The sequence below is a fragment of the Helianthus annuus genome, chromosome 17 (genome assembly GCF_002127325.2).
Source record: "Helianthus annuus cultivar XRQ/B chromosome 17, HanXRQr2.0-SUNRISE, whole genome shotgun sequence".
Lineage (NCBI taxonomy): Eukaryota > Viridiplantae > Streptophyta > Magnoliopsida > Asterales > Asteraceae > Helianthus > Helianthus annuus.
In genome coordinates, this window is record NC_035449.2 from 192,155,809 (window position 1) to 192,227,150 (window position 71,342).

Genomic DNA, 71,342 nt, shown 5'->3' on the forward strand with positions numbered 1-71,342 from the left:
GGAAAACCCTCACCTAGGGCCGAAGCCCGTGAACACTCGCCCGAAGGCACGACATTGCGGGGAGGTAAAACTCGCTCAGTTCAAAGATCAAACTAGCGATCTCCACCTATTCGCCTAGTCTCCCGTCATCACCAGGTGCCGTAGAAAATAATAGGGAAAGCAGGAATCGAACTTGGGTCCCTTAGAACACTAAGACTCTTCCTTACCACACCATCACCTCATTGGCAAAAAAAAAAAAAAAGAAGAAGGGGGGGGGGGGGGGGGGGGGGGTTATTTAACTCTTTAGGTTATATGTAGTTCCCAATTTATACTTATCATAAATGAAAAAGATATTTTAGGTTATATGTAGTTCCCAAAACACTCTCTCTCTCTCTCTCTGGAACATTGGGATGGCTAAGCGCAAATGCTGTTCTTTCTTCAAGCTCTTGCTAGACCCAACTGCCCCTCATCTGGTATCTATCTATCTATCTATCTATCATCTTCTACACATTCAACATCTTTAATCTTTTTACTTATCCCCATCAACTTACCCTTCATAAATCTGTTCAATTTTGCAGCCACTACCTCCTGATTTTGTAACCAACCACTTGGAGAACACAACCCCAAAAGACCCAATCATCCGATCTGCAAACGGAGAGTACACATGGCGAGTAAAGATGAAAAAGATCGGCGAAAGTTTGTGTTTTTCCAACGGATGGGAGTCAGTTGTTCAAGATATTCAATTGGGGTTTGGGGATTTTCTTGTTTTTCGACTTGTTAATAAATCGATGTTTAAGATGATTGTTTTTGGTCCTAATGGGTGTGAAAAAGATTTCCCACCTAAAATCAAGATTCATGATGATGATCATGAAGATGTTGATGATGATGTTAAGGTTGAGTATGATGATGATGTTAAGGATGAAGAAGAAGATGAGTTTGAAGATGAAGATGAAGAAGATGGTGAAGAAGGTTATGAAGAAGTGAATGAAGAAGAAGATGATGAAGATGATGGTGAAGATGATGGTGATGGTGATGGTGATGGTGGTATTGATGGGAATGATGGGGATCCTTTCTTTATGGTGAATATCTCAAAGACTCATAACAATATGATGGTAAAAATCCTTTCTTGATTTTGATTTGTTAAAAAAAATTGATTTTTGGTCTTTTTTAAGGTGATTAGTTAAAAAATTTAGATTGTTGGTTTTTTTTTAAGGTGATTAGTTAAAAAAAATTAGATTTTTGGTCTTTTTAAGGTGATTAATAATTGATTGTTTGTGGAAAATCCATAAACAATATGATGGTAAAGATCTTTTCTTGATGATTTCAATTCATAAAAAAGGAATAATTAGATTTTTGGGTTTTAAGGTGATTAATTGTTTATTTGTGAAAACCCACAAAATATGATGGTAAGAATACTTTCTTGATTTTAATTTTCTAAAAAAGTAGATTTTTGGTCTTTTTTAAGGTGATTAATTGTTTGTTTTTGAAAACCCACAAAAAATATGATGGTAAAAATACTTTCTTGATTTTAATTTGTTAAAAAAAATCAGATTTTTGGTTTGTGAAAAACCCACAAAAATATGATGGTAAAGATCCCTTCTTGATTTCAATTCATAAAAAAAAAAATCAGATTTTTGGCTTTTGAAGGTGTGATTAAACCCACAAAAAATATGATGGTAAAAATACTTTCTTGATTTAAATTTGTTAAAAAAATCAGATTTTTGGTCTTTTTTAAGGTGTGATTAATTGTTTGTGTGAAAAAACCCACAAAAATATGATGGTAAAGATCCTTTCTTGATTTCAATTGATAAAAAAATCAGATTTTTGGCTTTTTTAAGGTGATTCATCATTTCTTATGAAAACCCACATAAATATGATGGTAAAGACCCTTTCTTGATGATTTCAATTGATAAAAAAGAATAATCAGATTTTTGGCTTTTTAAGGTGTGATTAATTAAACCCACAAATAAATGACAGTAAAGATCCTTTCTTGATATCAATTCATCAAAAAAAAAAAAAAATCAAAATTTTGGCCTTTCTAAGGTGTGATTAATTAAACCCACAAATAAATGATTATAAAGATCCTTTCTTGATATCAATTCATCAAAAAAAGTTATCATTTTTTGGCCTTTTTAAGGTGTGATTAATTAAACCCACAAATAAATGATTTTTGTTGGTATTTTCAGCGGCTGCCAGCGGATTTTGCTGATATGGCCGGAATAGAGGGTGACGGAACCCTAACGGCGGCGAATCTTGACGGCAAAGAGTGGCAATTGGGGGTGCGCGTTGGTAAAGATGGTTGGTACTATCTTTCGGCCGGATGGATTGAATTCCGGCGAAGTAATGATTTATGTGAAGGTGATGAATGTGTGTTTAAATTCATCACAAGTGAAGATAAGTTATTGTTGGCAAGAGTTAGTAAGAACAAACGACCGGCGAAGCATTTTTCGGGCAAAAAACTGGCGAATGGGGTTGGGAAGAGGAAGAGGAAGAGAAAGTTGCCGGTGAGAAGTTCCGGCAAAGTTCCGGCGAGCAAAGTGGAAACGAGGGCGGCGCGTGGTGGTGGCAAGTTAGCTAGGCGAAAATAATGTGTTACTTGTTTTTTTAAGTTTTAATGATGATAGATATTTGGGCTAAGTATAGGCAATTAAGGCGATTATATATGTTTGTTTAGCATGAGATTATTAGGTTTTTGGTTAGTGTGAAATAGTTTTGACTTGTTAATGATCAAAAACAATATGATTATCCAAACTTAATTGACTGATTATTGCGACTACAATACAAGTCACGGTAGAACCATGTGTAACGAGCTTGCGCCCCACTCCACCTCAGTTAGTTAGACCATGTGTAGTGGGGCGTGATTTTTAAAAAAAAAATTGAAAAATAACGCCTCAAAACGCCCCCCTATCCACTACACTAGGCGTTATAATAAAAAAAAAATTCAAAAAATTGACCCTTGGCATTATAATGAAAACGCTGCATGCTATAATGCCCATCCAATGGTTGCTTTTTCCATGTTTGACTAGCCAATAGCATTTAGGTTGCTTTTTTTTTTTTTTTTTTTAATAATTGGAATGGGCATTATTTGGGCATTATCCCCACTACATCACTTTATGCTATAATGCCCCGTGCTGACTGGGTTGCCACGTGTCGGATAATGCCCCATGGTGGGGGCATTATAACAAGTTACCACTACACATGGTCTTAGGGCGCCAAACACCAAAATGTATGGGTTACCAAAGGGCGTTAGACCATGCGTAACCGGGCGTTATTCAACAAAAATAATGTCAAAACACGCCCAAAAACGCTAAGACACCGCCCCTTGGGCGTGTTCGGGCGTTTTCTTTGGAAAAATCAGATACAGCGTTTTTTGAATAACGCTGAAAGGGGCAAATGATGGACCAATGGGGCCACTTAGCTTTCGTCATCAACCTTTTGTTGCCGGAATGTTGAAGTTTGGCCGGAATTTTATTTCCAGTTTTTTTTTTATTTCCGGTTTTTTTTTGTAAGTTTAGTCGGTTTTTTTTTTTATTTCTAGTATTGTAAAAATACTTGTAACGATTGGATGGGGCGTTATTGGGCATTATTCCACTACGATACTTTTGCAAAAACGTCCAATAATGCTCCCATGCTGACTGGACTGCCACATGGTAGAAAACGCCCCAGGGTGGGGGCATTATTCATCAAACCACTACGCATGGTCTTACATGCGGAGGCGTGAGTAGCTTAATGGGTGAAATGATTAAATTGTCCTTGTGTTCAAGTCATATGATCAGGCTTAACTAAGAAAATTTGAGAGCCGTTAGTAGAAATAGCACACGATGCAAGGTTTTAAAATGTAAAGGATGATTTATGACATTTTTAAAGGTTAAAGATATCCATTGAAATTTGATATAAAAAAAAAGAATGAAAAGTGTAATTTACCCAACAAACAAAAATAATCCTAGCATGTTAACATCTTAGCAGGTCCTGTGGGAAAATCCTTAAAAATGTACAGGTGAGTTCTGTCTTTGTTTGGAATAACAATTAATAATTTAATTAATTATTTATTTGGAAAACCAAACAGTAAGCAATTATGTTCTTTGATAAGTAAATTGTTTTTTTACTGGTGATATGAATTATGGTTTTCTGCTTCCTTCTACTATTAAAAATTAAAATAACTCTGAAGTTGGTACTAGATAAGTTCTATGATAAGTTTGTTTTTACCAGTTCTAGCAACTAAAGAAAACAGGCCTTCTTTTAGCTTATTTTTCAAAAGTTTGCTGGTAGTGTCATCTGACATGACATTTAATAATTATGTTTTCAAAAAATAAAAATAGTTCATTTTTCAAACTTGTTAACTTTAAAAACATCTATACTATATAAAAAAGAGATAAGGATGATTATAACATAGGTTGAGTGATGGAGGTAAGAGATGACGATATGGCACTGGCATTAGTTGGAGCTGATTTCATTTTGATTTTTTTCTAGAACGACGACTTTTTTGAATTAGGTTATTGCACTCCTCAAATTTTAGAGTATTTTATAGCCAAAAAACCTGATCGCACCTCTTAAAAATATGTCTGAACCCCTTAATCGCATCACTACAAAATAATTTATGGGTCTAAAAAATGAGACCTCTACATGGTTTGCTGATATCAGAAATGGGCCAAAGCCCACTGGGTTGGGCCCGAAATTGGGTTACTTCAACAATAATTTAATAGCACCAATTATGCTGGTTGAAACTCGAGGATGAAGAGTTTTCTGTATTATTCTTTTTCTTTTATATTTCTTCATGCATTCTGCTTTTAGAAAGGTTCAAGAGTCACATAATTTAGCCACATTCTTAGCCATGTAAAACTGTGTACTATTTTTCTTTTCATGTTATTGTTTTGGTCTTAGAAACTGCGAGGCGCTCCGAGACTTTTACGTCTTGAAAGCCGAGCCGTGAGGTGAGGTGAGAGCTTCACGTACGCTAGGCGTTGATCTATGGACATATAATAAGCTTTATTTACGACCAGTGGCAGACACATGAATTACTTTCTTGGGGTCCGCCCCTGTTTACAACCAAAAGTTGCATATCTATCATCTTTTTACATATCATCATTTTTCATCAAGTAAATCATTCATGATCACTTCGACCTTTCGGTCATTTTGACCTGCATGTTTATGACGAGTTGCTGAGGCGTTTTCCTTTCCAAACAATAATTTGCTTCATTTTGTCTTTTGGAGTTAAACTTGTTTACAATTCTTTTACGAACTTAGCGAGGTTACTATTATCTTTTGCTTATTGTTTATCTTTATTATTATACTAAGGGGCTGTTTGGCAACATTTGAATGGTTAAGTGCTGAACGAGTAAGAGGTCTGAACCATTAAGTGTTGAACGAGTAAGAGGTCTGAACCATTAAAAGCCTGTATAATGCTTAACCGTTCAGAGGCAAATGTCTGACCAATTCAGATTAGACTTAACTATTCAGACTCTGTATAAATCTTAATCATTCAGAGGCAAATGTCTGAACCATTCAGACATCTGCTCGTGAAACAAACAGTCTGAACCATTAAGTGCTGAACCAGTAAGAGGTCTGAACCATTAAGAGCCTCATTAAGAGGTAAACAAACAGCCCTAAGGGTGAGAGGGGCACTCCTCTCTTAGGTTAAACGTAGTGGGGCGCGACCATGGCCATAGCGCCGGTATGGCGCCGCCCACACCCCCCCCCCCGGCGCCATGATCAAAAAAAAAAAAGAAAAGGCGTGAAAAAATTCGCGGCGCGAGAAGGAGGGATTTGTTATGCATTTTCCACTTTGGTCCCTGCATTTTACAATTTGGTCCCTGCATTAAAACACTTTGGTCCCTGCATTTTACACTTTGGTCCCTGCATTTTACACTTTGGTTATGATGAGGTAGGGCTTTATGACTACGGGCTCTAGTGACATAAAGCTCCTGTGTGACGTGACACGACACGTGTCGCATAACGCCCACAAAAGGGCTTTATGACTACACATGGCCTTAGGGGAGTCCCCTCTCTTACACACACCCAATCAGCACGTGTCACGTCAACTCCCCTCTTAAGTCCCCATTTTGCACTCAAATGTTGACATCACTCCGCTCACACAATTATTTTTTTATAAAAAAGGAAGAAAAAAAATATGATTGGTGGAAAAAGGGTGGACCCACATTAACAACCAATCACCCCCTCTCTCTCTCTTCTCTCTCTCAAGCAGTGACTACTTACCGAGCCAAACCATCCCCGCGCGGTAAAAATTGGATGGCGGCGGTGTACCCGCACGGGAAATTGGGTCACCGCATGGGGTCACCGCATGTGCCCCGTGCACCCTAAGTCCCTAACAAGGAGAGATTTGGAGCATTTGGCATCTTTGAATCTGGCACAAAATGTTGTTTGTTTACAATGGTCATTCATTCATGAGTATTTTACTATCTTTAGTGTTCATTCTAAATTTTTTTCTCATGATTTCTAATTTCTTATCTCTGGTCTATATAAATTCCCATTTTAATTGCAATTTTTTATTTAAGTTTATAACCATTATGCTTATCTCTAGTCTATATAAATTCCCATTTTAGTTACAAATATTGATCACTTTCTGAATTTTAGATGATAAATATACTCCCGGTTTTTGGTTATTAGATAGTGATAAAATCTTTGGGCCATGTTGATGTGGTTAAATTTTATAACAACCAACAAAAGGCCGAAGCCATGGAAAAACGCCACCCACCAGACGACGTTGTTGACTCTGCCCACTATCATTCCAGAGGAAGCCCGCCGTCCAGAAGTTTAATGTGTTAAAGCCCTGGCTCAAATGATAACATTTTTGCTTTACGCAAGAATCGAACCCATAACATCTGCTTTGAAAGTTCTCAGGGGTGTGCCAAAACACCAAAAAATGTGTACAAGTTAAAGTGGAGTAAACCGTAAAAATCGTCCCTGAGGTTTGGATACAATTGCCAAATCCATCCAAAAAGTTTTTTTTATTAACGGGACCAATGAGGTTTCAAAATCGTTGCCAATCCATCCACTTTTGTAATCCCATTAAAAACTTGTTAAATGAGGATTATTTTGGTCGATTTTGTTTAACTATTATTTGTTTAACCCTGAATGAACCACCACGCAAAACATCAATCGCAATTTAATCCACAATCGTCTCTTCCCTCAGCTTTTTGCTCCACGACATGCGATCCTTTTTCCATTTCAATCCACCAAATAGTCTTCGAAGGGAAGGTTTGTTGGTTTTTATCAAATTTTTATTACAGATGAACTAGTATGTTGCCCGCCGCGCGTTGCGGCGGCGCACGGCGGGTTGAATCGTGCAGTCACACACGAAGTGTAAAACACAATACGTAAGACGCATTGCACTACACATAATTCGTAAAACACAATGCGTGAGACACAATACACTACACATAATTCGTAAAACACAATGACTAAAAGACAACTACTTAAAGGTGTATAATACACAACTTTTAACCATGTGCATAAAACGTTAAAACACACAAATATGCGGCATTGCGTGAAAGCTTAAGGGTTAGACTTTGTAGGTGGCTAAAGAGCATGGTGCACATAAACAAAGATATATAGAAAGCATTATCATTCCTAAATGACGCAATATACGAATCTGAGAAAAGCAATTTAGTTGAAGAAATTATAAGGAAAGGAAAAAAGAAGAAAAAAGCAAAAAGAAAAATAGTTGGAAGGAATAGGGATCGAGCCCATGACTGATATGTTATCGAAAATCATATTTACCAGCACCATCATGCAGCTTTTAGTGTGAACTATTATAATTAAATTTACTTAACAACTCACAATGTCGGTGGAGAAACCTACCGACATTTGTGCTTAAGATATATTAGATTTTTAAGAGTCCAACACTTACCGAGTTTCGTTCAAGCCCCGCCACTAAAATTAGCAGTTTATTACCTTAAGTTAATGGGTTTTTATAGTTTAAAAACCAACACATGGAGTAGACTTGTACGTACAAGTTAGACAAAGCATGATACGGACGGAGGGCAGGATCTAGTCAACGCCGTTTGATCACATTTTTGCTTTTTAGTCTTTACATTTTTTATTTGTTTAGAGAAAAATGTCCGGATAGTCCCTGTGGTTTCGCCTTTTTTCACCTATAGTCCCCAACTTTCTAAAACTACCTGAATAGTCCCCAAGTTTTCATTTTTTGTTCCTGGATAGTCCCTGGGTCTAACTTCAGTTTGTTTTCTCTGTTAAGGAGGTGTGAAATGACAAAAATACCCTTTCCTTAAAAGGCCAAACCATAGGGACTATCCGGGCATCTTCTTCATATTTATTTATAAACCCCATGTTATCCCTTTCTCTTCATCCCTGCTCTCTCTCTCTCTCTCTGGTACCACCACCACCGTCACCTCCACCTCCACCGCCGCCATCATCACTGACCACTACCACCATCATCACAACCACCCCTGCCACAACCACCACTTAACACTACTTCTTTCTCTTCCTTCTCTACCATATTCACAACCACCCCTACCATATGCAGCCATGGCGGTTCGTTCCTCTTTCTTCTCCTTATTATTATTAACACATCTGAGCCTCTCTTAATTCTTCTTCTTTTTCATATTTTGGTTTTATTTTACAATTCTTGGATTTAGGGTTTTGACTTCTTATAAACATGTTTCCAATTTACCAATTAACAATATGTAGTGCATAAGTTGAAAGTGAATGAGGCTCTGGCTAGAGAGATCTAGGTTTCATGGGAGAGAGTTGCCGATCTCTTGCCATCTGATCAACCGATTGGATATGAGCCCATGATTTCGTAGCCTTGTTTGTTTGATTAAACAATTCTCTTCTTTATGGGAATGGAGATGATGATGATGATGATTATGTGGATGCTGCTGCTACTGTTGTTGTTCCATATAGAGAGGCTATGGTGATGGGAATTATTTGGAGCAAAATCAAAATTTACATATCTGATCCACCGTATCTTGGCTAGGCAACTCAGCTTATTTGATACATGCAACTGTGTTTGCAGCCATGGCAGATTTCGACAATAAATTCCGATGATAACCTTTATCCTTGGAGATAAGAACATCTATCTACCTAGAGGTGCACATTTCGGTTTTTTTCCCAAACCAGTCCAGGTTGGAATTGTTTTGGTTTGGTTTGGGTCAACAATTGTCAAAACTGGTATTTGGTGAAACCGATTTACAAGTGGAAAAGGATCGGTTTGGTTTGAAACTAGTTCTGGTTATTAACTGGTTTCAAGGGATAAGTTCTCGAACCGGTGGTCGGTTTGAAACAGGGACCAGTTTCACCAAACCTGTTTCATAATCAGTTTTGGGTCGGGTCGGGTCAAAACTGGTTTTTTGTTCACGTCTACATTTAAACCGCCTTAAAATATAAGATGAGGTGTTACATTGTGTTATTCTCATGTTGTTCTTTGTTTACGAATCATAATCTGGCGCCCTTGCTAGTACAATGTTGTTATGAGGCGGTGATGATGAAATGATTTTTGAGCAAAATAGGAGTATGAAGACCCGATCCGTATCTTGGCGGGGCAATCCAGATAGCAACTGCGAGGATTTGGGTGTCACATATCCGACTACAACAGATCTGAGCCTCTTATCTGTCAGCTGATTACTCGATCTATGAATGTTGTTTTAAGAAGACTTGTCTTTCTATCCAAAAAGGGTTAGTGATGCGGCTTGTGATGATGGTGGTAGTGGTCAGTGATGATGGCGGCGGTGGAGGTGGAGGTGACGGTGGTGGTGGTACCAGAGAAAGAGAGAGCAGGGATGAAGAGAAATGGATAATATGGGGTTTATAAATAAATATGAAGAAGATGCCCGGATAGTCCATATGGTTTGGCCTTTTAAGGAAATGGTATTTTTGTCATTTCACACCCTGCTTAACAGAGAAAACAAACTGAAGTTAGACCCAGGGACTATCCGGGAACAAAAAAATGAAAACTTGGAGACTATTCAGGTAGTTTTAGAAAGTTGGGGACTATAGGTGAAAAAGGCGAAACCACAGGGACTATCCGGGCATTTTTCTCATTTGTTTATCTTAAGGACTGTAAAATAACTTATAATAAAATAGTTAATAAAGTAAATAAATAAAATACTTGGGTGTCATGTGATTTTCCATTTTAGTATTCTTTCCTTAAAATCTAAAAAGCTTCCATTACAAAGCAGATAAGGACAAAATTTGGTAGAAACAGGTGTAGTTAAATCGCCTTCTTTTTACATGCATATAAGACAAAAAAAAGAAAAATGTCGGTGACAAAAGCCATCGACTTTGTGTTTTAAGATCTTATATAATGTGGCAATAATTTTGAAACATCATTGGTCTAGTTAAGAAAAAAACCTTTTAGATGATTCTAAGAATTGTATTCAAACCTTAGAGACGATTTTGACAGTGTACTCAGCTAAAGTGAAAGAACTCTAACAATTGTATCCAAACCTTAGAGACGATTTTAACAGTGTACTCAACTAAAGTGAAAGAACAATTAATTCTTTATTACTTTTCATAATTACATTACGTATATATATTTAAAGACTATGTTGGGGAATAGCGCTAGGCAGCTAAGACTATGTCGAGGAATAGTGCCAGACAGCTACCTGGCACTTCTCCATTGGCCCATACAAATTACGATGTTATCCCCAGTTCAGAACTACGCGTTTGACCCCAGTTCAAAATTATGATTTTGCCTCGAGTTTAAAATTACAGTTTCCCATCGTTGTAGTTTTTGACAAATTATGATTTTGCTCCTAGTTCAAATTTACAGTTTTGCTATCGTTGTAGCCAATGGCGTCTTTGAGAATTCGCGTACCCTGTTCGAGCTCGAAAAATGTGCCCATATGCTTATACGATAAACAATATAATTACGATGCCATAGTGAATGGAATAGTAACTAAGATTTTAACAACTTCAACTTTGAAAAACTTCTTTCTTTAGATGTCACAGTGAGTAAAATAGTTAACACTGTTCTATATGCAATGCATGCTTCTAGGAAATAATCCTCTTCTTTCATATGATCCAAAACATCTATAGAGTTGCTAAATTTAAGCTCCATATATAGTGCCTCGACATCAATATCTGAGCTCCCTTTGTGCATCTTCAAGACGATAACAAGACGACTGTCTAGTATGATTAATATACAATTTACATCGTTATTTGCAGATTACGGCGATCTACCAATATAGAACAATACTCAATAGTCAATTTAATACGATACGTCGTACGTGGATACGGACAACATGGTTCTGATGTTAACAACAATTAACATACTAACAGTTTAACAATTAACACTAAACCGACGAACGGACCTTTTGAGTTCTTAATCTTCTGATCGATGTTCTTGTTCGCGTCTCTGATCGATGTTGTTCTTGTTCATGTCTCTGAATCTTCTGTTTGCAGCGGCCTAGGCCCAACGATTCAACGAAGTTGATGTTCGACTGTTCGTTACTCTGATGAGTTTGTTCGTCTCGTCATTTCAGATTCCAGGAGTCCATAAAATTGTTGTCGTGTGTTATAATTTTTATTAAAATCATATTAGTATTGAGCCAATAAACCTAATGTGTAGTGGGCTATATTATAAACCATTAAAAAATATTTGATAATGGGCCTATATTGGAATTGGTATGTGTTTACATTTTTTTTAAATAACATATATATATCGATTTTTTTTAAATTCCGTGCCCCTCGAAATCACGGGCCTTGTGCGAAAGTCCTCCTCGCACACCATCATAGCCTGCCCTAGTTGTAGCTTTTGACAAATTACGATTTTACCCCAGTCAAAGTTACGATTTCCTCCAGTTCAACATTACTGTCTTGCCACCGTTTTAGTTTTGCCTATGGTATTGCTTTGTTTTAAGTAGTTAATTCGATGTAATTTATATTCATATCAGAAAGCCGTCTCACACTTGCTCATTTATCCTGACAAATTACAGTTTTAACTGCAACTCAAAATTACACTCTTGCCAACAAAACTACACTAATGTCTTGTTTGACTTTGAATTAGTTGAAAAACATTTATCATATTGTCTAACCACACGGGGGCATAAAGCTAGTTCCATTTATTTACCATAACTCTATACAATCAATAAGATACCCACTTTTCTTCACTACCTCTTTCCCAATTACCAAAAAATCTGTGCAAACTTCGAATGGCTCATCGCCTCTATCCTTCCTTCTTCAAGATCTTGCTCGACCCATCTGCCCCTCACCTGGTATCATCATCTTCTTCTTCACACAATTCAATTTCTTCAATCTTTTTATCATTCCCTCAACTTCCCCTTCATAAATTCCTTCAATTTTGCAGCCATTACCACCTGATTTCGTCAGAAACTACTTAAAGAACAAAACCCTTAAAGATCTAATCATCCGATCTGCAAAAGGGGGGTATTCATGGCGATTAAAGATCAAGAAAATCGGCGAAAGTTTCTGTCTTTCCGGCGGATGGGAGTCTGTTGTTCAAGATATTCAATTGGGGTTTGGGGATTTTCTTGTTTTTAGGGTTCTTGATAAGTCTTTGTTTAAATTGATGGTTTATAGTCCGAATGGGTGTGAAAAATATTTCCCACCGAAATCCCATGTGGATAATGGTGTTGTAGATCATGATGATCATATTGAAGATGTTGTTGTTGAAGATGGTGATGATGATGATGATGATGATGATGTTGTTGATGATGATGATGATGTTGATGTGGTTGTTGAAGAAGAAGATGAATTTGAAGATGAGGATGAGGATGAGGATGAGGATGAGGATGAGGGAGGGTATGAAGAGTTAGAAGATGATGTTGATGATGTGGAAGATGATGGTGATGGTGATGGTAATGGTGATATTGATGGTCATGATGGGGATCCTTTCTTTATGATCAAAATCGTAAAATCTCACAAAACTATGATGGTATGGCTAAATATCCTTTCTTCATTTCAATTTGTTAAAATAAGCAAAAAAAAAAAAAAAAAAAAAAAAAAAAAAAAAAAGAGAGAGTAAACTTTCGTTTTGCTTCCTGTGGTCTGGTCATTTTAACAGTTTTGCCGCAAACCTTTAAAAATAGCCATTTTTCTCCAATAGTTTGCTATGATTTTTTCATTTTGCTCCCTACTGGGAGCAAAATGGAAAAACAAACAATTTGGATGGAGTTAGAGGCGGGGAGCAAAATGGAAAAACCGTAGCAAACTATTGGAAGAAAATGGCTATTTTTAAAGGTTTGGGGCAAAACCGTTAAAGTGACCAAACCACAGGGAGCAAAACGGAAGTTTACTAAAAAAAATAGATTTTTGAACCTCCACAAGAATATTGGTAAAGATTTTTTCTTGATTTGTGTTTATCATAGAAAAAACAAGTTATTAGGTTTATGTAGTGGCGGAACTAGAATTTTTCGTGAGGGTCAAGCTAATTTTTTCTACCGGTTATAATTAAAGGGTAAATCTCATGTTTTTTTTTTTAAAAAAACTCAGATTTTATATATAAAAATTCAATAACCTCTAGTGACCGGAGGGTCAACGGACCCTTTTGACCCTCCTCTGGTTCCGCCACTGGTCATTTATGAATCTAAAAATAAAATGTTGATAAAGATCCTTTCTTGATTTCAATTAGGGGTGCAAATGAGCTAAGCGGCTCGCGAGCTACTCCAGATCGGCTCGAGAAAAAGCTCGAAACGAGCCGAGCCTTATTGAGCCCGAGTCGAGCTGGAGCCTAAAATAAAGCTCGTTTGTTTATCGAGCCCGAGCTCGAGCCTCGCATGTGAAGCTCGTTAGGCTCGTTGAGCCTTATCGAGCCTTAGTGTAAACGAGCCGAGTCGAGCCGAGCTTATTTAAACTTGTTTACAAGCCGACCTCGAACCTAAAAATAAGCTTTTTTAGTAAACGAGCCCGAGCTTCACTTATCGAGCTCGCGAGCCTAAAAAGTCTATCATTTATATTATTTTTTAATAATATATTAACTAATAGATAATAAACGAGCCGAGCCCGAGCCGAGCTCGAGCTTGAGAAAACACCGAGTCGAGCCCGAGCTTTGAAAACAAAGCTCGAATCGAGTCGAGCTCGAGCCCAGGCTTTCATAAGTTAATCGAGCTCGAGCCCAGGCTTTCATAAGTTAATCGAGCTCGAGCTCGAGCCTGGTCGAGCTCGGGCTCGGCTCGTTTGCACCCCTAATTTCAATTTATATAAAAAAGTTATCAAATTTTTATACCAACAAAACCATGATGGTAAAGATCCTTTCTTGATTTGTATTTATTATAATAAGGTTAAAGGGTGTGGGGGTCATTGTTGGAATATGATTTGCCACATAGGAACATGAATGGAATGATATATCACCCCTTTGCCTAATCCACCATGATTTGCATGGATTAAACCATGGCAACCAAGGTCCTATTCTTGATTTCAATTTATCAAAAAGAAAAAGTTATCAGATTTTTACACCCCCACAAAACTATAATGGTAAAGATCCTTTTTTGATGTCAATTTATATAAAAAAGTTATCAAATTTTTGGATTAATGATGGTAAAGATCCTTTTTTGATGTCAATTTATATAAAAAAGTTATCAAATTTTTGGATTAAGGTGATTAATCTAACCCCTTTAATGTGTACATTTGTTGGTGTTATTAGCGGCTGCCGGCGGATTTTGTGGAGTTGGCCGGAATAGAGGGTGAGGGAACTCTAACGGCGGCGAATGTTGACGGCAAAGAGTGGGAATTGGGGGTGCGCGTGGAGAAATATTACTATTATCTTTCGGCTGGATGGCGCGATTTCAGGCGAAGTAATGATTTATGTGAAGGTGATGAATGTGTGTTTAAGTTTATAAGAAATGAAGATAAGTTACTCTTGGCAAGAGTCACCAAGAATAAACGGCCAGCAAAGTATCCGTTCGGCGAAAAACCTTCGCCGATCGGAGATGTGAAGAGGAAGAGACGTGGGCCATATAAGCCGATACGTGGAAGGCCATGTAGGCCAATACGTGGCAGGCTAGCTAGGCGAAAATAAGGTGTTTGTTTTAAATTGAGTAAATTGTCATTTTAGTCCTTGAGTTTTTGTTCAAATAGTTTTTTTTTTCCTTCTCTGGGTCCCTGACTTTTCATTTTTCTTGCCATTTTGATCACATTGCCTAACTTAATCTAAAAACCAGGTTATAATCAGGGGTATTTTTGGCATTAAAAATGATTATGAGGTTTATAAATTATATTGTAAACTACCCTGGTTATCACTACACAACATTTATGTCAAAAATACCCTTGGTTATAACCAGATTTTTAGACTGAGTTAGGCAATATGATCAAAATGGCAAGAAAATGGAAAAGTCAGGGACCCAGTGGAGAAAAAAAAACTATTTGGACTAAAATAACAATTTGGATCAAACCTCAGGGACTAAAATGGCAATTTACTCTTTTAAATTTTGATTGTAATTCATGTTAGACTATTGTTGAAATAATAGAGATTTGGGCTAACTATAGGCAATTATGTATTTTTGTTTAGCATGAGATTATTAGTGTTATTATTAGTTTGACTTATTTGATAATCATAAAACAAAATACCATTTAGGGGGGGGAGGGGGGGGGGGGGTTCTATACGAACCCTGTCTTCTGAACATACCCTCATGTGAGAGGAAAAGTAATATCTGGTGGCGGGCGCTACCTCCATGTTTGTGAGAGGAGGGTATGCTTAGCAGCACCCTTATCTGGATTTTAATAACTTGTTATTACAAGTCATCGTAGGTCCGAAATCCCCATGGACGTAACGAGAAGAGAGGGCGAGGGTTGTTCGTGTGGAGGGATGAGGGTTTTGCCGGGGGGGGGGGGGGGGGGGGGGCGTTTTTGGGATTCGTTGCGGTCTGTGTACAGTTTTTATGTACATATTCAAACAAAAATCCTAGCATGTTAACATCTTTATGGAAGTAAATGCCAGCTCAGCGAACGATAACCAATTGTTAATCAACGAATCAATATGATCATTGAAGACAAGTCCTGCGATTATGCCCGGGTTTCCCACAAATACTACAACATGGCTGTTTGGAACTTTTTACTTTCGATTCGAAACTGTCGTCTTTCTTGCAGCTTCTTTTGTTATGACCCTTTTCGCCACATAAGCTGCATCTGAACCGTCGATCTGCTGAATCTTTATCAAGTTCTGGACAGTAGTGTCGACGGTGTCCTTTGCGACCACAGTTTTTGCAGAAAAAGTTCACTCCTATGGTTCACAGAATTAGTCAACAAAACACTTCATATTTTTTTTTCTTCTTTGGCTAATTTAATTTATTAAAGGTTTGAAACAATGGTGTCAAATTTAGGGGTGCAAACGAGCCGAGCCGAGCCCGTGTTCGACCAAGCTCGAACTCAATTAACTTATAAGAGCTCGAGCTCGGCTCGGTGGTAGTTTCTCAAGCTCGAGCTCGGCTCGGTGGTAGTTTCTCAAGCTCGAGCTCGGCTCGGTGGTAGTTTCTCAAGCTCGAGCTCGGCTGGTTTATTATCTACTAATTAGTATATTATATAAAAATTAATACAAATTATAGACTCGTTTAAACTCGCAAGATCGAAAAGTGAAGCTCGGCTCGGGCTCGTTTGCTAAATAGGTCTATTTTTAGGCTCGGGCTCAACTCGTAAACAAGTTAAAATAAGCTCGGCTCGGCTGGTTTAGTAGACAAGTTTAAATAAGGGTAAATGTTATTAAATATTAATAAAATTAATATTGCACTAAGGCTTGATGAGCTTCACATGCCAGGTTCGAGCTCGGGCTCGATAAACAAACGAGCTTTATTTTAGGCTCAAGCTCAGCTCTGACTCGATAAGGCTCGGCTCGTTTCGAGCTTTTTCTCGAGTAGCTCGCGAGCCGCTCGGCTCATTTGCACCCCTAGTGTCAATCATGTCATGTTAACGGGTTGAATCGTTGAGACTGACCACAACCCGTTACGACCTTAACCCAGAAAACCCACTTAAAATCTTGTAACATGAATACGACCCGTTTAACCCATTTATCAACACGAGTCAAATGAGTTGACGGGCCATAATCAAGTTGTAAACATGTTAAGCGGGTTGGAGGGTTAAAAAACACAGATCGTAAAAAGAGTTGACACATATGCCTTTTAATCAAACAAGTTAAACATGTCAACCCGAACACAACTCGTTGCAAATGCTGTTTAACAAACCTTTCATGGAAATGCTTCTCTTGCGTCGGTTTTCTGGATCACTAAAAAAGGCTTTCATGGATTGTGAAGCATGCTTTCTTGCATCAGCCGACCCTTTAGATTTCTGCAGTCGAACCCATAACTAACAATTAGAGATAAACGGATTGGGGGGGGGGGGTATGCAGTTAATATCGGTGATATCGGTCCGTGAGTAAAATATCAGTCAGAATATCGGTACCGATATTATCGGCGATATTGACCGACATTTGACCGATATATCACCGATATTTGACCGATATAACCGATATATCACTGACATATCACTTAATTATTGATGTTAAATTGCTATATATATAAACTCTGCATTATATTAAAATTACCGATATCTCATCGAGACAACCTATATTTCAAATATTGGTCCTTGACCGATATCCGATATTTTACCGCATTAACTGCATTTTGGGGGGGGGGGGGGGGGGGGGGTGGGGGGTGGGGTAATCATGTATTTGTTACAAAGAAAACAGATTAATATATAAAATGCGGTCAACAAAAAACCTTAATAGCAGCGACTCTTTGCGCATGGAGCTCGGGGTCACCATGGATGATTTTCATTCGGTTTGTGAATAATCCGGTTTTGGCATTAAGGCTCTGCAATCACCCAACTAAAAAAACAAGATTAAGTTCATGATCTAGTGAGTCCTCTTAGGGGTGTAAAAGAGTCACGAGCTTGTTTAACTTGAGAGAGCTCGAGCTTGGCTCATCTCATGCTCTGTTTCTAAAGCTCGAGCTCAACTTGTGCGTAGTTTTTAAAACTCGGGATTGACTCGTTTATTAGTTATTAATCATCTAAATTCATTAATGATCATTTTTATACATATATTTATAATTACAATGTTTATACATAACATATTATAGATGTTGGGGAAGGTTCAAATGAAAACCACTAGTTATTGCGAAAACTCGAAAACTAACTAAAGAAGCCTAAAAAACATACCAATTTTTTTTTTGCATACCAGTTTTCGCTATTTAAATTATATAAAAAAAAAACTTTTTTTCAAAAAAAAAAATAATATTTTTTGTAGTGCACATGTGTATGTGCACTATAAATTTTTTTAAAGTTCTTTTATATAAAAAAAAACTAGCGATTTTAATAAAAAAAATTGAAAAAAAAAATTGTGTGATTTTTAGGCTTTTTTAGTTAGTTTTCGAGTTTTCGCGATAAAAGTGGTTTTCATTTGAACCATCCCCTATAGATGTTATCTAGTTATTTTTACCATAACTTAATATATAATAATAATAAGAGTAAAATGCCATTTTTGTTCTAGATGTTTGGCTACTTGTGCGACTTCCGTTCCAAGGTCTGTTTTTCCGTATCTGGATCCAACAGCTTTGAAATCTTGCCAATATTATTCAACTCGTTAACTCCATTCATTTTTTAATGTTAAGTCAGGGGTGTTTTCGCCTTTTTAGACATTTTTTATTAAAACAAAAATACTATAAGAAACTTGATGTATGAAGCTCGGCCCTTGAGCACGTATATTAAATGAGCTCCAATATAGGCTCGAGCTCATTTAAGTCTGGCTCAGTTTGAGCTTTTAGCGAGCCAATCTCGAGTAGCTTACGAGGGCTCGGCTCGTTTACACCCTATAAGTCCTCTGAGATTCCATTTAAACTAGATGGGGAAAGTTCTTGTACAAATAATCTTAACATACTAAACATACAAATTGAAGAAAAACTAAAAAAGACAAGGTGGCATTTTTGTAATTATCAATAACTATCAAAGTTACTCTACAAATATACCTAAAAAACCTAACCCCCCCCCCCCCCCCACCCCCAAAAACCTAACACCCCCCCCCCCCCCCAACCCAAGCTAAAATGCTAAAAAGTAAACCCCCAAAAAACCTTAAAAAATCTAAAAAAATTAAAAAAAACACACAAAATTATTTTATTTTTTTTAACATTTTTTATTAAAAAATCGCTACTTTTAGTAGCAGCAAAATTTTTTTTTTTTTTGCTAACAAAATGTAGCGATTTTTTTATAAAAAATATTTAAAAAAATTGTGTTTTTTAGGTATTTTTGGTTGAGTTCACATTTGTATAGTAACTTTGATAGTTGGTGGTAATTACAAAAATGCCACCTTGTCTTTTTGAGTTTTCCTTCAATTTGTATGTTTAGTATGTTAAGATTATTTGTATTTGATCTTTTGCCTAAACTAGATTTATGCGTAAAACATTTAAATAACTTCGTAAGGAAAAAAACAAACTTGCTTTCAGAGATCGACTAATCTTCAAACGAACTTCTGCGGACGGAGACTTGTATACACGCTTTGATTTGTTCCTTGCGGACAATTTTATTTCAAGATTGTCCACTTCATCGTCTTCCTTTACTTTCAATGGAGAACTGAAATGGATAGAAATGAAATGGATCAAATCGGTTGAACGGGTCGAAAGCAATCTAATGTGTATTTAAGTGCTTACAACCTCTTAGATCACTATTTAAACAAAAAAGATTACTATTATGTTTTCTAGTCATGCTTGATACGTTTTGACCCGCCTTAAACTACGTTTTCTTACCCAAACCGTTTCGACCTGTATTAAGATTCGTACAATTGTTATTGTAATGTAGTCTTTCTAATCGTAACTGATAGGGCTGTAAACGAACCGAAGGTCCAGCGAACAGTAAGTGAACCGTTTGGCAGGAAGGTTGTTTATGTTCGTTCGTTTAGTTAATGAACCAACACGAACAAGATATGTTGTTCGATTAACTAAATGAATGAACAGGAACAAAGGTCTAGTTAGTTCGACTACATTCGGTAATATGTTCGTTTACGTTCGTTCAATGTTCATGTTCAGTCCTTTAAGTTAGTTCATGTTCGTTTGTGTTGGTGACCAGTGTTCACGAACAACTGAAATTCCTTAACAAACGAACATGAACATAAACTTTTGTTCGACTTGTGTACGCGAACAATTCACGAACATCTGCATTTCCTTAACGAACACGGACATGGCCTCGTCATAGTTGTTAATGGCGAATAGCGACAAATAGCGATAAGGTACCTATATGCTACATAGCGAATAGCGATAAATAGCGGGCGGCTATTTTATAAATAGCAATACACTAGAAAAAGAATTTTTAAAAATTTTATATGGATATTATATCAAAATACCCTGGTATATATGCTATTTTACATGTATATTTAACAAAAGTCTAAAATCCAGCTATTTTATAGCTATATTTAATTGATATTTATAATTAAAAATTAAAAAAATAAATAAAGTGTCGCTATTCTCGCTATCCATCGCTACAACCCTAATAGCGACACTGGATCTATACGCTACGCAGCGCGCTATAGCGACCGCTACGATCGCTATTGGCAATTGTGGGCCTCGTTCATGTTCGTTCGGTTCGTTTACAGCCTGAATAACTAACATGGAGAAAAATAATTCTCCGATCAACCCAAACCCGTTTTAACCTATATTAAAAGTGACCCATCTCAAGACAACCCATTTTAAACCGTTACCTAACCCGCCTGCTCATATTGACACCTCTAAAGAACAATAAGTGAAGTCAAAGTAAGACTGAAGACGATACATTGACCGAGCTTTCTCCCATGGTCGTTCATCAATGGACTCTTCCCAAATTACGCATTCTCCCGCGCATTGATGACATGTCACCATACCCTGCCATTATCATTTTTCGCTTGTGGGGTCCACACGTTATGAGAATATATGAAGTGATTGTGGGTCCTTGAGACACGGGACCCACATTAGAAAAACTTACTTACCTTGCCATTGCATTGTGAACAATCTAATCTTGATCTTTCAATGCCACACATGTTGCAAGGGGTATAGCCCCGACCCCTGCAACTTGGGCAAGGTAGTTCTTTAATATATTGACCGTTCGGTCCGAACCATGATCTTGGAGTAGAGCTACTTGGAAGAGATTTCCTGAAATTGCTACAAATTAAATAATTTCGTGCTAAAACTTTTAGTAAAAACAACTATAACAATGGTATTTGCTGAAATTGTTACAAATTAAATAATTTATGTATTAGAATAATAAACGTCTCGCTTGCGGTATGGGCATATAATGTATATATGTGTGGGCCCTCGGGGGGCAAAAGTGAAAGTGCACTAATTTTAACGTTATTTTACTAGTTTCGTGAAAATAACGTTAAAAAGCGAGGGACGGTTAATCATGCATCATGTGGTGGCGTTGATAGCCGAAAGACAAGGGGGTACATGCACTAATCGGCTTTTGTTCCAATTGCTGAGTGTTATGTGCCTTATGTCCAAGGCTTGATGCAAAACTACTATCGAGTCGGGGGCCTCACTGGAAGCAGGCAAGCAACCTCTCTATTCCTACAGGTAGAGGTAAGGTGGTCTACATCTTACCATCCTCAGACCCTACCTAAGCTTTGCTATTGGTGGGATTTACTGAGTATGATGATGATGATGATACAATTTTTCAAATAAAATAAACAAAAGCTATCATATAACATTTAATATCATCTAATTAGTACCAAAAGTTTTGCCAAGGAGGTGGTGGTGGAGTGGTAAGGGGAGACTTGGTGTTCTAAGGGACCCAGGTTCAACTCCTGCCGTCCCCATTATTTTCTGCGGCACCCGGTGATGATGGGAGACTAGGCGAGTAGGCGGAGATAGCTAGTTTGATCCTTGAACTGAGCAGGTTTTACCTCACCGCACTGTTGTGCCTTTGGGCGAGTGTTCACAGGCTTCGGCCCTAGGTGAGGGTTTTCCCCAGTTCGGAGGCGAGTGTATCCCGATATGGTGAATTTCGCCAGTAGCTCATTTGAAGGATTCATTGACCGTTAAAAAAAAGTACCAAAAGTTCTAAAATAGTAAAGATTCAAATTTAATTCCAAAACCTGAAAGTTATAAACTTCTAAAGTTCTAAACTAGAAGGAAATCCAGAAGAAAGTTGCTTCAATCCTTATTGTGGAAGCTTATATTTTGGAAAAAAAAGATCAATAATTTTGCATTAAATGATAAAAGAAAAAGAATAAACCGAAGCGAGCACCTAGAAACTAGAAGCGCAATTAATGGGCCTTGCGTGGAAAACACGCCTAGGCGCATGAGACGCATGAAGCTAGTGCTTTTAATAGCTATGATCTTTTTTTTGAACGGCAAGGAACGACGCGCCAACCACCGTGGCACCGGGCACTGTGGCCAAGGTCGACTACTCGACCGCTGTGGCTCGCCCCGATGCGTGGAAACCCAACCTCCACCTGGCCGAAGGCACAATAGTGTAATAATCGGTAAAACCTCGCCTCCCATCCAAGTCGAACCGGCGCCACACGTATTCGCTCTTCACCTGGATGCCGTAGAAAATAATGAGGAGAGTGGGAATCAAACCTGAGTCAAGGACCACCAATTCTTTCCCCAACCACTCCACCACTACCTCATTGGCTTTAATAACTATGATCTCAATCAAAGCACCAAAAAATGCAACTCCAGATATACTAAACCTAAAAAAAACATCTAAATAACTTATCATACCAAACAAAGCTTTCTAGTTTGAATAATGTTGACATAAAAAAATGACTGTAAATATAGGACAAACAAAGAAAAAAATAAGGCTTTTTTGGACAAAAAAATCTGGCTTTTTTTTTTTTGGATAAAAAGCAATGTTTTCAGACAAACAAAAAAATCTGGCTTTTTTTCTTGGATAAAAAGCAATGTTTCCAGAAACGGACCGGACATCGAACCAGTGATCTGATCGGTCGGAAACCGGAAGGTATCTTAAATATTATAAAAATTAATAGGGTTAAATCTGAAAAAATATATAAAAAACCGGTCCAAACCTGCCAAAAACCGGTCCGGGTCTGAAAACACTGATCGGTCGGAAATCTTCTAGAAGCGCAATTAATGTGCCTTGCGTGGAAAACGCGCCTAGCCGCATGAACAGTGGCAAAGCTTGAGATTTCCGACGAGGGGTCGAAAACGTATATACCCAAAAACTTCTATACGAAAGCTACACACATAACACTACTGAGCGAAAAGTTCGCCCCCCCCCCCCCTTCTAACCTGCGCCACTGCGCATGAAGCGAGTGCTTTTAATAACTATGATCTCAATCAAACCACCAAAAAATGCAACTCCAGATATCCTAAACCTAAAACATCTAAATAACTTATTAGACCAAACAAAGCATTCTAGTTTGAATAATAGTTGACAAAAAAAAGATGACTGTAAATATTGGACAAACAAAGAAAAAAATCAGGCTATTTTGGAATAATACCTAGGTTGCAAATAAGCAGAAACTCCAAAAAGATCTTCTGAAGGATCATAACTCATCTGCAATCAATCAATCAATCCATCAATCAAGATAGGATGATAGAGGGCTAAAGATTGATTGATTAATTATGGTTACCTCAGATGTTTTGGGATTATGTGTTGGAGATATGGAGTCGTCATCGTTGAGAGAGGAGCAGCAGACAGTGAAAGAATGCTTCTTTTTGCGGTGTGAGAGGAGCCACTTTCTGTTGCTTTGGTTCCATTGAGGGGTAAATATTCGAATGGAAGAAGATAATAATAATATGTATGAAGAAGAAGAAGAAGCCATTGGAGTTGCAGACAGAGTTTTTTCATGTGGGTAAAGAAGAAGAAGATGAAGTTGTTTGAAACTGTGTGTGTGGACATAAAGGGTACAACTAGCATGGAGATTTCTTTTCAAATGATTAACTAACTAGGTTTTGCCCGCCCGCGTTGCGGGACATTAAGCTGAATATTTCTTTCTCATAGCATGTACGTCTGTGTTTTAGTTACTTGTACATACTACTCATAATACGATCTCAAAAAAAATTACATTGAGTAAACAAAGTAAAACAAAATACTACCATACTTTTGCTAAAAAAACTAAAACGATTGAAAAACTACCGCTTGGCATGACGAATAAAAATTAAATCGAGCCAACCAATTAAAACAAAACACTACCATAGCCTTCTAAAAGAATATTAAAATGAATTTTATACTGGGGGCAAAATCGTAAATAAACACAAAAAAATCATGTCGAAGTGTGAATCAACTTAAGTTTATATCGACACGTAAATAAAAATAAAGACGTAAAACTCGATTAAAAAGTATTTAGAAAGTTAAAGGGTTGTAAGAGTTAATGCTGAAAATTAAAGGGTAAAAGTAAAAAAGAAAAAAACCACAAAAAGAAAAAAAAGAAAGAAAAAGAAAAAAAAACTAAAAAAAAATGACAACACCACTATAGCAAAGTGGTGTTGTCATTTGATATATATAATAATATGTTTTTAATGGCCAACTAAATCACCCGATAACCATCTTGGGATACCCACCCTCCTCCATAACAGTCAGAGTTTGTTTGGCATTTAGTCAACGAAACGCGGCTGGATCTCTCCTCCGAGTGGATGTTGATATCTCGGAATGAAAAGGGGCTTGCTCCATGTGAATGGCCCATAAATTTAAGAGATCCAATTGTGTTTGGACTACATTTCCGATGAAAACATAGGCAATTTTGCTTGGGTTTCAGCCAGTTTTGCGTTTGCACCACATCTCCGTCCCATTTTGCGAGTTAGTTGATGTCAGTCATCAAACGATAGTGGGACCCTCACATGTTAGGCATGTGAGGTAAATAAACTGAGATAATTAACTTGGTTAGTTATAAAGAATTAAACCAGCAACAAAAATAAACTTAAAGGATGTTTTTAGCAAGTTTTAAATATTAAGTCTGGAACCTGCAAGTTTGAGGAAACATAAAAGACGTTTTGTGCAATTTACTCGCAAAATAATAAAATAAAGATAAGCACAAAGATTATATTAGAAGATTTATACAAATATAGAGATATAGTTATAGATAAACGTCGACTTAAAATATGGGATACCTTGATAAATTATTTTAAAACTTGTAATTTTTAAGATAAAAATAAACATAGATATATAACGGGAAAACTAAAAAGTAGATGCCTCTCATGTCGACACGTGTTCATCAATTGGTTTCTTTTTATTACATCTATAGATATAGATGTTAATCAGGAAAAAAAAAAGTTAATATATATGACTAGTAAAAATTAAAGTACTGCCGGTCAAATAATAAAAATTTCGTTTATAAAACTAAAAGGACGACTAATACAATTACTTTTCTCTCTACAATGCTCCTTCCAAAGTCAATAGACATTTTAGAAGCTATAAGGAGGGAATTTATATGGGGACGATCCAATAATAACAAAAAAACTTGTTGGGTGGCCTAGGAGAATGTCACTAAGGGAGGAGATTTATAAAGGGTTACATACCACCCCGAGAACTTGGCCAGCTTTGCCTTACATGGGGGTCTATTGCAAGGCTAGAAAATTTCTTGTTAGACCATGTGTAGTGGTGGAACAAAATAATGTCCTCACTATGGGGCATTATTCGACATGTGTCATCCTAGTCAGCATTGGGCATTATTGCAAAAGTGGCGTAGTGGGACATTATTCCAATAACACCCCTTCCAATCAATAAACAATTATTTTTTTATAGAGAAAAGAAAAAAAAAAAGAAATGGCACCTTACACTTGGAAGTCTCCCATTGGCCACATCCATTATTGCATTTGACCACTTTCACATCCAATTTAGAGTTTTTTTTTTAAACGCCGGCTTGCAAAATTTTGAATTATAACGCCGGAAAACGCCTGGTGTAGTGGGGGGAGGGGCGTTTTGAGGCGTTTTTTTTCAATTTTTTTTAAAAACCACGCCCCACTACGGGTGGTCTTAACGTCAAATGTGTCGATGGAAAAGGCGATTATTGGAAAGATTGGGGATGGTGCAAAAATCAGATTCTGGATCAATTGTTGGTTAGATGGTAGCCCGCTGAAAAGCAACTATCCAACCTTGTTTGCGGCTGAAAAAATAAAAAATTGTGTGATCAATGAGAAATGCATTCAAGAGGAAACCGGAATCCTTTTTAACTGGAACTGGAAGCAGCAAGGTCCAAGTAGCACATTTGACTCTGAGCTGCTAGACCTGGAGTATAAATTGTCTCAAATGCGTTTTGGTACGGGTCAAGATAAGTGGGTATGGACTGAAGAGAAATCGGGCATCTTCTCAGTTGCTTGATTAAAGGGATTTTGAACTTCAATTCCTCCAACATCAGCAGGCCGGCTTTTGAGTGGAACAATTGGGCACCAGCAAAACTAAATAGAGACTTTCACTAGGAAGACTTCCTACTTCAGAAGAATTACATAAAAGAAACATTGTTCCGTCTGTCTCTGCTTGCTTGCAACCTTTGCGATTCTGGAAGCGACACGGCTGAACACATATTTACCGCCTGCTCCGTTGCTTCTTTTGTTTGGGATCAAATTGGTATGTGGTGTAAAGTGCAGCCTTTGTTATTTTTTTCAGTCCGTGATATAGTGGAGATACACAAGCAAAGTGGTCTTCAAGGTTGTAGGAAGAAAATTTTCCAGGTGATTATGTTGGTGGCATGCTGGTGTATCTGGCAAGCGAGAAACAAAAAGTTGTTCGAGGGAGTTCCGGTTAGGATCGACAAAATCTTGGGTGACATCAAATTTTTGAGTTATCTTTGGATTTCAAACAGGTCCAAGGTCGTTAGTATAGAATGGGATATTGGGATAAGTGGAAACGTTCTATTGTTTCAATTGTTCTTTTTGTTTGCCTTCCCAGCCAATGTTTTAAAAACCGGTTTTTAAATCAAGCCGGATTAGGCTAAAAAATGGTTCAACCGGTTGAACCAAGTTGTACCGAGCGGTTCAACCGGGTTGACTAGCTATCCCTTTAATTTCATAAATTACAACATCAACTCAAAAGTTAATCCAAAAATACATGATTACATATTAAAGGATGATTCAAAAGTAAATCCATAATAAAAAATAATTCAAAAGATAATCGAAAATCATTCAATTTTCCAACCTGCTCATTTAAATGAAAGTGTACGATATGTTTAAGCCATTTGAGTGTTGAATACATCAAATTCACGATCACATAAAATATGAAATTTACTATTATCGCTATCCCCATCAACTAGAAGATAACTATTTTCATTTCATACAATGTTAAATAACAACTTTTAGTTAGGAATAATCATAAAATATAAAAATTACGTAAGATATGTAACATATATAATAAAAATAAGTAACAACCTAAACTAAAATAACCCTGGTCCGGTACCGGTATTACGTTTCAAACCGGTATACTGGATTTTACCGCCGGTACAAACCTTATGCCGTTTCACTTATTTACCGGGGTGTTTCGTACCGGATTTACATCTGAAAACGGTAATACCGGTATAACCGGCCGGTATTTACCGGTTTTTAAAACATTGTTCCCAGCGGCTTGCTAGAGGCGCGTTTTTAATTAAAAAAACAAGTTAATGATTACACATTAAATTCTTCACAATTTATTATGGATATAATCATTTTTGGTATGAATAGTTTATCCGTCTGGGTATGGATGTTTTTATTTGGATATCTTGTTTGGGTTACTGGATTTATGTTTTTGATTTCCTAGCGTGGATATTGGCAGTAATTGATTGAAACTTTAGCATGGGCTCATGAACGCACACTTTTATCCAATTTGATTCGTTGAAGTAGAGATGGGCATAATCGGTTCCTTTTTATACCCGGAACAGGTTCCTAACCGGACCCGGTTGAATGTGTGTCAATGGAACCGGTTCTTGTTGTAATCGGTGCCGGTTCCTACCCAGGTTTTAACCATTAAAACTAGAACCGAGTGTAACCGGTTCGGGTCGGGGTGGAACCGGTTCCAGTTCCTTTCAATACCCGGTTCCTTTATGGTTTTGTATTTATTAATGTTTATTTTTGGTAGAACTGATCTTTATCTCATCATGTTATACTTTTATAACCTGTACAATTTTGTTTGCTTCACGTATTTGATTGAATGGTTGGTTTTAAACGTCACTCGATGAATCATTCTTTGGATCATTCTTTGGATCTGGTAAATACCATAAAGTTACTATTTAAACCATTAATTGATATTAGAGATGGGCATATCGGGTTTTTTTTTAATACCCGGAACCGGTTCCGGGTAGGAACCGGGTTCCGGGTACGCACCGGGTCCGGGTACGAACCGATTTTATTTATAAAATGTGGAACCGGGTCAGAACCTACGGGTTTTTTTGAACCCGGAACCGGTTCTACTATTAGCCGGGTAGGAACCGGAACCGGTTCCAGGTCGGTTCCATCGGGTCGGGTTTGGGACCGGTTATTAGGCCCATCTCTACGTTGAAGAGATAAACCGATGGCACTTTGGTTGGATTAGCTCACTTTTCTGTAGGTCATATATTTACTTATGCAACTTTCTTGATTGCCTCTACATCATGGAAATTTGGTTAATTTTTTTCATTGAATGTTTTGTATCCGTGATAATCGCATTTCTTTCGATGAGGAAGATATCCACCTTCTTGTCTTATATTTCTACATCCAGGAGGATTTGACTTGTATCATAGATATTAATAGGAACCTAACGAGTATAAAGTGACTATGTCTCTATTTCGCTGTCTCATATGGATGATATTTGACCAACACTACCTACAAATGATTATACATAGCCGGCCCTGAAGGTGGGCGGGGAGGATGTCTCTCTTTCGCTGTCTCATATGGGGTGATATTTGACCAACACTACTTACAAATGATTATACATATCCGGCCCTGAAGGTGGGCGGGGAGGACTGTCTCTATTTCGCTGTCTCATATGCGGTGATATTTGACCAACACTACTTACAAATGATTATACATAGCCGGCCCTGAAGATGGGCGGGGAGGACTACCGGCCAGGGCCTGATATTTCGAAAGACACGTTATTTTTTTATTTTTATTTTTTTTTGATGATATTAGACAACAAAACCACTTTTTGAAACTTTTGCGTCAGTACAATGACCTTTTCATGATATTAAACAACAAAACTACTTTTCAAAACTTTTGCGTTATCTTACGCTTAGCGAACTAAAACCACTACTCTTTTTCAACCCCTTTCGATCCATTTCGTCTCTCAAATCTTCAACGTCTTTCCACCTACCCTCACGCGCATAAATATTCGACAAAATCACAAACGGTATCGGGTTTCCAGGATCCAAATCCACAAGTAACCTAGCCATCTCTTCACCCGTTTTCACATCCGAATGAAAATTACACGCACCAATCAAAGAATCAAGAACCGAACCCGAAACTTCAGGAATTGTCGATAATAGTCCCCGCGCTTCATCTATCTTACCGGATCTACCCAAAAGATCTATCAAACACGCATAATGCTCAGAAGTAGGAACCAAATTGTACCGTTTCATCAACGTTAAAAACTCCAAACTTTTTTCGAGCTTTCCAGCGTGACTACAAACCGATAAAATACAGTTAAACGTCGTAGAATTCGGCTTTACATTCTCGTTTTGCATCCACTCAAACATATTAAAAGCCGCTTCACTCTCCCCGTTTCTTCCATAACCGGATATCATCGCGTTCCATATAACTGGATCTCTCGGTTTTATCTCAAACTGGTCAAATACCGAAAACGCCCATGACGAACGCCCACATTTCATGTACATATTAATAACCGCAGTGGCAAGAATGTCATCGTTATTCATATTTGTTCTAATAACATAACCATGGATCTCTTTACCATTTGTTAACGACGATACAGACGCACAAGCCGATAACAAACTAGTTAACGATTTCGCACTCACGGGTTCTCCGGTCGACTGCATTTTTCTAAAGATCAAGAACGCTTCATCCGGTTTTCCAACATTCGAGAGCCCGTTTATCATGATATTCCACGTTGCTGAATCGGGTTTCAGCCCGTTAGATTCTAACATCATGAACAAACCGATAGCGCTTTCGCTTTCACCGTTTAGCATCATCCCAGATATCATTGAGTTCCATGTGATTAAACTCCGTATGTCACGCAGTTCTTTAAACACGTCATAAGCCCGATGCCAATATCCACATTTCGAATACATGTCCAAAAGCGCAGTTCCGACTAAGAGATCGAGTACCAAATCGACTTTCACGAGGAACGCGTGAACTTGCAGCCCGAATTTAAAATTCTTGTTATCCGAACAAGCAGATAACACAGAAACAAACGTGACCGCATTCACGTCGTGTGCTGATCGTTGCAGCATTTGTTTAAATACTTCAAACACGGGTGCAACAATCCGATTCTGCAACAAACCGGTAACATACGCGTTACAGCACGCTACGGTTTTACTCCCAATTCGTTCGAAAACAACCGATGCAGTCAGAGGCTGTTTGCAGTTAAAGTACATTGTAACAAGCGAGGTTGCTACATAAATATCGGTTTCAACGCCAATCTTAACAGCCCAGCAATGAACCTGCTGGCCATCTTTAACCGAAACGTCACAACCCGACAACAAGCTCGCAACTGTAACCGAATCGGGCCTAAGTTTATATTCACCAAACCGTTTAAAAACGTCGAAAGCTGTCTTGTAACACCCATTCTGACAAAACCCAGAAACAACAACGTTGATTGAAGTGGTATTTGGTTCAGTAATTTCGTCGAACACCTTGAGTGCACTGTATAGAAACTGGGATTTAAACTTCATGTACATGTCTGTAAGGGCTGTAGCGGTGTAGATATGTGAATTGAAGCCGGTTTTTGTGAGATGGGCGTGGAGCATTTGGCCATGGGAGAGTAGTTGCAGGTGTGAACATGCTTTGAGAAGAAAGGGGAAAGTGAAATTGTTGAGGGGGTGTGAGTGAAAATGGAGGTTTGAGAATAGAGAAAGGGCTTCTGTGTAGAGTCCTGTTGTGATTAATTTTGATAATTTTGTGTTCATTTGGTTGTGATTGTGGAAACCCTGGGCTTGTATTAGAGACTGAAATGATTTTGAGAACTAGCGTTTTGAGTGTTTGATATTGAATTTTGCAAGTTGAATTTAGGGTGATTGGTAACAACTTATCAAAATATGGCGTTTAAACTTAGATTATCTCCGACCAAAAGGGTTAAAGTCAGATACGAAACAACCTAGTTTGTTAGATCATATTTCCACTGACCTTTAAATAAACTCATTTTCTCTCTAACCTATTTTTCTGCGAATACCGTCCTTGGTTATCGACACTCTTCAACAGATGACCAGCTCGAACGCTACCCTCATGGTGGGTGTCGCCACATCAGCTAAGTGTGGGGTTTGAGGGGCCGTGCTGAGACAATCTAATATGTGCATATCTTTCCTTTATTTGGTCCCTTGTAAGTTGTAACTTCATGGTATACTCATAAATTAGGCGGTTCCTATTTGGAAGGCTACAATTTCTTAACTGCTGCAGTTTGTACTATTGCTAATAGTTTAGTACATTCTTTGTTATTTTTTTCGTGAACGACAAAGCTTGCTCCTACTGTATTATACCAAGAATTCTAAATTATTCTCTCTTCCCAACTTTTGAATATGTGACCTCCCCTCTAAAATGCATATGCCTCTACCAAGTAGACTAGCTCCACATTAGCATTATTATAGGGTCCTGAATCACAAGGATATTTTACTCGTTAGTGTCAAGTAGGCTTCTGTATGTTATTACTATGGCGTCCTAAAGCACAAGGATATTTTACTAGTTGGTGTCAATTAGGTTTATGTGGACCTCTGTTGTTCTCCACTACGCTTTCGGACTAATAATTTTCATGCTATGTCAATTTATATTTGCTCGATCATTTCAATCGTGACCTTATAATTTAATTACATTCTTTGGTCCAATTGTCGTTTTTGTTTCAAAAATGTATTTTTTACATCATATGACGCAAACCAATCACATTTTATGATAGAATAGAATAGAACGAGACAACATTAGTCACATGGCATGATAGGGTGAGGCGACATATCTTGTTCACAAAAAAAAACGGTCTAACTCAAGACAACAACGATTACCTGATTCAACTTGATTCTTATCGTTGTTAACTCAAACAGAGCTCCAGTTAACAACTCGAAATTAAAATTTTATCGTAGATTTGCACCATACGTCCATAACCTATAAATAAATAAAATAAAACATAAAATACAATAAAATAAAATATAGAAAAAATATATCATACAACATGCCTTAACGTACGACGCGTACGCGAGGCAAGTTCGCATGTTATAAACCCGTAAAAGACATATCGCATGTTATAAAAACGAAAGTTCACACGTTAAAAAAAAACAATATCCCATGTTGTAAAAGAAATATCGCATGTTCACATGAAAAATACATTTTCGCATGTTGTATGGAAACCCATACAATTTCGCATGTTATTATATATGAAAAACCCAATTCACATGTTAGTTACAAGTATTCGCATGTTGATAATGTTTCGCATAGTCGCGTACATGTCGTATGTTAAGTCATTTTGTACGTTAACCGGCCTGATAAAATATATATGAGATCCCATACATACATACATATATACAAATAAATCACAACCTATAAATTTCGCTCAAAAAATAAAAAAACTTCCCCGTCTATACTTTTCGGTTACACACCACCGTTGGTTCATTCATTCATTCATTCATTCGTTCGATCAATCAATCAATCGAGATCTGTAACACCGGCGAATAGACGAATAACAATATCGCCGGATTGTAGGTTATGGCCCATCGCGGCGGAAGCTTCCGGCGTCTTGTGGAGCTTGCATTTTGCATCACCGGCATTTGGTCCGCTTATATCTATCAAGGCGTTCTTCAAGAGACCGTGTATGTCCCATTTTATGCCCTAATTCATCTGATCTATTCTATCTTATTGTACTTCTAACGTTTACTATACGATTTTTTTATTTCTAGATTGTGGTAACTCGATTGTTGTTTGATTTACGTCAAGTTATTGGAGAATTTGAGAGTATTTTACGTTAGGATTCATGAGGTTTAACCTAATTTATGTTAGGGCTGTTTATACGTTATAATTGAAGTATATAATGATCATTTATATTATGTTTATATTAATATATTAATAATATTCATTGGAGGTATAGTGTGATCCTCTATCACTTCAAAATTTGTAGTCTAAGATTAACATGTGATTGATTGATTGATCTAGAAGAAGATATTTATGAATGCAAGGATCCGTGACGAGGAAACTAGCAAATCACACGTAATTCCGTTAATTGAGGGAGGGCGTAAGAAATGTGCCGCGTTTTGGGTGCATTGATTGCGGATGAGATGAGAACATAGCATTTAAGCGTCCTCAGATGGAAGTAGTTCTTGGGACGAACTGTTGGGCCATGAAGAAGACACATGCGCACAAGATGGAGGGAGCGGAGATGAGGATGCTGAGGTGGAAGTGTGGGCACACAAGGTTAGATCGGATAAGAAATGTGGTTTTGAGTGAAGGTTAGGAGTGGCTAGTATATCGGATAAGATAAAGGAAGGGAGATTTAGATGTTTTGGATATGTGAAGAGGAGGCAGACGACGGCGTCTGTTAGAGCAGTGGAAACCTTCGTTGTGGAGGGGAGGATGAGTAGAGGTAGACCTAAATTGACTTGGGTTGAGCTGATAAGACATGATTTGATAGATTTGCACCTCTCTGAGGACGTGTATACCCGACATCAAAACGTGGTCCATGATCGTTGTCTATGTGTCCATATTGTCTATATGTTTTGTGAATGTTGTCGCTGCCTCTGTTTCTATCTCATAGTTGTTAATGCCGAATGGCGACTATATGCTACATAGCGAAGAACAATAAATAGCGATACAATAGAGTTTTTTTTTTAATTTTATATGTATATTATATCAAAATACCATGGTATATACGCTATTGTACATGTATATTTAACAAAAACCTATTTCCGGCTATTTTATAGCTATATTTAGTCGCTATTTATGTAAAAAAAAAAAAACTGAAATCCCGCTATTTATGGCTACATACCCTATAGCGACCTTTGACCTATACGCTACGCTATTCGCTATAGTGACGATAGCGACCGCTATTGACAACCATGTTATATCTTACTATGCTGCTCTTGCACTCACTATGTTACTTGCTAGATTTATATCTCTATAGTGTTAGAATGTCTATTCACATACTATCTTGTGTTCTGAGTCGGGGGTCTCTCTGGAAGCAGCCTCTCTATCCTCACGGATAGAGGTAAGGTTTGCCTACATCCCACCCACCCCCTGACCCTACCTATCGCCTCGCTTTGTGTGGGATATACGGGGTATATTTTTGTTGTTGTAGATGGAAGTAGACAGTAGTTCTAGGATGGGTATTGGGTACAGTATTGGTTGGTATGAGGTTCCATGTGTTACAAGTTTTTTTGAGTAATGAAAAATGGACAAATGTAATTGAAGAGTTTGGATTTTTGGAGTAGAGTAACTCCACTAAATGTTTTTTGGTCTCTATCAAACACTCAAGCAGAACAGATACACAACTATTGGATATGTGATCTATTTAAATTTTTAAACCGGACCATAATATCTGTTGCTACAAAAAAAACCACATAGCTGGACTTGGACCTATGAACGGTGCAGTAAAGGAGACCATCTGGTTTTGAAGTGGTCTGCGGTCTCGGTGGCGTTGTGTTGTGTTGTTCGTCGTCTTAAATTGCAATTGAAGCAGACCTCTACACCGTTTTCTGATGTGGATTAAATTCCCTAGGAGAGGATTGGTCCAAACCCTCATGGGCTGATCAAGAATGGGCCTGGGCTCACTGTATTGGGCCCAGAATAGGGTGCCCTCTACAATAATACAACATCACCAATTATGCTGGTTGAAACTTGAGGATGATGAGTTTCTGTATTATTCTTTTTTTCTCTTATATTTCTTCTTTAAACAGGCAATGTTTTTCTTCATGCATTTTACTTTTAAAAGGTTCATGAATCACACGATTTAGGCACATTTCTGAGCCATACAAAACTGTGTCCTATTTTTCTTTTCATGTTATTGTCTTGGTTTTAGAAAGCGTGAAGCACTCTTAGGCAGTGACGGAGCTTGACCAAAAGTTTCGAGGGGGCGTAAAGTGATGGGACCCAAAAAAAATTTCCTATCGTTATGTTTCGGGTCGGGTCGGCTATTTGATTCAGGTCGGGTCAAATAATAATAGTTAAAAATAAAACTAAAAAAATTCATTCATTCAAAGGACCTGTTCTTCAACATAGAAAACTAAATATTGTATAAGAAACAAAAGACCTATATATATATAATGATATGAGATAAATGGAACCTGGACGAAGAATTACAACTTAGCCCGACGACCTTTAAGATTTTTGAATTCGTCAATTATGTCTTCCGAATCAAACTTATCAGCAATTTCTATTTCTATGTAAATCATCAAGCTATTTGTGAGATATTAAGTTTATTGTGTGATGGGTAATCTAGGGTTTAAACAAATAAAATAAGAGTTAAAGTATATTTACCAAACTACCCATCATTTAGGAAAAATAATCAGGGGGGAGGGGGCGATCCTATATAATTTTAAAATTTTTGGACGAAAAAGCGGACCGTATACACTTCTAACCGAAATATTGGGGTGGGCGGGTGCACCCCCGGGCACCCATTATACTTCGCCACTGCTCTTAGGCGTTTAAGTTCTGAAAACTGTGGCGCGAGGTGAGAGCAAACTTTATTTACAACCAAAAGTTTCATGTCTCTCATCTTTTTTACATTTTATTTATTAGTCTTTTTCATCAAGTAAATCATTCATAACTCTTCAGGTCTTTTGTCTTGTAGAGTTAAACTTGTTTATAATTCGTTAACAACTTAAGTAAGTTATTATTATTATTATCTTTTGCTATTAATCTTTTTTTACTGATATTCAGGTCTACTAAAAGATTCGGCCCTAACAAGGAAAGATTTGAACATTTGGCATTCTTAAATCTAGCACAAAGTGCTGTTTGTTTACAATGGTCATTCATAAGTGAGTGTTTTATTATCTTTAGTGTTCATTTTAATTTATTTAGCCTATATAAATTCCCATTTTATTGATCACTTTCTGAATTAAAGATGATAAATGTACTGACAGTTTTCGGTTATTAAATAGTGATAAAGCTTTGGGGTCGTAGGGGCGGTCATGCTCCTTGGTGGAGTTATTGGAGTGCCGGAATTACAAATACAATTGGGCCCGCTATGGGAATTGAAGCCCTAAAATATATCAGTTATCCCGCTCAGGTGTGTTAAAAGTTTAGAGTATAGTACACGGATAGTCCCTGTGGTTTTCCAAAATTTTGGATTTGGTCCCCAGCTTTCTAAAAGTACATAGATGGTCCCTGTGGTTTGCACTTTGTAACGCGTTTAGTCCCCGGCCAACACTAAAGGTTTTAGGCTGTCCAAGTTAGTGATTAAATGCATTACGAAGTGCACGCCACACGGACCGTCCATGTACTTTTGGCAAAAGTTGGGGGCTAAATGCGTTACAAAGTGCAAACCACAGGGACCATTCGTGTAGTCTTAGAAAGCCAGGGAACAAATCCAAAAATTTGGAAAACCACAGGGACTATGACTATCCGTGTACTTTACTTAAAAGTTTATTAGAAAATATTATATGCTAGAAATTATATATTATATGAGAAAATTTCGAAAGTAGCTATTCTTCTAAGTGTCTTATACCTCTATTGTTATTTTTATTCGATTTCACACATACAGACATGAGATATGCGAATCCAGTGGCGAAGGTTGAGATTTCCGACGGGGGGTCGAAAACGTATATACCCAAAAATTTCTATACGAAAGCTACATACATAACACTACTGAGCGAAACGCTCCGCTCTCCACCCCCCCCCCCCCCCCCCCCGCGCGCCCCTGTGCGAACCTATGGTTGGGCATTAACTTTTCTCATGTATCCGCTTTTACTCGCCTAAACCCAAATGTTTTCATATGTGAATCTATATGCAATATGAGGTTGCGTATCACATTAGTTTAAATCATTATTGATGGGGAAAAGTCTCATACGCGGGTAAAAAAAGAGTCACGTTTCTCATCGCTAAATACGTGATTTATTTCTAACATGGCTGTATAGGTACAAAAGTATAACTTATCTTTTGAGAATGAGATTTCAGTACATAATCATTTTCTAAAATGAGAATTCATTATTACTTGCAGGTCTTGGCAAAATCCTCAAAAATGATTACAGGTGAGTTCTAGTTTTTTTTTTTTTTTTTTTTTTTTTTTTGTAAATAACCATTTATAGCATTTAATGAATTAATTATTTGAAACCCAAGCAAGTAAGCAATTATGTTCTATGATAAGAAAAATGTTTTTAACCGGTAATCTGAATTGCGGTTTTTTGCTTCCTTCTGCTATTAAAAAAAATTTCTGAAGTTGGTACTAAGATATATTTACATTGTAACAAGGTAATTGTTTTTACCAATTTTAGCAACTAATGACAACATGTAGTGACATCTTATTTGTCATTTTAGTGCATATGTATATGCCACGTGGCATCTGACATGACATAGGTTGAGTGGTGGAGGTGAGGGATGGGAGGAGATGGTGATGTGGCGCTGAGGTGGCAGTTAAGGATCGGGATGGGTATAACACATAGCCTTAGTTTTTTTTTTTTTTTTTTTTTTGACACTTTAACAAAAGGATATACATGAGTATATACATATATATAGGAGAGGGAACCTAAACCTAAGAAAACTACAAAAGCTAAAGCCAGATATAATTATTACAAAATTTAAAGAGTTAAATGCCATTTTCGTCCCTGTGGTTTGGGCCATTTTGCCAGTTTAGTCCAAAGGTTTCATTTTTAACCTGTGGGTCCAAAAAGGTTTCACAGTTGCCATTTTAGTCCGCTGGGTTAACTTCATCCATTTTTTCTGTTAACGAGAAGGCCAATTCGGTCATTTTATATGGCTGAATTGCTCTTTCAGTTAACAGAATTACATACAAAATGACCGAATTGACCTTCTCGTTAACAGAAAAAATGGATGAAGTTAACCAAGTGGACTAAAATGGCAACTGTGAAACCTTTTTGGACCCACAGGTTAAAAATGAAACCTTTGGACTAAACTGACAAAATGGCCCAAACCACAGGGACTGAAATGGCATTTAACTCAAATTTAAGTTACTCACTAGAACTATGGCCAAATATCATGATTAGAAATATTAACCACTTGTATAATTTGTGTTTATACAGTGATGATAATGGGGACATTTGTTTATGGAATTAGATACTCTTTTCATGAGTATCTTTGCAGCCTCCTTGTTGCTGGTGGGGTCTCCATCTTTGCATTGGCAAAGGTAATAAATATTTCAATTATTGTTTCATTTTTCTTAAATTACAAAAATCGTCCTTTATGTATGTCACTTATTGCAAACTGCGTCCTTTGTCCTCAATAATTACAGAAAACATACTCGATGTTTGCAAACCTTTGCAAGTTATGTCCTTTAGCCCTAAGTCAGTTAATTTTTGTGGTTAAATCTGACCAAATGGACCCCACATGAGGGAATTTTTGTGGTTAAATCTGAACAAATTCCTCACATAGGAGTAAAATGACCAGAATACCCTCATGTGGGGTCCATTTGGTCAGATTTAACCACAAAAAATTAACTGACTTAGGGTTAAAGGACATAACTTGCAAGAGTTTGCAAACATCGAGTACGTTTTCTGTAATTATTGAAGACAAAGGACACAGTTTGCAATAAGTGACAAACATAAAGGACGATTTTTGTAATTTACTCTAAATATTTTCAGTTATTACAAAGGTAATAAAGAGTTTAAATATCATTAGATTATTCACCAAAGTAAATAAATGCCTTTGTTTCGCTCAGACTAGCTCTAAGACCATAAACAAACTGGCCAATCCAAACGCGCCGTTTGGATATGGACTTTGTTTTCTAAACTTGGTGTTTGATGGCTTCACAAATGCTACACAAGATTCAATCTCTGCAAGGTATGTATTAATAATAAGCTTTAACATTCAGTTTCGTAGAGATGACAGATTACGTTAGTTTGGGGGAGCTGGGTAACGGGTCAAAACGGGTGTATTGGGTTGGGTTGGGTTGATCAAAAACACACTTTGTCCATTCTTTATTAAAAAGTTATTAACAATTCTTTTGTTTAGTATGACTACACAAAGAATATTATTACAATAATAATTTTATATTATTGATAGTTTTAATTGATTTTTTTTCACCTTTTTTTGTACCAAGTGAAATGGGTTGACCTGAAATGCTTCCTGTTTTTTCCTGAAAATTTTTATAAGTAAATTGTTTGTTTAATATGACTGCTAGAATTATATCGTTACAATAATAATCAACTTTTTTTTATAATAAATCAATGAGTAAAATGCGATTTTCGTCCCTGTGGTTTGGCCAGTTTTACGACTTTCGTCCAAAGGTTTGTTTTTCCGCATCTGGAACCAAAAGGTTTGAAATCTTGACATTTTCATCCTGCTTGTTAACTCCATCCATTTTTCTCCGTTAAGTCAGAGGTATTTTCGTCTTTTTTGCTAACTTAAAGGGGAATTCGGTAAAGTGAAAAAGACCGAATTGCCCTTTAAGTTAGCAAAAAACACGAAAATACCTCTGACTTAACGGAGAAAAATGGTTGGAGTTAACGAGCCGGATGAAAACGGCAAGATTTCTTTCGGATCCAGATGCGGAAAAGCAAACCTTTGGACGAAAGTCGTAAAACTGGCCAAACCACAGGGACGAAAATGGCATTTTAATCTGAATCAATTTAGGAAAGTTGTATGCATTACAATATCCTTGAGGATAATTGACCCGTTTCCTTCATAGTTGATTTTTTCTACTGCCAGTTTGACCCATTAGATATAAGACATAACCAATATCGACCCATTCATAAGTAAAAGGGTTGATATTGCCACCTTTATGACGTTCAATATCAAAACCGAACCATCCTCATAATATCAGCATTTATGCAATATTATAGGTACCCGAAAACAAATGCATGGAATATGATGTTAGGAATGAACTTATGGGGTACAGTTTACAATTTAATTTTCATGTTTGGGTATCCACAAGCTAGTGGATACCAAGCAATTCAATTCTGCAAGACCAACCCCGAAGCCGCTTGGGATATTTTATACTACTGCTTATGTGGCGCGATCGGTCAAAATTTTATATTCTTTACGATCAGCCGATTCGGGTCGTTAACTAACACGACAATCACAACCACCCGGAAATTCGTTAGCATTGTGGTTTCATCGTTGCTTAGCGGCAATCCTTTGTCTAGAAAGCAATGGGGGAGTGTTGCTATGGTGTTTACTGGATTGTCTTATCAAATTTATCTTAAAAGGATGAAAAAAGCTAAAATAATTAAAAAGAAAAAGAAATTTTTTTGATGGAAAATTGATTTCTTAAGTGGTTTTGGAGGTGTCTAGTTTTGTAATTTTTGGATTAGTGGTTCCTTAAGTTCTACTATAGAGAAAAAAGTTGTATTTATTTGACACATTTTTTTAATATTTTTTTAGAGTGATTTACTTGTTTTTTTTTTAATTTGTTTATTAGTCAATTGTAATAGAAATACTTGAAAACTATTTTAGTTTGCAATGATGGATGATTTTGGTAATTGTGAAAATGAAACTTTCTTTTACTTGATTGTTGAATCATAAAGCGGTCGAAAGTATCTTGACGATCGAGACGAGTTGTCCCTTATCGTCTGGAGCTTGGAGTTAAACTACGAACATCAAGGAAACTCATTAGGAGTCTCGAGGTTATAGCCTTGAGTACCCCCCCTCCGACGATCAACTTAGTCTAGGTTGATAATATAGTGGATGTATGTGTATGTCGTATCCTCAGTAGACTACGCATCCTTATAAGTCATCATAACCCGGTTAGGCGAGGCCTCTCGATTAGAAGGGCATCTTAGGCAAGTCTTCTTGTTTAGGTAGGATATAAGGTATCATCATACCTTTAAACGTGGCATCAATTTTAGACAGGAAAACAGAGTTTAGTCGGAGCCCTCGATTAGACGGGGCCCGATTAGGCAAGGTATAAGGTATCATCATACCTCATACGTTTTATAACTTTGGGACTATTTAGGCGGAATCTAAACTCAATTAGGTGAGCTAAGGTGGAACTTAGATGTTAGTTAGGCAAGACCTTAACGAGCATCTTGGTTCGGCCAGGCCTCATGTGGAACAACAAGCATCTTGGTTAGGAGAGACCTTATGTGATCCAGTAGAGGTGGCAATTCCTTTCACATCCCAAAACACGACATGAAAATAATCAGGTTTTGGGTTGTCGTGTCTAACCCACACAGCGTATTCGGGTCCAAGTTTCAAACTGTCTGCTAAACCGATAAACCATGAAACCATTAAACCAAACCGTAAATCAAACACATCAATCTCAAACCGCTCAACTTGCCTCAGTTTAGACACATCAATCAGCTTCAACCATTTACAGACACCTAATTGATAACAAGTGAAGTGTCTATAAGTCTTGACACCTTTCTTATGGATATTATTATTACAAATTCTCCACATAATTGACCTTTGTTTGTTGGTTCTTTTGATGACAATATTTAACAAATAGTTGAACCTTTTTTTGTTAATTACATTAGAAACAAATATTATAACTATTTCAAGAAGGATCTAGTAATATACTTGGGACCATATTTGATTTGATCATATAAGAATGTTGCTTGTCTTGACTTAAAAGAAATTCTTAAAGCATAATAAAGCCACTAACATTCCATAATCTTAAGGACCCAATAATCATTACTATATTCCTTTAATATATAAAATATAATTTAAAAAAAAAAAGAGTTAATTGCCCGGATGGTCCCTGTGGTTTCACGTTTTTTCACGTATAGTCCCCACCTTCTGAAAATAGCAAGTATGCTCCCTATGGTTTGTTATTTTGTTACTCGGATAGTCCCTGAGTAGATGTCAGTTAGTTTGGAAATAGCATGTATGCTCCCTATGGTTTGTCATTTTGTTACTCGGATAGTCCCCTGAGTAAATTAAATGTCAGGGGACTATCCGAGTAACAAAATGACAAACCATAGGGATAATACCTGCTATTTTTAAAAGATGAAGACTAAACGTGAAAAAACGTGAAAACCACAGGGACCATGTGAGCAATTAACTAAAAAAAAAGAAAAAAAAAAGTGAGCACATCCCATTGAAGCATGCTCTAAAATTTGTACAAGTTTCCCTCCATTCCTCTTAAACTTTCACCTTCCAAAAATCATTTTTCCACACTACTAACCCTATATCAACTTGTACCCCATGCAATAACACTTGTACATCTCTTCAAAACATCCAATTCCACCCCTTGAAAAAGACCCAACTTTCTTTTTTCTTCTTCTTTTTGGTCATTCTCAACATCATCATCAAAGCTGACCAACTTATATACACCCACCTTCCCCACAAACACAATTCACCATTTTTAACCAAATTTCACACATCAAGAATAATAAAGCTTCAATCTTTCATCTTCAGGTAAGTTTCTTCATCACTTTCTTTCAATCAATTCTTCATGCATTACCATTTTCTGCTACAAGTGTTCACTTTTCGAATCAAACTTGTACAAACCGAATTCGAGTTGTAATAAAGTTTCAATCTTTGGTATCACATTGACTGAATTCCAAATTCCAACTTCGGTTTTCGAATCATTTCTCTATGCATTACCATTTTCTGCTACGCGTGTTCACTATTTGAATTGCACTTGTAATAAAACGTCATTTTCGTTCCTGAGGTTTGGCTAGTTTTGCAATTTTAATCCCATAGTTAGTTATTCCGTATGAGGATCCAAAACGTTTGAAATATTGTCATTTTCATCTGGTTCGTTAACTCCATCCATTTTTCTCCGTTAAGTCAGGGATATTTTGTTTTTTTTTGTTAACTTGAAGGGCAATTCGGTCTTTTTCACTTTACGTACAAGCATTTAGCATAATGTACAGCTATTCAAAACTAGTTAAGTTAACAAAAAGACGAATATACCCCTAACTTAACTTCGAACTTTAGAAAATCAAATTTTGAATAACTCAAAACCGATTCGATGAATACTTATGATTGTTCATCATCATCATCATACTCAGTAAATCCCACCAACAGCAAAGCTAAGGTAGAGTCTGATGAGGGTAAGATGTAGACAGCCTTACCTCTACCCTGTAGGAATATAGAGGCTGCTTCCAGTGAGACCTTCGGCTCCATAGTAGTTTTGAATACTTATGATTGTTACAAATAATAATTCAACAATATAACATAAAGAAACATATGCACACAAGAATCACACACCTTAAAATCAAATCATTGTATTTCATACATTGCATTATAACAAAAGCTTACACCTTCTACACACACACACACACTAAAACAAACAAACAAATTGGAGTCCAACTTATGGTGATTGAGCCTCCACACTCAACTCTATGTTTTCTACTATTACCCTCTTTACCATTGGGGGTAATATCGTAAATACAGGCGAGTTGCCGATGTATAATTACACTCTGTAAAAAAAAAAAGTAAAATTATGTTCTGTGCAGGATTTGGCATATTTCGAGGCCAAATATGTTATGTGGGAAATTACGAATATACCCATATTCGCAACTCGCCAAAAATTAACAAACGAAAACAATGCAAGTCAATAAAGCGGTAAACAGTAAACACACACCGGAGATTTATGTTGTTAGATCTACTAAACATTCTAGAATGTACCGGAACATTCTAGATTTCGATGCAGATCTTGATCAAACCTTTTTGTGTAAAAAGTCAGGCTGAGAATGACTGCAAATCCAGTTATGAAGGGGAAACTCCACATGCTCGCAAAATCTGGATAGGGGTAGTTTGGGAATTTTGCTCAAAGGCAATGAAGAAGGGCGCGTTTGCAGGGTGGATGCGCGGTTTTGGTGTTTTGTTTGGGTGGTGGTGTTTCCATTCCGAGTGTTTTTAGTAGAAAGTTCCGTTCCTGAAAACGCACATAAAAAAGATTAAAAAAATAATAATCATGAATTGGGGTGCTAAACGGGCCGTATGCGTTGGTTAAGGGGTCAAACTTGACACGAACCTGAAAACCGTGCCAGACATAACAAGAACATGACAAGAATATTATATTATTTGGTTGACATGAACACAGCTGATTTTTATATATTTTTTTTTTATTTTTTGCACATTAATACTCCAAAATTACAAATTTGCAAAGAAAAATACAAATGTATATAAACTCAACGGCGTTTAAGTTATAAAGTTTTTAAACCTTGGCGTAAAATGCGACTATTCTGATATGACAAGAAAAACGCATTTTAAAACAATTGAAAAATAAACAGGTTAAACGGGTCAATCAGTGAACCGACAAGTCAAACCGACAGCAGGGAATAAAAGGAATTTGCCGTTCAAAAAAATATATATAGATTTGTGTGTTGTTATTTGCGTATACGGCTGCCCATTTTTACCCGAATACGAAGGGTTGAAGCCACCTGAACCCGAATTAGAAAACACCCGAAAAACCCGAACCTTAAATGGGTCAGTTATCGGGTCACTTTTTCCCAGCCAAAAACCTGAACAACCCGACCCAAAAAAACGCAATACCCGAACATTTATCGTCTTTTTCATAGATGTGTTTTAATTTAAGAGTTTTTGGTATTTGAAACATTAAGTTTTAGGACTTTCGAACATTACCATATCATATTGTCAAACGATATTTGAATTTTGTAAAAAGAACATTTTTTTCATTTTACATCTAAACCCGGAAACCGAACAAGCCAACCCGAACTAACCAGAACACGATCAACCTGAACTTTTAACGGGTCGGTTATCGGGTCACTTTTTCCCAGCCAAAAACCCGAACAACCCAACCCAAAAAATTTGAAACCCGAAAAAAAAAACCCCAAAGAATACCCCTTTTTGTGTATAGATTCAAGTATGCATCATTATTTTGCAATATAAAATGGAAGTTTTAGGGTTTACGTGTGTAAAAGTAGATACGTGTAGGGGTGAGCAAGTTTAGGTCCGGCCCGAAAATAACCGAGAACCGAACCGAACCGAAAATATACCCAACCCGACCCGAATCCAAGTACCTAGATATTTAGATCGGTTCCAATTTTTCATACAAAATCGGGTCGGGTCGGTTCTCGGTTCTTTTCATGGTGAAACCCGACTTAGACCTATGGACCGGAACCGACCCTATATTTAGGGTAGTGAATCGGTTCTGTATTTTATGTTTGGTCGGTTCTCGGGTCGGGTCGGTAATGGTCGGGTAGGGTCAGGTTTTTCCTTTTGCTCACCCCTAGATACGTAACCAAAGATCTATGTATCTCATGGCTATATGCATGAAACTGTTAACCGAAACTTACACTTTCCGAAAAGTGTGGGCTCGGGATCCCTGCAGCCATCGATTTAAACATCGGGGTCACTTGAACGGGTGAATTGAACTCCGAATTTGGCAAAGGACATACGACATCAACATCATTATCAAATCCGTCACAAGAACCTAATATATCTGTAACAAAAACAAAACATAGGTCCATAATTGCCATCACAAACGCCAAAACGACGACAAAATACAAGAATTTACCTTCGTTTGTTGTTGAATCGGGTATTATGTTACTTTTACCATCGACAATGTTATCTTGAACCGGTTCCATTTTTTCTATCGCTTGGGAAAGAACCGTTGACCCTGTACTGTAGTCAGACCCGTCCGGGGATCCTTGATATAAATCTAGTTGCCTGCACAAATTAATGTATTTTTACCATTATATGTTTAGATCATAGTTGTTAGTGAATAGCGAACGATAGTGACAAGCAACCTATACGCGACGTCGCGATAGCGATGAAACAGCGGACGCCATGGTTTTAAAAAACGCTTGAGGCGCGCGCCTCGAGGCGAAACGGCCAGAAAACGAGTCTGAGGCGCGCCTCATGGTGTTTTTACTGCATATGCGCCTCAGAGGGGCTGAGGCGCTATGAAAGGCTGCCCCTCAGGTGCGCCTCATGGGATTTTCATAGTTGTTTTTGATTTTTTGTGTCAATTTCAAGCATTTCATGTCTTTTTTATGTATGTTTTTGATGAATCTGATGATGAAATTAGTTAGTATTATTATTTTTATAATATATATAATTTTTATATTTATTTACTAATACCGCCTCGGCCTTACGCCTCGTTTCGCCTCGAGGCTTACGCCTCGTGAGGCGAAGGGAAAACGCCTTGAAACTCGTTTCCGTTCTTTTAAACCTTGGCGGGCGCTATTTGAACTTTAGTGATACACTAGAAGAAAATTTTAGAAATATTTTATATGTATATTATATCCAAATACGGTGTTTCTGTACGTATATTTAACAAAAAACCTAAAATATAGCTATTGTATACGTATATTTTATCGATATTTATATAAAACCAAAAAAAAAACAAAAACAAAAACTGATGTGCGCTTTGCTACGCTATTCGCTAGGGCTGCAAACGAACCAAACGTTCGGCGAACAGTTCGTGAACCGTTCAGCGAGAAGTTCGTTTGTGTTCATTCGTTTATTAAACAAACGAACATGAACAAGAAATTTCGTTCGTTTAGTTAAATGAACAAACATGAACAGAGGTCGTGTTTGTTCGTTTATGTTCATTAACGTATTTGTTTGTGTTCAATAGTTCATTAGTGTTTTTAGTTTTTATATTTATTTAAATACTTCAAAATTCCGACAAATTAAATATCTAATAAGTGTTAGTGTATTATATATTTTGTTCATGAACGATTGTTTGTGTTCATAAACATTAATTTGTGCTCGTCTGTGTTCGTCAACGTTCGTTTTTGTTCGTTGCCTAAAATTAACAAACAAACACGAACGAACACGAACAAGTTCATTTCCTTAACAAACGAACACGAACATAAAATCTCGTTTGATAAGTGTTCGTGAACGGTTCGCGAACACATATATTTCTTAACAAACGAACACGAACATAAAATCTCGTCTGATAAGTGTTCGTGAACGGTTCGTGAACACATATATTTCTTAACAAACGAACACGGTCTTGTTCGTCGTTTGCAGCCCTACTATTCGCTATAGCGCTCGCTATGAGCTATTAACAACTATGTATTAGACATAAAATAATAATCATTGCAGGTGACGTCGCAATTATGCTCCTTATCTACTACCTCCAAGATTGCTGGCTGCCTTCATCACAACTTCTTACGTCCATATCGGAAACATTGAATCCAAGAGCATCGCTTCCTTTCGATTGTTTTATAAAATCTTGAACGGCCTGAACGTTAAACGATTAAATACAACGGTTTTACATTTTTTCGACAAAAATAAGAGAAAAAAAAACTAGGGAGAAATCCAGTGTTGTAAGAATCCCTAGGCGCTAGTCGGCCAGTGGGGTACCGACTAGCGATTAATCGGATTGGGATTTATATATATATCTTTCAGTTTTATATGCATATACACACGTTTTTATATGTATCTTTAAGTAGACATGTTTTAACACTTTCTTCGACCCGTAATTGGCTGATTTTTGGCCAATTAGGACTGGATTTGACCACTGTTGACCATCTACTGATTAATTGCCGGAATTTATAGGTTTTGGTCAAGAATCTGGCCGGGACCACTAGACTGCCACCGACTTTTGGCCAATTAGGACTAGATTTGACCACTGTTGACCATCTATTGCTTAATTGCCGGAATTTACAGGTTTTGGTCAAGAATCTGGCCGGGACCGCTAGACTGCCACCGACTTTTGGCCAATTAGGAGTAGATTTGACCACTGTTGACCATCTACTGATTAATTGCCGGAATTTACAGGTTTTGGTCAAGAATCTGGCCGGGACCGCTAGACTGCCACCGATTTTTGGCCAATTAGGACTGGATTTGACCACTGTTGACCGCCTACCGATTAACTGGCCGAGTAGATAAAAATTAGTTGGTGAATCTCCGACTAACGACAAATCGGTGACTAATCAGAGGCTAGTAGGGATTTTTACAACCATGTAGAAATCTTTTCACCTTGCAAGCATCTTCATAACTCTCGTTTGTTTTCTCCGTATTGACTTTAATCGCGAGTGAGCTAAGTAGTTCCGCTTGTTGTAGCAATGCGATAATCTTCGGATCGTCTTTCTTTAGAAATGTTCCTTTAAAAACATTAATCATTAGTCGCCGTTTTATAAAAAAACCGAAATATTATACTTTCAACCGCACTTTTTATTACTCCTAAAAGAGTTGATTACTGTTTTCGTCCCTGTGGTTTGTCAAAAATCACTATTTCAGTCCATTAGTTTAAAAATTGCGATTTCAGTCCCTGTGGTTTCACTTTCGTAACCATTTCAGTCCCTGTACCTAACAGAATAATGGATTGAAATGGTTACAAAAGTGAAACCACGAGGACTGAAATGGTTACGAAACTGAAACCACAGGAACTGAAATCGCAATTTTTAAACTAATGGACTGAAATAGTGATTTTTGACAAACCACAGGGACGAAAACAGTAATTAACTCTTACTAAAAAGTTTCGTGTATGTCGAATACTGGAATTACCATCTTTCGACACCTCGTCAGTTTTGGGACGAAGCTGCGTTGTAGTTGCGTTAACGTTATGGCATTTCTGTAAAATTAGAGTGAATGGAGGTCTAAGTTGCCGATAATCTTCTGTTGCATCCGGGATATGTTTCCTCCTATATAAGAATAACGTGATTGACGTTAACAGTATGATCTTGAGCATGGGCGTAGCTTAGAAGGTGGCCGAGGGGGCGCCCGACCCCCCGAACTTTTCGCTCAGTAGTGTAGACCCCCCCCCCCCCGTTGTTCGGGTCAAGCTTCGCTACTGATCTTGAGTTTATTACAAAAACTCGAAATCTGTATAAAAAAATACCGTATCTTCGAAGGAGACATTTCTAGAAGCGTTTCTGAATCATGAACGTTGTGAAGTCTGGTCCTTTTGTTGTTTGTTGCGATGTAAAATTTGTTGTTCTCTTTCGCCAGCGCTTCGTTCTTTGCTCTCTTCTTGCACAAAGTGGAGAACCGATTCTTGACCGCGTTATCCGTCCTACAAACGTCACGGTCAAACTAACGGTCAATGGACGGAGTGTTGTAAATTGATGCGAAGTGCATACGTTAATGGTGTAAGTGTGCAATGTTTTCTTAGGGGCGTGTAAGCTGATATCGGTGTCAAACCACAGGGGTGTAAACTGACGTTTACTCTTTTATAATTTTTTTATTGATTTTTTTATCTTTTTTTATAATTTATTTATTGATTTTTTTATCTTTTATATTTACCTGCCTGAAACCACTTTTGCTATTTCGGTCCATCTGTTGCCGAAAATCTTTTGAGCCTGCAAACCGTCTTCTTATATCAGTTTATCGTATAGCTAATTTATAAATAAAAAAAATAAAAAAATAAAAAAAAAGATTTACGACAACCCTAAAAGGATGTTTTTACGGTGATACCTCGCATAAAAGCATGTCTTCCTCTTGTGACCAACCGCCTTTTTTGAAATCCGAATTCAAATAAGTGAACCATCTGTATTCTCAACATATACCCAAATCAAGAATTAGCAAATAGTACGAAAAACACATATTATTTTTTTTTTTTTTGTAAAACTTTATTTTTTTTTTACCTTCGTCTACATTGTCGTGTACTTTTATCCTTAAACTTCGACGCAACAATAGCCCAACTGTGAATAACACTCATCATCATCAATCGTACCCGTCCAATCATCAACATATATCCAAAAAACTTTTAACAAATCATCAATAGATTTTCGAAAACTTTATGAGATTTGAAAAAAGAAAATCGTACTTGTCGGTTCCATGGATACCAATTTGTTCCCTCAATATATCATCTTCCTGAAAAACAAACACGAACCCGTATCAAACAAAATGATCATAATCTACAACCACCATTAATAAAAGAGTAAATTACAAAAATCGTCCTTTATGTATGTTACTTATTGCAAACTGTGTCCTTTGTCTTCAATAATTACAGAAAACGTACTCGATGTTTGCAAACCCTTGCAAGTTATGTCCTTTAGCCCTAACTCAGTTAATTTTTGTGGTTAAATCTGACCAAATGGACCCCACATGAGGGTATTTTTGTGGTTAAATTTGACCAAATGGACTCCACATGAGAGTAAAATGACCAAAATACCCTCATTTTGGGTCCATTTGGTCAGATTTAACCACAAAAAAAAATTAACTGAGTTAGGGCTAAAGGACATAACTTGCAAGGATTTGCAAACATCGAGTACGTTTTCTGTAATTATTGAAGATAAAGGACACAGTTTGCAATAAGTGATATACATAAAGTACGATTTTTGTAATTTACTCTTAATAAAAAAAAAATCAATCAATTAATTAAAACGAACCTCTTGAGACCAAGAAACTATATGCCTCTCCTTCTGCTTCTGAGCTTCACCATTACCATTACCGTCACCGTTATTATTATTATTACTACTACTGTTATTACAACTACTAATACTATCACACCCTTTGTTCTTCATACTTTGCATCTTTCACCAACACCACCTAAAAACCCTAACTTTGGCATGCTAAAGCATCCAAACACTCTTAAAAGTTCATAAAAATCACAACAAAAGATGACCAAAAAAAGCCTCAAAAACTGAAAAAAAAAAAAAAAAAAGCCTCTTTTTAGGGCAAAAAGTTTAACAAACTACTATTCAATTCAAACACAACACCACATGCCTCCAAATGCCTCAAGATTCAAACTTTCTGATTGATTCAAACTTCAACACCCTTGAAACCCTAAAAACACACAAAAAATCCCAAAATATCAGAAACCCTAAAATCAAAAACTGATTAAAAATTGATTATGTTAAGAATATATAAACAGATTGAATAAAAATCATACCTTTTGATTCAAACATCAACAATCTTGAACCCCTAAAATTAAAGAAATGATTAAAAATCATTCACAGCCATCAAAAACTGAAATTAGAAACAGATTAGATTATATCAGATTAATGGGTTGAATAAAAATCAAACCTTTTCAATCAAACATCAATAATCTTGAAACCCTAAAATCAAAAAAAATCAAGAAAATGATTAAAAATCATACAAAACCATGTAAACTTTCAATCAAACACAGATTAGATTAAATTATATTAATGGGTTGAATAAAAATCAAACCTTTTGAATGGAACATCAACAATCTTGAAACCCTAAAATAACAATAAATAAAAAAATCAAGAAAATGATTAAAAATCATACACAGGCATATAAACATATAAACTTTCAATCAAACACAGATTAGATTAAATTAGATTAATTGGTTGAATAAAAATCAAACCTTTTCAATCAAACATCAACAATAAACCCTAAAATCAAAAAAAAAAAAAAAAAAATCAAGAAAATGATTAAAAATCATACAAAACCATGTAAACTTTCAATCAAACACAGATTAGATTAAATTATATTAATGGGTTGAATAAAAATCAAACCTTTTGAATGAAACATCAACAATCTTGAAACCCTAAAATAAATAAAAAAATCAAGAAAATGATTAAAAATCATACACAGGCATATAAATAAACATATAAACTTTCAATCAAAGACAGATTAGATTAAATTAGATAAATGGGTTGCATAAAAATCAAACCTTTTGAATGATAAGAGTCTCTGTAGATCTGAAAGATGATATGAAAGTAAACCCCAATCAAGAAAGAGTGTTGAAACTGGAGATAGTGAAATAAAAACAGGGTATATTGAGGATGAAATAATAATAATAAAAATAATAAAAAATCAAAGGGTGAAGTCTAGAGAAAAGTGTGGTGTGGATGGTGGTGGGGTTTGAGAGCGCGGGTTTGAGTGAGAGTTTGAAAAATTGACGCTGAAATCCACGAAGAAGTAGAGAGAGAGAGAGAGAGAGAGAGAGAGTAAATTCGCCATTATTATTTATTGTTGGTGTCTGGTTTTTATTTTTATTTTTTACGCTCCGGTGACGGTGGTGACTGGTTTTCACTATGCATTTCTTGTGATTTATGTAAATGTCAAAAAATTTGAATGAAATTTTATGCATCTTACATCTACTCTCATGTGATACTAGTTGTATTGAACAATTTTTTTCGTCTACATACCAATTAATTTTATGAGAAAAAATTCAAATACAAATACCCTTATCATATAAAACGTATAAATATGGTGAAAATGTAAAAAAAAAAAAACAGAGATATTTTCGTAGTTATTTACTCGTAGAGTAATTATCAAAATTACTCTACAAATGATCTTGTAGAATAATTTTATAGAGTATCATAATTACTCTACAAATGATTTTGTAGAGTAATTTTGAATTGTATGTTGTTTGATAGATAAACTTACAAAGTAATTTTGACACATTTGTTGAATAATTTTGATGCAGAGTAATTTTGATACACTTGCAAAGTAATAAGATCAAAATTACTCTACAAAATCAGTTTTAGAGTAATTTTGATAATTAACCTACGAGCAAATAATTACGAAAATGTCACCGCCATTTTTTGGCTTTTTCGTGTCTTTCGTACGCAGAGCCGTTCTCGAAAACTCTTGAAAAAATTTAGGTCTCGGGCAACGAAAAGAATTGGGCCCAAAATTATGTTTAAAGATTAAATGAATTACAAAAATAATAACTTAGTGGTGAAGCAAAGACTCAAACTTGAGGCCTTTACAGTATTTTGAGATGGTTTTTACCAATACACCACCAATTTTTTTTACATAATAAACGGATGAATATATTAAATATATAATCTAATTATTATATACAAGCTTATAAAGACTTTTCGGACCCTTTGAAATTTTGGGCCTCGGGCGTCGGCACGGGTTTGCCGGGCCCAGAGCCGGCCCTGTTCGTACGTTTTGTACGATAAGACACTTTGTACGTGAACTTAACCCTTAATTTTATACTCAATGTCTCATACGAGTAAATATTATTAAGTTTTATCAATGAGTAAATTACTCTTTAAGTCCCTGTGTTTTAGTGGTTTAACCACTTAAGTCCAAAATTCAAAAGTTTAACGTCCCGAGTTCCTAACCGTTCATTTTATAATGTTTTGAGTCCATGTGTTTTAGTGATTTTAACCACTTGAGTTCAAAATCAAAAGTACAAGTGTTAAAAAGTTGGACTCGTAATGTTATAAAATGAGTGGTTAGGGACTTAGAACGTTAAACTTTTTTATTTTGGACTCAAGTGGTTAAAACCACCAAAATAGAGACTCAGAAAGTAATTTACTCTTTATTAATTGAGAACTCATCGATTTGCTATTGGTTTAAGAAAAATATATAAGAGGCATGAATCCTGATACAGTGATACTACTTACATTGAGACGTGTTTGAATTAGGGGCAACGTTTCAAAGAAAAGGGATAACGAAATCGAAAAAACGTCAAAATTTTTTTAAAATTTTCCAAAATTTTAACTACCGTCGGAGCGTTAAGGGGCAACGTAGGTTACCCCTTATTAAGAGGTACATCCGCCCCTGGTTCTATTTATTTTGTGCTTACCATGTCATCGTCCAAAAATAATACCATCGTCTAAAATTACAGGGTGTTACTCGGCTTTCGGATACAACCGTAACATATTGGTGACATTGATGCTTCTAACCTAAATCTGCCCAAACTTATGAACATATGTTGTTTGTTTCTAATATGTTGTAACAATTAACAAATGGAAATGGATTATATGCTTACAAGCGTCAAAAATGTTACTTTCTCTCAAAATTTTAATCAAGTAGTGTACATGGTATTATTGGTATAAATCATAATTGTCGTCAATGAACGGGCCGGCATGCTTTGTCGTGCAAATAATATAAATTTTATTTTATTATGTCTTTTGCAGCCCTATTTATTCTTTGTAAAATGACTTAAAAGTTTATTTAAATACTATTTAATCAAGTTATATAAATCCATAAATAAAATAAAAAATGGGTTTAGTTTGGTTCGCTTACCGGATAAAACCGAACCTATAACCTATGTTTCGATTTGAAACATTTTCCTCTTATATAGAAAGGAGACACCATATCATAAGTGCATTAGACCACTATGTCATGGGTGATCGTCATCTATCTGATACACAATTCCAAACAATGATGTTTTATAAAGAGTGTTTTATGTTGCTTAAAACTTCGAGTTTAAGTTGACTAGGCGTAATAAGTTTGTAATGTGCACTAATATTTTTTAAGGGTATTGATTAATCAACTTCTTAAATTGGTTAAACAAATTTTCGATTTTTACCTTTGTGTTTAAGTTGTATTGAACTTAAGATTATAATTCAGTGGATTCAATGACTCGGCTTTTTGGACAATACTGAATAAAACTACATCGTATGGAATACATCCTTTCCACTCGTTTGAGGGAGAATGTAAAATCTTATTGATAGTAAAGAATGCCGATTATGTAACTTTTTGAAACCCTGACCGTGATATTCTTTGGCATTGCTAGATCTTGACCAATATCGCAAATAAACATATGATGTATACTCTCCAATGTTATATATTTAGCAAATATGGGGTTAAGAGATAAAGTATGCAACTTTACCAATAAAAACACTAAAGGATTGTTTGGCAACATCTGAATGGTTAAGTGCCGAACAAGTAAGATTTCTGAACCATTAAGTGTTGAACTAGTAAGAGTTCTGAACCATTAAGAGTCTCTATAATGTTTAACCGTTTAGAGGCAAATGCCTGACCAATTCAGATTAGAGGTTTTAATCATCCAGACTCTGTATAATGCTTAACCATTCAGAGGCTTAACCATTCAGACACCTGCTCATGAAACAAACAGTCTGAACCATTAAGTGTTGAGCCAGTAAGAGGTATTAACCATTAAGAGCCTCATTAAAAGGTAAACAAACAGCCCCTAAATTCACTATCCATCAACTATTGAGTACATAATTTGTAACCTTTCTATATATAGTTTTTTTTTTTTTTTTTTGTATTATATAACTTTTGAGTTTGGAATGAATCATTAGTGGTGCTAGTCTGTAAATATGTTAGTCCCATATTTCATGTGATTGAAATGCAAAGATATATAGGGTGGGAGGTATAAGGTATGTACACCAAAGAGGTTGTAGTTTTTAGAATTGCTTAATTGTTTGTTAATGTAGATCAAAGAAACAATGCGAGTTTAGCGAAACCAAACAAATCATTGCACAAGTATATATACCCTAGGACAAACTAGTATTTACAACTAGGTAATCTATGACATAGTAAGATGTCTGGTTCTCAAAAAAAAAAAAATCACACAACTTATCTTCATATATTGGTAGAGATGAGTATGTGTAGATAGAGTGATTTTGGTAGTCTAGCATTAGTTTGTCTATAAGCTTTAAACCCACCAAGTGGTTTAAGGGATTACATTTGACTAGTTTCTTACTTTAAGGCCTTATGATCTTCAATTATTATGTTTGTTTTGAATCTTATAAATGTTTGCGAGAGATATTTTATTTCTCATAAACGCTTAGGGGCTGTTTTGGGTAGGTGACGAACTAGTAAAAGGTCTGTACCATTAAGAGCCAGTATAATCCTTAACCGTTTAGAGGCAAATGCTAATCAATTCAGATAAAAGGTCTTAACCATTCAGAGGCAAATGTCTGAACCATTCAGACATCAGCTCGCAAAACAAACAGTCAGAAACCATTAAGTGTTGAACCAGTAAAATGTCTGAATCATTAAGAGTCCATTAAAAGCTGAAACAAACAACCCTTTACACAACTCTTCTAGTATGAGTTGTAATTTGGCTAATTACCCGCATCAGAGTCTATAGTCTATCATCAATGTCACACCCCCAAAATACCACATGCGGTAACACCGCGAGACGTGAGACGTACCAGGATCCAATCCACCAATCACATTGAACCATTAATAAACATTTAATAAAAACGTTCAATTCACTTCATAATACAAATCCAAGTCATAAGTTAAAACCAAAGTAAACATTCAGCGGAAGCATAATATTATTCGTTGTTCAAGTATTTCCAAAACAATGTACTAAACCAAGAATAAATATCCAAGAGTTGTGACCAATGACCACTCCAGCACTCCCAGATAGCAAGTTCCATGTCCAAGAATCTGACGACCTGCAAGCATGCAGACAAGTGTGTCAGACGGCGCTGGTGAGTTCAAAGTTTGTTAATACGTTTAAGTTACCAGATATGAGTATGAGACGATTCAATGATTTGATGTTGTTATTAACTCGATTACCGCAAATGGCTCTAGATTTATTTGCCCAAACCCCAATGCTCTATCACACATTGGTCAAGTGGTTAAGGTATTAGTTCATGATCGTCCTCACCGGTACGGTGTGAGGGTGCCAAACCTAATAGCGCTATCAACTAATAACCCCGTTGCCTCCCCGGCAACCAATCGGTATATGTAAGGGGACTTAATGATAGAAATGAGTGTAATAACCAACATCCCAATAACCCGACGTTCCCCGGAACGATTACCAGATGTCCCTCCCCGGGACGCATGCTTGGGAAAAGAGCAGTGAACTCACCTTGGTTTGCTCGGTATGACTAGCTATTTGCTCACTCTTAGACAGTTACAGCCTATGGTATTCATGTTTACGTGATTAGTTTTCATTCGCATGGTTCACGTATAATTCACAATCACAGTGTGCATTCGAACAACATGACAGTTACTCAAGTTCATACGATTCCACAATTCTCGTGTATGTTTCACAACGGTGTTAACAGTTACATGTACTACTCATAACAACCAAGTCATGTTTCCTCAGTCGATGTTTATATCATTAACAAACAGTAATAGGGTTTCGTCAAAAGAATCATTCATATCATTCAAGTTCCAACAACAATCTGAACTATCCTTTGGGCGGCGAAACTTCAACCGACGAAACACTGAGGTGTTTCGTCGTCATGACAGGTGACGAAATACTAAAGTGTTTCGTCGATATGGTGGGTGACGAATCACCAAGGTGTTTCGTCGGGTTTAATAACAACCCTAAACACTTCCAGTTCCGGTTTGTTCATGACCACACACAGCCAACATGATACTCATACAGAAATAGAATCATCAAAATCGTGCAGTGAACGTGGCCGATTACAAGACATCAGATTTTTATCATGTGTGTTCCAATCTACCGACTTAACCAATAACATATCAAAACCCTAATAGCGAATCAATCATTATCCATACAAACACAACAGTTCTCAAGCATCATACAGTCTAGATCATCAAATCTATTAGTATTCTAACACTGGTTCATCGACGAATAACATGAGCAATTACAGTTTCTCAACAACATAACAATTCATAACAGATTCGTCACATGACACAAACAATGCTAGTGCAAACCAACTAACCGAGAAAGAATGTAGTCTCTCGCTAGAATACCGGATACGTGCTTAGGGAAATCAAACTGAGAAGGTGATGCTTCGTAGAGAGTTTGTTGCCGTTGCTAGGTGCAAAGAGAACTAGGGTTTGAGTTTATGATTGACAGTTTCAATATCACAAGTTTATGTTTTAAATCGTTCTTTGTTAGGCCGTAACTACTTGGCCCGACGGCCCTTATGGCGAAACACCCATGTTTCGTCGATCAGGGTGATGGCGAAACTCCCATGTTTCGTCGAGTACGGTTTGTGGTTGTTGCACTAATGTTTCGTCGTGTATGGTTTTAATTTGTAAACAGTTTAATAGTTTATATTAAGTTTATAACAACTAACCAACCCATAATGCACACATACGCAAATAAATTACAAAGACATGGTTTGTAACAAGTAACGTGTCAAGGGAAGACCTTGAAAACTTGGGTTGTCACAATCAATATTCTATTTGAATTGATTGGAGTGTTGTAACATAGATGACATCATTGCGCGATGCATTGATCTCGACTGTCCAACAAATGGTCAAGTGTGTTAGTACAAAACCGGCTATCTAAGTGAAACAACAAATGGTCAAGTGTGTAAGCCCAAACTTAATTAGCTTTAAAGGTCTCTTGTAAAATATGATAGAATTAATCATAACCATTTGCACATGTATTTTTATTATAATTAGCCTTGTTTATCTTAAGACGTGTTTGGATTCTTTTGGGGAGCATGTAGTTCATTGTACATAGCTTCTGGGGTTCAAGTACCAACATGATTTGGTTGAGATGTCCTTTTGTATATATTCAAACGCGCTGGTATTTCTGCTAAGAAAGAGACACCCCTTAATTTCTTAACTGGTCCATTGGAAGGGAGATCTACCCTTAGACCAGCCGACATATTAGTCTTTGGATGGGTATGAGAAAAACATGCATGTGTGGATCCAACAGGGGTTTCCCGGCTTGTGGGCTTAGGGGGTAGTGCTTTCACGGTGGGTCAGGTTGCTTCAAGCAAAGTGACCAAACACAAGAAAGCGTGCCTTGACAACCAACACGTGTTTATCCCATTTGCTTTTGATACTTTTGGTTTCCTGGCGCCAGAGGCTGTGGACCTACTGAGTCGAGTTCAAAGAGTCATGCATAGTAATGTTATGACCCCGAGATATATGGGCGTAGTTTTTAAAAGATTTACTTTGCTATTCAAAAAGGGGTAGTGACGCAGCTTGTTGCCCGTTTACCATTTATCTCGATGTAAATTCATAAAAACTGAGTAAACTGCCATTTTGGTCCCTGTGGTTTGGGCACTTTTGTCATTTTAGTCCAAAGGTTTAATTTTTAACACGTGGGTGCAAAAAGGTTTCACAGTTACCATTTTAGTCCACTGGGTTAACTTCATCAATTTTTTCTGCTAACGAGAAGGCCAATTCGGTCATTTTATATGGCTGAATTGCTCTTTTAGTTAACAGAATTACATACAAAATGACCAAATTGGCCTTCTCGTTAACAGAAAAATGGATGAAGTTAACCCAGTGGACTAAAATGGCAACTGTGAAACCTTTTTGGACCCACAGGTTAAAAATGAAACCTTTGGACTAAACTGGCAAAATGACCCAAACCATAAAGACTAAAATGGCATTTAACTAATATATAATGTAAGCACGAGATAAACATTCAAAAATACTATGAGATTTGAAACTAAAATATAGTTGTTGCATATAAATACACTTAAAATGGAAAATCTTAAGAGCTTTTTTTTGTTTTTGTTTTTGTTTTTTTTTAAGTTACAAGGTATATATAATAAATATGAATTAAACGGTTGTTTTTTTCTGATTTTACATATATTTTAAGGTTTTTATAATCCCAATGTATATGTATTATTTCTTAATTAATTGCTCAAAAGAGAAACGAAGGAGCGTTTGGTTTATAAAGTGGTCTAGGACTCTTGGCCATGGCTTTCATATCATTTCCCCACTTCAAAAGTATATTTTCTTTTTGTTTTCCATAACTCTAAAAAGTTAAAACATTATTTTGAGAATCTAATCGGATCAACTGGTCGCATGGATTAAAATGAGAATTATTGATATTGCTCATATGAGCTAATGTATCTATATCTACTTAAAAATTTAGTTATATCAACTTTTTTACAACTTTTATTATGAGTCTCTTAAATACATTTGTGTCTTTATAAAGTATTTTCTAAGGATACCTGCAAAAAGTAAGTAATTACAATTTATAGTGCTTATAGTACAACACTTGATTAGCTTAATAAGGGGGCATAATTGTCCTTCTCCAATTAATAAAGAAAAAAGAAAAAGAAAAAGAATTATTAATTGTGTTTCTCATTCAAGGACCGTAAACCCAACTAATAAAGAACATAAATGATTTTAAATTACATTAAAGCATTTAATTAAATTAGTGAATATTCAATATACAGTGATCCGTCCATTTAAATTCTTACTACAACTAACCAATATGTTTTATTAGTGAATGAATATAAAGTCTTCTGTCTATTTGAATTCTTACTGCAAGTAACCAATATGTTTTAATTAGATAAAGGAACAACTCACCAATATTTAAACCACATTAATTCAGATACTCTGAATAGTCATCATCGCATGAAACCGTTACCATTTATTGAAGAAACTTCAATGGCCATGATTGGATTAGCCAACTAAACATTTCTTAAAGACCTGAAATAAGCCACAAATGCTGGATCACTACTTCATTTCTCCCTCTCGCACTCTCTCTTCCCGCATAACGTACCCGGATTCAACAACACCATTGTCATCGTACGGCGACAATGGGTCTTTTGTTATCATGAATCGAACTTTGAGTGTTTCATACAATTGTGCACCACCACCCACCAACCGTAACCTAATTCAACAACACGGCCGTCACTTTTTCATATGCAACAGAGGTAAGTCACCAACTTCAGTTCCCTTATTTTCTTTTATAGATGAATCCAACTTTGAGTATTGTGCATTATATGATTTTAAGTTAGGATCATTTCATCTGTTACTTTATATATGATGAGGTATGTAAAAAAGACAATCTCGAAATAGAAAATAAAAAGAAAATCTTAAATGTAAAATTCATCATCTAAATAATAATAAAGAACAAAAAATATGAACTTTCAGATGAGAAATAATAAAGAACAAAAAATATAAACTTTCAGATGACAAAAAACACAAAACTAAAAATTCATCATAAAGACTCCCGTTCAAAAACAAAAACAATAAGCGGATACAATATGGGAACCGATTTAATACCTTGAAACCAAAAATATTATTACAGTATATGATCATAAAAATAGAGTGAATATTATTTAACTTAAAATTATTAGAAACTTAAAGTTATTAAAAACTTTGAATTATTCAAAGTGTAATTGATCAATATATGATAAATCAAACATATATGTTTTTTAATGTGAATTTGATATCATATTTTAGGTAATAAGAATTTCAGGTTGTAACCGTGTAAGATTTTAAACGAGCATATTCAAAATTCAGAGAACATGATGACGCTGAATATAAAATGAGTGTAGGTTTAAGATCAATGATTAACCCTTGAACATGCTTCCATAAACTTCACATTTTCAAGAAAACCCATTTCAAAAATCACACTCCCTCTCCCTTAAACAATCTCGGCCGAACACCCCCTAATACACTATCACTTTCATTTTCAAATCCAAATCTTGAAGAATCATGTCAACATGAGAAAGTAGTAAGGGCAAAATGGTCAAAATCATTTTTTTGTTATTGTATGACAAGAAGCAACCCCCCTGATTTTTGTACGAACATAACCTTTATAATACTCTAATATTTTTCATTTAAAAAATGCATCATAATGTTTAATAATTGCTAAATTTTTAAGTAAAAAGGAATAACATTAGAGAATGCGTCTACATAAAGGTTATATTATCATATATATCGTCTTGTGAATTATTCATAACCATCTAAGCATCTTAACTATCATGATAGAGGGGCTTCGCTTAGGTTACACCATCTTACTATCATATGAATCATTGATAAACATTTACTCAAATAGCACACAGGTTTACATTATTCCTTTTGACTTATCCATGTCATTTAATAACAATAATAATATTGTTAATAATTATAACATAAGAGACAATCATAATAATTGTATATGTCACCTAATTTACTATGTGTTCTTAACCATATTTTAAAAATACTAAATAGTTAATGTTACTTAGTGATATATTGTTATACATGTTCCTTACAGTATGTATGGTTTCTAATTTAACATGATATTAAATTATATTCTAACCATACATCAATTAAAGGACATTGATTCTATACCCTAACTACATATTTACCTTCATTAACACAGCTTTAATGATGTTTTTAATTCTACTTTATTATATTAATGTGGCTATAATTATTATCTCCCTTTGTATGCAAACCCCTAACTTCTCGGTTTCACTCTAATAAAAGTAAGTGACTTATCATTTTCCCATAACAATCATCATTTAATTTTGTGTTAATTAATGTTGTCCATTCCAAAAGACTATCTAAATGGCTTTATAAATCTTTGTCCATATTGCAGCCTATACCCGCCTTCTCTCCAACAACCTATAACCGCTCTGTCTACACATGTGGCCATGGCAATGAACGATTCTGTTGCTGGGTATTCAGAAAAATAGACCACACTAGAAGCCATCTTGACCCACGATAGAAGAAACAAGCATCACATGGTATGCCCTCTACAAACTACATTGTATATATAGAATATTCATTTTAGATTATGTATCTTTATCGAAATCGAAGAGTAAAGGACAATATATCTCTATCTCTACACATAATAATATTATGGAGGACGCATGACACGATTCCAGCCTCCGTAATTTGTTATCTCGATCGTCTCTTTTATAAAATTATAATGTTAAAGAAATATATACTTTTAAATTTAATATTAACTTAACTATATATGCTAAATATTTAATTATGGATAATTATAATATGATTACCCAAATGAGTTTATATATTTTTTGTTTTGATCTTAAGTTAATTAATTTAATTGTGTTAAAAGGATACTTGAAGGATTATTTATAAAGGTAACCCAATAACCAAAAACGCATTTAGTGGGATCTTGGTGCTAGATTTTCTATCATACATTTTGGGTTAGACAACAAGATTGCCACTAAATAAATATGGATGTTTTTTATTAGTTAAGACTCAAAAAGAACCTTATGTTCAGTATATATATACATTCATCCTTTTATGGTATTATTATAAATCAAGAAATGACTTCGTGACAGGTTGATTGTTGTTACATATGATCATACAATTTTCATATGCATGTATGAGTTGATTATTATATGAAGGCACAAGCTTATTTTTTAATACCTTAAATCAAACATCTATTTGGACTTACATTCGTATGTTAAAACCTAACAGTCAGTTTACGAGTTTGACATGCAATAACCAAATCCAAATTCGTATAGTTTGTGACGACCAAGCTGACCCCACACGATTGTTGGTTGTATCTACTTCACATCGGAGGACTATATTGCGGTTAAAAAAATTAATGTTTTTTTTTAATACCGAAATCTATTTTTTAATACGGAATTCACATTTATAGATATTTATAAATATTTTTTAACAGTTATAAATATTTTTTAATACCGAATTCACATTTTTAATACCGAAAAAAAAGTAATGTTTTTTTTTAATACCGGATTCACGTTTATAAATATTTATTGAAAACATAAAATGTAATTTAAATATTGGGTAGATAAACAGTGTACGTAGTTCGTGGCGAACCAAGCATATGTAAACGTTGATCATTTTGGTTAAGGTCAAATCAGGTTTGCATTAGAATGTAATATACACTTAGGATATGTCATTTTGGATAAGCACAATATTGGTTATCATTTTTGAATCAAATGGTTAAAGTTTATAGTTATGCTGGTAATATATGCAGAGTGCTGAATTCACCTGTCGTGTTGAAGTTAAATGCATACGCAATAGCCAAGAGTGGTTCAAGCTGACATGTGGAGGTGGGAATTGCATGAAAGGTGTGGGGCGTGAAGACAACGATATGTGGTGTGATGGGTGCGAAAACCCCGTTGTCTTCCCGAGAGGAAGGTTTGTTTCTAAAAATGTTTAGTTGTATTAATTTGTAGCCATTCTCATGCAGCCTTATAATTGAAAATAAATTACAAACCTTGCACAGTTTCAGGCTAGAACTCGAGGTGTTTGACTCAACAGCCGAAGCTGTGTCTGCTTTGATGACACCGCCTAACGCTTGACAAAGACCACTGCTCATAGTATACTCACAGCAGAGTGTGGCCTATCACGCGTCTACAGCCTTTATTCCACTGACATACAGGATAAGTTCACTCCGGTGATGGTAAGGAACGCTGATGGAAGCATTTCAACACTGCCGAATTATTTCACTGCAGTCAGTTGGCTGGTGATGGGATTGGGGATGACGGTGGCATGCGTTAGCTAAAGTTTGGTCTATGTGTTATCCAATAAGATAGGAAGGCATGCGACAGTTTATGCGTTTTTCCTTTTTCTGTTTCATGTTTTTTTTTTCCTTGGAAGACATCTTATTTTCACTTCTTTTTGGCCGGCAAGTTTTGCCAAGTAAACAACTTATGGTCCATGGTTTAATAAAGTTTAAGCACGCCCCTTTATAGGCGTATTGTCTTACATGTTATGCATCGGCCGTGTCAGACGTCTTACCACGAACAAACAATAGCTATTATGCATGTCGTGCATCGCACGGGCTTTCTCCCTAGTTAGTTATAAAGAAAAGATTGGTTTTAAGCGAATAAAATTTGTAAAAAAAAAATTAGGATGACAATTGAACTAATAACATCACAGGTTTAGATGATAGATTTACTTATTATTACTTTAACGCTATGTTCCCGAGTTAACTTAACGAGGGATAAGAAAAAAAAACAAAAGTGAGAAAGGAAAGGACGAGAAAGGAAAAAAAAAAATATGACTTTCCCACCGTTTCCTCCCAAATAGGAAGGAAAGAAAAATTAAAGAATTTAGCCTAGTTTTCCTGTCACTTCCTTTCTTTTCCTTCCTTAAATGAAACTCGGGAACACGACATGTTTTATTTTCCTTTCTTTTCCTTCTTTAAATGAAACTCTAGAACACAAAATATTTTTACTTTCTTTCTGTTTCCTTTCCTTTCTTTCGTTAGTAAACTCTGGAACACAGTGTAAAGATGAAGGTCAATATATGATCTCCTATGTGTTGTTATGATGGAAAAATAAATATCAACAATTTTATAAATAGAACTTTATAATTTTATATATGTTATTTCTCAATACTAAATAAAACTAAAGGAAGTGACTATGATAGTGGAACCAAGACTCTTTGGTCTAAGGGTTAGAAGTTAGAACACGAGCAGTAGTTTGGCAAATCACATGCTCTTTTTCAATACGTGACATTTACATCATCTTAACCAAATCACTTGGTGAAAAGGTGTAACGGTGAGATATGTGGTTTGAAATTGAAAAAAAAATGACTGGTAAAGTTATTGCCCAACCAATTACAACAACTCTCTCCCTGGTATCGAGTTTGGAAATGACTTATTAACTTATTAGCCTTTTGAAAAAGCCAATAAGTCATTTCCAAAAGTCAGGATTTAAGGCTTTACCAAATGACTTGTTCTAACAAGTTAATAAGTCATTTCCAAACTCAATCCCAAACACCCCCAACAAGCTCGTGGCCACAACCACATGCTTAACCCAAAACGTGACAACCATAAGGGGAGTGGTGTTCCCCTTGTGATTGGCAAAACACATGACCATTACGGATGATCATATTTTTCTTCTCTAGCGACTAAAAAGGTCCAATACATGTATCTTTTAAATGGAAAAATTACAAGTTTTGTCCTTTATCTTTATACCACTTTTCAGGCGGTGTTTTTTTAACGAATATTGACAGGCGGTGTCCTTTACTAGGTATTTTGTTGCAAGTTTAGTCCTTTACACCCAACCCAGTTAAAAAACCTGTTAATTGTTGACAGGCGGTGTCCTTTACTAGGTATTTTGTTGCAAGTTTAGTCCTTTACCTAGGTATTTTGCTGCAAGTTTAGTCCTTTACACCCAACAATTAACATGGTTTTTTAACTGGGTTGGGTGTAAAGGACTAAACTTGCAACAAAATACCTAGTAAAGGACACCGCCTGTCAATATTTGTTAAAAAGGACACCGCCTGAAAAGTGGTATAAAAATAAAGGACAAAACTTGTAATTTTTCCTTTTTAAATAGATTTTACACATCAAATAATATCCTACATGCTAGAGATCAATGGGTCCCCAGTTACGCACTTGCAATTTTTTTTATTTTTTTTATAGGAACGTTATTTTCTTTCTATATTTTTCATAGAGTAAATTGCCATTTTAGTGCCTGAGTTTTGTCCAAATTTCTAATTTTGATTCAAATAGTTTTTTTTTGCATCTGGGTCCCTGACTTTTACATTTTATTGCCATTTTGATCATTTTGTTTAACTCCATCCAAAAACCCAGTTTGTAACAGGGGTATTTTGGGGATTTCCTTAAAAAATGTTTTCAGTTGCCATTTTTATCTAATTCCAAAAAATCAAAAAAATTCCAAAAAATTCAAAAAATTCTAAAAAATCATAAAAATTCTAAAAAATTCAAAAAAATATAAAAATAAAAAAATTCTAAAAAATCATAAAAATTCTAAAAAATCAAAAAAATTCTAAAAAATCCAAAAATCATTAAATGTTTCGGCACGAACCGTTTCGACCCGTACCGTTTCGAACCGAACCGTTTCGACCCGTACCGTATCGAACCGAACCGTTTCGACGCGAACCGTTTCGAACCCGTACCGTATCGAACCGTACCGTTTCGACGCGAACCGTTTCGAACCGTACCGTTTTGACCCGTACCGTATCGAACCGAACCGTTTCGACGCGAACCATTTCGACCCGTACCGTTTCGACGCGAACCGTTTCGAGCCGAACCGTTTCGACACGAACCGTTTCGACCCGTACCGTTTCGAACCCGAACCGTTTCGAGCCGAACCGTTTCGACGCGAAGCGTTTCGACCCGTACCGTTTCGAACCGTACCGTTTCGACGCGAACCGTTTCGAACCGAACCGTTTCGACGCGAACCGTTTCGAACCGAACCGTTTCGACCCGTACCGTATCGAACCGAACCGTTTCGACGCGAACCGTTTCGAACCGTACCGTTTAGACCCGTACCGTATCGAACCGAACCGTTTCGACGCGAACCGTTTCGAGCCGAACCGTTTCGAACCGTACCGTTTCGACGTGAACCGTTTCGAACCGAACCGTTTCGACCCGTACCGTATCGAACCGAAGTGTTTTCGGCTTCGAAACGGTACGGGTCGAAACGGTTCGCGTCGAAACGGTTCAGCTCGAAACGGTTCGGGTCGAAATGGTACGGGTCGAAACGGTTCAGCTCGAAACGGTTCGGTTCGAAACGGTTCAGCTTGAAACGGTTCGGTTCGATACGGCACGGTTTGGTTCGAAACGGTACGGGTCGAAACGGTTCGGCTTGAAACAGTTCGGCTTCGAAATGGTACGAGTCGAAACGGTTCGCGTCGAAACGGTTCAGCTCGAAACGGATCGTGTTCGAAACGGTTCGCGCCAAAATGGTTCGTGTTCGAAACGGTTCGCGCCGAAACGGATTTTTTGGATTTTTCAGAATTATTTGGATTTTTTAGAATTTTTATGTTTTTTTAGGAATTGGATCAAAATGACAACTGAAAAGGTTTAAATTGAAAAGAGTAACTGGGTTTTTGGATGGAGTTAGGCAAAGTGATCAAAATGGCAACAAAATGTAAAAGTCAGGGACTCAGATGCAAAAAAAAAAAACTATTTGGATCAAAATGGAAAATTTAGACAAAACTCAGGGACTAAAATGGCAATTTACTCTTTCTATTGTGATGTTACAATGCATGCATTATGGTAGAGTTCTATTATGTGGATTTAGTGATATGATTAGTGTTATTTAAATATCTACTCTATAAATTTAGTGATATGATTAGTGTTATTTAAATGTCTACTCTATAAATTAAGTGATATGATTAGTGTTATTTAAAAATCTACTATATAATGAATATGTCTGTGAAGAGGAATTGTAAGTGGAGCTCCAAGTTCCGAAAGCTATTGATGACCATGGTCCCAAGTAATGCATTTGTTATAGTTAGGCTGGAGGGTGTGGGATAAAACCTTTAGGAGCTTTATCACGTTCTTACTTAACTTGCAGGGTGCGAGATAAAACCACATATTAAACAAAATAATAAAAGAAGTTATTGGATGAAATGATGTGGGCCCCACCTGCCCCCTCCCTTCTTCCTCGTTAACATGGTGGCGGACAAACGGTGGCGCCCCTGTTTCACAGTGGCGGTGTGGGTGGTGGCGCCCTCCAGGCGCTATCGAAGGCGATGTGGCAGAGGTGGCGCCCTCCACACCCTCTGGCCTTATATATACACTATTTTTAGGAACAAAATAATTTTAAAGTTATAACTTTACTATTATCTATATTAGAGGATTCACATCCAACCCATCATATTTTCACCTTAAATTACACTAAAAACACTACATTTTATCTCTCCTTTTCAATTAAATAATATTTTGTTATACCTTTATCATTACCTTTTCTCTCTCCTCCACTCACAACCACTTTCAAAATATATTAAAAAATTACAGGGGGTGAACAGTGTCCCCCCAAATATACAGATGAACAGTAACATTTTCTCTCTCCTCCACTCACAACCACTTTCAAAATATATTAAAAAATTATAGAGGGTGAACAGTGTCCCCCCAAATATACAGATGAACAGTAACATTTTCTTTTCTCTCTGCTCCACTCGCAACCACTTTTTATACTCTTTATATTTTAAAAACAACACACACATATTTAGATTCCTTGGATGTGAATGCTCTTAAAAGTTATAAATGTGGCCAATGTTCTTTATTTATTTTAAAACTAGTTTTTTACCGTGCTTAAATTAACGTGTGTTTATACTATGTCTACTTTTATTTGTAAGACTGGTAGGTGTGCTTTAAAGCGCTAGAGACTTTATTGTGCCAACTTAGCTCCACTTAGGCGTCACCTCATATGGGGGAGGGGGCTTTAAAGCCCTTCATTTAACATCCTTGCAATGAGATAAATCTCCTTTAAAGCTCCCTATTAAACAAAATACAAAAAAAGAAAAAAATCTGATTGGTTGAAAACGTTGAGCCCCACCTGCAATGCCATTGACACTTGTTACTGGGATGAAACCCCCTCCATAGTGTCCCCCTTTGACGCCTAGGAAATGGGGAAGGAGCGCTAGAGGGCGCTGTTGTTACTGATTTGGTCAAATGTGGTATACCACACCCCCTAGCCTAAATTAAATTATGTATCCATCACATGATGATATAAGGTTTTCTTTGTCTATTCTCTTTATTATACATGAAAATATCATTCGATTTCTAAACTTATAAACGTTGGCTGATCGTATATTTCATTAGTTATTACCTCAAGTGACTTATAGCGTATGTTAAATTATCTTAAAAGAATCGAAGGAAACGAAATACAGGGAGCATATTTTATACCTTCAAATGTTTGATAATTAATATAAATCATGTTATAATCAGGCTCATATATCCTTTTAGATTTTAATGTATGTGTGAGGATCAAATAGGAAATTTATTTTGGCTAGAAAGAATAGGAATCAATAGGATTATGAATGTGACAAAATTTAAAATAAAGAGAAAGTGTATTTTAGTCAATCGTATCCAATCTTCTTCCTTCTTCTCCCCAGTAACTTCAAAACTCACCATCTTCAACCTTTTCTTTACTTTCTATCACAATAGTCATCTCATTATAGTGTGATTTTCGTCACTAAGCAATGATTCAAACACCCAATCAACGTGTTCTTCAACTTTTTTGAAGAAACCCAGTTTAACTTCATACAATATCTTATTGTTTCCTGTGATTTTGAAGCGAATAACTCGATCCGTTCGATTCGATCGCTGATAAGTGTTTCTATCATTCAAATTTCGTCAATCGTTGAAGAAATCGGTTTCGACCCATGTAAGAAATAATTGCATTTTTACGATCTGGGTTTTTGAATTGAGTCATCGTGTTTTACGATCTTGGCGGGGGTCCGGGGCAGCGCCCCTGGGAGCGGGGTCCAAGGGGCAGAGCCCCTGGCTGGGGTCACGCTGAAGTGTTTTTGATTTTCGTAGATAGTTTTTGATCTCCTACTTATTGGTTCTGACAATTTTTGAAGTGTTTTTAGTCATTGCGTTTTAGGTAAAACATATTCTTATGTGTTTTCAGTCCATTGCGTTTTAGAGAGAACATTTTTTTTTTCTGTTTTTAGGCCATTGCGTTTTAGAAATAAGACAGTTTTATGTGTTTTCTGGCCAATGCGTTTTATAAAAACACATTTTTGAAGTGTTTTTAGTCCACTGCATTTTAGTTAAAACATATTTTTATGTGTTTTCAGTCCATTGCGTTTTAGAAAAAAAAAAGATATTTTTAAGTGTTTTCTGGCTATTGCGTTTTAGGTAAAAACACATTTTTATGTGTTTTCAGTCCATTACGTTTTAAAATAAAGACATTTTTAAGTGCTTTTTGGCCATTGCGTTTTAGAAATAAGACATTTCTTTGTGTTTTTGGTGCATTGCGTTTTAGGTAAAACACATTTTTATGCTATTTCAGTCCATTGCGTTTAAGAAAGTACGCTTTCTTTTGTGTTTTTAGGATATTGTGTTTTAGAAATAAGACATTTCTTTGTGTTTTCTGGCCATTGCGTTTTACAAATAAGACATTTCTTTGTGTTTTTGATGCATTGCGTTTAAAAAAAATCATTTTTTACGTTTTTTTCATTGCGGTTTACGCAACTAGGTTTTTTTCCATTGTGTTTTACCTAACTGGGTTTTCGAAATTATTCTTCGAAAATATAGCAATACTATACTCGTTTTAAAGATAAAAAACGCTCGTTTTTTGGTGCAATTTTTATAAAAAAATAATGTCGTATGAAAAAGTTATTAACGTTTAAAAAATGGGGGGAATTGGAGGAGAGAGAAACTATTGTCCTGGATTGACTAGAATACCCTTACACAAACTCACGCGCCTCTTTTCTTCTCTTTAATTTCACTTATTTAATCTTAGTTATTAATTAAATCAATTGATGGTGAAGATTACTTTATTATCTTAAATTATCTTATCTTAACAGAATCGAGGAAAAGAAATACAGGAAGCATATTTTATACCTTCAAATGTTTGATAATTAATATAAATCATGTTATAATCAGGCTCATATACCCTTTTAGATTTTAATGTATAGTCAAACTTTGGGTGTCATGTGGGAAATGTTTTTGGGGTACAACAAAAGTAAGATAGTGTTAGTGTAATTTTCCAAAGTTGTTGTCTAAAAGTTACCAAAAGTAAATTATGTGGGGACAGTTTTATAATTTGGTAAAAGAGTTTTTTTTAGAAGAAAAAAATTGATCAAGGTATATTAATTTAGATGGAGATAGATGGTGTGAGTTTAATATTTGTGATGTAATCTTCTAAGCTCGGGTTCCAGTTTTTTGTTGGCCCGCTTTTCTATTAGTTCTAATAGAAGTTTCGGAGTTCCAAAAAATGATCTTAGTTGTCCCTTAAGTTACTTGGGGCACAATCGGCTTAAGCTTTCGGCTTGATCGGTTTGGGTGGTAACAATGTCATTGATGCATTGGTTTGTGAAATTGATTTGTGCTATAGGTGATTACTATCTGATGAATATTGCCGTAAAAGTGTGCTCCTAGTAATTAAATTCTTTTTTTTTTTTTGTCATTTGTGTCATATAGTAATTTTTAATTATTAAACAATGATCCTATAAGTGTACTTATCCGACTTTAATTTTTTTCTTTTATCTTTGTATTCTACATATTATACACTTTATTACAAAAAATAGTAATAGTTTTGTAACAAAATGAAAGGCCCAATGTGGAGTATAGACGCTCCTTGAGGCCCCTAGCCTCTTTTCTCTTTTTTATTTTTTACTAATTCTAAGTTTGACATGAATATGTTAAGATAATCATCAAAAGAGGAACAAAGAAGTGCACGCCCCTCTAACTAATCAAGCTTTAATCATTCATCAATATAAAATTGAATTTCATAAAATCTAAATGCTATGAAATGATTTTCTTGA

The 71,342-nt window shown here is 36.1% G+C and overlaps 6 protein-coding genes across 18 annotated transcripts; 3 read left to right on the forward strand and 3 right to left on the reverse strand.

Moving 5' to 3' along the window:
* Positions 1-297: 297 nt before the first annotated feature.
* Positions 298-2,746, forward strand: LOC110921648 (B3 domain-containing protein REM9). Its single transcript, XM_022165995.2, has 3 exons — positions 298-452; positions 558-1,091; positions 2,166-2,746. Exons 1-3 carry the CDS (start codon positions 390-392, stop codon positions 2,565-2,567), a joined length of 999 nt encoding a protein of 332 aa, XP_022021687.1. The 5' UTR covers positions 298-389; the 3' UTR covers positions 2,568-2,746.
* A 9,282-nt stretch (positions 2,747-12,028) lies between these two features.
* Positions 12,029-15,413, forward strand: LOC110921664 (B3 domain-containing protein At5g60140). The gene is made up of 3 exons (XM_022166011.2): positions 12,029-12,173; positions 12,266-12,853; positions 14,561-15,413. The coding sequence occupies exons 1-3, from the start codon at positions 12,111-12,113 to the stop codon at positions 14,933-14,935; spliced, it is 1,026 nt and encodes a 341-aa protein (XP_022021703.1). The 5' UTR covers positions 12,029-12,110; the 3' UTR covers positions 14,936-15,413.
* Positions 15,414-15,778: 365 nt separating this feature from the next.
* LOC110921692 (branchpoint-bridging protein) lies at positions 15,779-23,732 on the reverse strand. 3 transcript variants are annotated; one of them, XM_035986458.1, is made up of 8 exons: positions 23,462-23,730; positions 23,330-23,385; positions 20,855-21,026; positions 20,662-20,750; positions 19,338-19,470; positions 17,625-17,717; positions 17,091-17,193; positions 15,779-16,135 (listed from the first exon to the last, which is right to left on the reverse strand). In XM_035986458.1, exons 1-8 carry the CDS (start codon positions 23,651-23,653, stop codon positions 15,897-15,899), a joined length of 1,077 nt encoding a protein of 358 aa, XP_035842351.1. In that variant the 5' UTR covers positions 23,654-23,730; the 3' UTR covers positions 15,779-15,896. The 3 variants fall into 3 exon arrangements, with proteins under 3 accessions (XP_035842351.1, XP_022021735.1, XP_022021736.1); XM_022166043.2 differs by having other exon boundaries at positions 20,855-21,017; positions 23,462-23,729; XM_022166044.2 differs by lacking the exons at positions 20,662-20,750; positions 20,855-21,026 and having other exon boundaries at positions 23,462-23,732.
* A 5,171-nt stretch (positions 23,733-28,903) lies between these two features.
* LOC110924119 (pentatricopeptide repeat-containing protein At2g02750) lies at positions 28,904-31,203 on the reverse strand. Its single transcript, XM_022168154.2, has one exon. It carries the CDS (start codon positions 30,851-30,853, stop codon positions 28,994-28,996), a length of 1,860 nt encoding a protein of 619 aa, XP_022023846.1. The 5' UTR covers positions 30,854-31,203; the 3' UTR covers positions 28,904-28,993.
* A 1,312-nt stretch (positions 31,204-32,515) lies between these two features.
* LOC110925673 (UDP-galactose/UDP-glucose transporter 1) lies at positions 32,516-40,507 on the forward strand. Its single transcript, XM_022169558.2, has 7 exons — positions 32,516-32,734; positions 35,793-35,890; positions 36,014-36,141; positions 37,072-37,102; positions 38,111-38,214; positions 38,746-38,867; positions 39,869-40,507. The coding sequence occupies exons 1-7, from the start codon at positions 32,631-32,633 to the stop codon at positions 40,278-40,280; spliced, it is 999 nt and encodes a 332-aa protein (XP_022025250.1). The 5' UTR covers positions 32,516-32,630; the 3' UTR covers positions 40,281-40,507.
* Positions 40,508-43,161: 2,654 nt separating this feature from the next.
* Positions 43,162-51,746, reverse strand: LOC110926137 (transcription factor MYB124). 11 transcript variants are annotated; one of them, XM_022169889.2, is made up of 18 exons: positions 51,478-51,746; positions 51,320-51,351; positions 51,169-51,196; positions 51,009-51,040; positions 50,865-50,896; positions 50,731-50,762; positions 50,228-50,624; positions 49,663-49,709; positions 49,481-49,537; positions 49,311-49,383; positions 49,140-49,195; positions 48,736-48,909; positions 48,402-48,538; positions 47,874-47,998; positions 47,027-47,133; positions 45,457-45,608; positions 45,236-45,381; positions 43,162-43,851 (listed from the first exon to the last, which is right to left on the reverse strand). In XM_022169889.2, the coding sequence occupies exons 7-18, from the start codon at positions 50,369-50,371 to the stop codon at positions 43,744-43,746; spliced, it is 1,326 nt and encodes a 441-aa protein (XP_022025581.1). In that variant the 5' UTR covers positions 50,372-50,624; positions 50,731-50,762; positions 50,865-50,896; positions 51,009-51,040; positions 51,169-51,196; positions 51,320-51,351; positions 51,478-51,746; the 3' UTR covers positions 43,162-43,743. The 11 variants fall into 11 exon arrangements, with proteins under 11 accessions (XP_022025581.1, XP_022025585.1, XP_022025587.1 ...); XM_022169893.2 differs by having other exon boundaries at positions 50,731-50,753; positions 51,478-51,745; XM_022169895.2 differs by lacking the exon at positions 51,169-51,196 and having other exon boundaries at positions 50,731-50,753; positions 51,478-51,745.
* Positions 51,747-71,342: the final 19,596 nt, after the last annotated feature.

Coding starts and splice junctions, on each gene's coding strand:
- LOC110924119 (XM_022168154.2), bottom strand. CDS start 30,853: ATGAACACAAAATTATCAAAATTAATCACAACAGGACTCTACACAGAA.
- LOC110925673 (XM_022169558.2), top strand. CDS start 32,631: ATGGCCCATCGCGGCGGAAGCTTCCGGCGTCTTGTGGAGCTTGCATTT. Junction 32,735..35,792: donor GGCGTTCTTCAAGAGACCGT/GTATGTCCCATT, acceptor ACTGATATTCAG/GTCTACTAAAAGATTCGGCC. Junction 35,891..36,013: donor TTTACAATGGTCATTCATAA/GTGAGTGTTTTA, acceptor GTTATTAAATAG/TGATAAAGCTTTGGGGTCGT.
- LOC110926137 (XM_022169889.2), bottom strand. CDS start 50,371: ATGCAAAGTATGAAGAACAAAGGGTGTGATAGTATTAGTAGTTGTAAT. Junction 49,710..50,227: donor TAGTTTCTTGGTCTCAAGAG/GTTCGTTTTAAT, acceptor TTTGTTTTTCAG/GAAGATGATATATTGAGGGA. Junction 48,539..48,735: donor ATGTCTCCTTCGAAGATACG/GTATTTTTTTAT, acceptor ATTCTTATATAG/GAGGAAACATATCCCGGATG.
- LOC110921648 (XM_022165995.2), top strand. CDS start 390: ATGGCTAAGCGCAAATGCTGTTCTTTCTTCAAGCTCTTGCTAGACCCA. Junction 453..557: donor ACCCAACTGCCCCTCATCTG/GTATCTATCTAT, acceptor TCAATTTTGCAG/CCACTACCTCCTGATTTTGT. Junction 1,092..2,165: donor AGACTCATAACAATATGATG/GTAAAAATCCTT, acceptor TGGTATTTTCAG/CGGCTGCCAGCGGATTTTGC.
- LOC110921692 (XM_035986458.1), bottom strand. CDS start 23,653: ATGGCTTCTTCTTCTTCTTCATACATATTATTATTATCTTCTTCCATT. Junction 21,027..23,329: donor TCTGCTTATTTGCAACCTAG/GTATTATTCCAA, acceptor TTTAATTTGTAG/CAATTTCAGGAAATCTCTTC. Junction 19,471..20,661: donor TGGGAGAAAGCTCGGTCAAT/GTATCGTCTTCA, acceptor TATCCATTTCAG/TTCTCCATTGAAAGTAAAGG.
- LOC110921664 (XM_022166011.2), top strand. CDS start 12,111: ATGGCTCATCGCCTCTATCCTTCCTTCTTCAAGATCTTGCTCGACCCA. Junction 12,174..12,265: donor ACCCATCTGCCCCTCACCTG/GTATCATCATCT, acceptor TCAATTTTGCAG/CCATTACCACCTGATTTCGT. Junction 12,854..14,560: donor AATCTCACAAAACTATGATG/GTATGGCTAAAT, acceptor TGGTGTTATTAG/CGGCTGCCGGCGGATTTTGT.